We start from the raw sequence: 72,089 nt of genomic DNA, 5'->3' as shown, positions 1-72,089 counted from the left end.
TTTGACTGCGGGTGGGCAACGGATGCTAAGTCCAGTCGGATGCCCTGTGTCGCGCAGAAATGTGCCAGTGCTCCTTTGGCAAAGTTTGTGCCGTTGTCGGTGATGATGCTGTGCGGCAGGCCATACCGAGTAGTGATGTCGGCAATGAATGTCACGGCAGTCGGCCCGTTCAGCTTCTTGATCGGCTTCGCTTCGATCCACTTGGTAAATTTGTCCACTGCGACAGGCAGATGTGTCAAGCCGCCGCGGGCTGTCTTGAATGGGCCCACCATGTCCAGCCCCCAGACGGCAAAGGGCCAGGTGAGGGGGATGGTCTTGAGTGCGGAAGCCGGCGGGTGTTGCTTGGAACTGAAGACTTGGCATCCTTTGCAGCTTTTGACTATCTCTTTGGCATCTTCCAAAGCAGTCGGCCAAAAGAAACCATGGCGGAAGGCTTTGGCCACAAGTGATCTTGAGGCTGCGTGGTGGCCGCTTTCGCCTTGGTGGATATCCTTGAGGATTGCCACACCTTTCTCTGGCTCGACGCAGCGCTGGAAGACTCCAGTAACGCTGCGCTTGACAAGTTCTCTGTTTATTATTGCATATGCTCCGGCTCGGCGTTGCACTAGTCTTGCCGAGGTCTCATCAGTCGGCAGCTCTCTTTTGACTAGCAAGTTGCGGCAATGTAGAGGAGCATGGGCTCCTACTCAGTCGGCGCCGCCAGGACAGGTGGAGTGGTCAACATCTTCTTCAACTCATGGAAGGCTTGGTCTGCTTGGTCATTCCACTCGAAATGAGTGGATTTCTTCATGAGTCGGTACAGGGGGAGAGCCTTCTCTCCTAGCCGGCTAATAAAGCGGTTTAGGGAGGCCAGGCACCCAGTGAACTTCTGCACGTCTCGCAACTTGGTGGGAATCTCCATTCTCTCAATGGCCTTGATCTTCATAGGGTTGCACTCAATGCCGCGTTCGGAGACCAGAAAGCCTAGAAGCTGGCCGGCTGGTACTCCGAACACGCATTTCTCGGGGTTGAGCTTGATCTGGAATCGGCGCAAGTTGGCAAATGTTTCTTTGAGGTCTTCCAGCAGGGTGCCGCGCTTCTCTGTCTTCACCACAATATCGTCTACGTAGACGTGGGCATTTCTGCCGAGTTGCTTGAGGAGGCATTTCTGCATGCAACACTGAAAAGTGGCACCGGCATTCCTCAAGCTGAATGTCATAGTCAGGTAACAGAAAGCTCCGAATGGTGTGATGAAGGCGGTCTTCAGGCGGTCTGCTGGGTCCAACTTAATCTGGTGGTATCCTGAGTAGGCATCCAAGAAACTCAACAGCTCGTATCCGGCTGTGGAGTCTATTACTTGATCAATCTGTGGCAGAGCAAACGGATCTTTGGGGCAGGCCTTGTTGAGGCTAGCGTAGTCTATACACATACGCCATTTGTTATTCTTCTTCAACACCAAGACTGGGTTGGCAAGCCGCTCTGGGAAAAACACTTCCATAATGAAGCCGGCGGCAAGGAGCCGGGCTATCTCTTCTCCTATGATTCTTCTCTTCTCTTCTGACAGTCGGCGGAGAGGCTGCTTGACCGGCTTCGCGTCGGCTCGGACGTGTAACTTGTGCTCGGCGAAATCCTTCGGAACACCAGGCATGTCCTTTGGGGACCATGCAAAGATGTCTCGATTCTCACGGAGGAAGTCGGCGAGCTCGCCTTCCTATTTACTGTCCAGGTTTGCACCAATGACTGCAAACCTTTCCGGGTTCTCCGGGTCCAGAGGTATCTTCTTCGTCTCCTTGGCCGACTGGAAGGAGCCCTGCGCATCATTCTCCTTGGGGTTGGGGGACAAGGCCGGCTGCTTGCCGGCCATGGCCACAACTCGATCCAGCATCTTCTTCTCTTCTGCCACTACGAGGGACTCGGCCAGTCGGCTGCTGGCTGCAGCGCACTCGATGGACTTCTTGTAGTTGCCGGCTACAGTGATGATCCCCTTCGAGCTCGGCATCTTCATCTTCAGGTAGGCATAGTGGGGCACAGCCATGAACTTGGCTAGAGCAGGTCGGCCAAGCAAGGCGTGGTAAGGTCTTTCCAGATCCACTACCTCGAACCAGATTGCTTCTCGGCGAAAGTGATCCTTGTCTCCGAAGAGGACATCCATCTTGATCTTGCCGATTGGGGAACAGGACAAGCCGGGTACGATGCCATGGAAAACGGTCCGGCTTGGCATGAGCTGCATCGCCTTGAGGTTCAACTTCTCCATGGTGTCGCGGTACAGTATGTTGATACGGCTTCCGCCATCAATCAGAACACGGGAGAATCGGGCAGCCCGCCTCTCCGTTGCGAGGGTGACATCCAACACCAAGGCGTAGGAGCCAGGGAACGGCATCACCTTTGGGTGATCGGCCCGGCTCCAGTTGATAGGCCTTTCGGACCAATGCATGAACTCGGGGTTGCTGGAGGCGACGGCGTTGACCTCTTGGTGCTGTCGGCGCCGGCTGCGCTTGTCTTCAACCTGGCTCGTGAAGACGATGTAGGCGGCGTGCTCATCAGGGAACTCATCTTGAATGGCTCTGACTGCTGGTCGAGCAGCCGGCTGCTGGGGGGCTGGAGGCGGCGGGCCGGGAGGCAGAGGCGGCACCAGCCCCTCGCCCTTGGAGATCCGGGTGAGCCAGTGGCACTTTCGGGTCATGTGGTTGGACGGCTTCGCGCCGCTGTGGAACTTGCAGGGGGCATCGAGAGTCTGCTCGTAGGAGAAGGCCGGCTGCCAAGCCGGCCTGCCGCCCTTCTTCTTGGGAGCGGGCCGTTCTTCGGGCTGCTCATCTTCGACTGTGGCCACCTGACGACTGGTGGAAGGCGGCATTGGGGCCTTGCGCTTGTGGTCGTTCTGGTAGGGGCGCCGATTGGAGTCGCCAGCCGGCGTCTTAGGAGCCGAAGCGAGCACCTTCCTAGAGGCGTCCACTCGGAGCTCGGTCTTCATCGAAGAGTCGGCTGTGGCGTACTTGTCTGCAATGACCAGCAGCTCGTCGAGGGTAGCCGGCTCGTCGCAGAGGAGTCGGTGCTTGAGGAGGGTGCCCTCTCGGCACCCGGCGGTGAAGTATTCGATGGCTTGAACCTCGTGCACCCCCTCGCAGGAGTTGCGGAGCTCGGCCCATCGCGTGAGGTAGTCGCGGGTCGACTCGTTGGGCCCTTGGACGCATAGGGAGAGCTGGCGGGGCTTGGGAGGCCGCTTGTACGTGCTGGTGAAGTTGCGGACGAAGACTTCCGTGAAGTCCAGCCAGCTATTGACGCTGTAGGGCTTGAGGCTGTTGAGCCAGGTGCGTGTCGTGCCTTGCAGCATCAGAGGGACGTACTTCACGGCTACGCGCCTGTTGCCGTTCACTATGCTGACAGCGGTGGAGTGGTCGTGAGCCAATCTTCCGGCTTCACAGAGCTGTTGTACTTGGGCGTGTCTCTGGGGAGCGAAAACCCTTTGGGGAAGGGCTCAGCGCGGATGCGGAGGCCAAAGCATGGCGGGCCGACATCGTCTTCTTCTTCTAACGCCAGGGATCGAGCTAGGCAGTTGATCTGGTGGCGGGCGTCGTTCTCGCCGAATCCTTCGCGGCGGCCTAGTCGGCCATCGAGAGTCGAATGTGTGACAGGTGGCGGGGTGGGATATCTCTCCCCCCCGAGTCGGGGGAGGAGGCGGATTGCCTTGGCGCTCCACTGCCGGAGGGCGGCCTTCCGCGTCGCGCTCGATGGTGATCTGAGTCCGGCTGCGGCTAGCAGCCGGTGTTGGAAATATGCCCTAGAGGCAATAATAAATTGGTTATTATTATATTTCCTTGTTCATGATAATCGTTTATTATCCATGCTAGAATTGTATTGATAGGAAACTCAGATACATGTGTGGATACATAGACAACACCATGTCCCTAGTAAGCCTCTAGTTGACTAGCTCGTTGATCAATAGATGGTTACGGTTTCCTGACCAGGGACATTGGATGTCGTTGATAACGGGATCACATCATTAGGAGAATGATGTGATGGACAAGACCCAATCCTAAGCCTAGCACAAGATCGTGTAGTTTGTTTGCTAAGAGCTTTTCTAATGTCAAGTATCATTTCCTTAGACCATGAGATTGTGCAACTCCCGGATACCGTAGGAATGCTTTGGGTGTACCAAACGTCACAACATAACTCGGTGGCTATAAAGGTGCACTACAGGTATCTCCGAAAGTGTCTGTTGGGTTGGCACGAATCGAGACTGGGATTTGTCACTCCGTGTAAACGGAGAGGTACCTCTGGGCCCACTCGGTAGGACATCATCAGAATGTGCACAATGTGACCAAGGAGTTGATCACGGGATGATGTGAGTTACGGAACGAGTAAAGAGACTTGCCGGTAACGAGATTGAACAAGGTATCGGGATACCGACGATCGAATCTCGGGCAAGTAACATACCGATAGACAAAGGGAATTGTATACGGGATTGATTGAATCCTCAACATCGTGGTTCATCCGATGAGATCATCGAGGAGCATGTGGGAGCCAACATGGGTATCCAGATCCCGCTGTTGGTTATTGACCGGAGAGTCGTCTCGGTCATGTCTGCCTGTCTCCCGAACCCGTAGGGTCTACACACTTAAGGTTCGGTGACGCTAGGGTTATAGAGATATTAGTATGCGGTAACCCAAAAGTTGTTCGGAGTCCCGGATGAGATCCCGGACGTCACGAAGAGTTCCGGAATGGTCCGGAGGTAAAGATTTATATATGGGAAGTCTTATTTTGGTCGCCGGAAAAGTTTCGCACTTTATCGGTATTGTACCGGGAGTGCCGAAAGGGGTCCGGGGGTCCACCAAGGGGTCCACCAGCCCCGGGGGGGGCACATGGGCTGTGGGGGGTGCGCCTTGGCCTATATGGGCCAAGGGAACCAGCCCCAAGAGGCCCATGCGCCAAGAGATAAGATAAACGGAGAGTCCTAAAGGGGGAAGGCACCTCCGAGGTGCCTTGGGGAGGAAGGACTCCTCCCTGGCCGCACCCTTCCTTGGAGGAAGGGCCAAGGCTGCGCCCCCCCCCCTCTCCCTTGGCCCTATATATTGTGGGGGGAAGGGAGGGCAGCATCTACCTAAGCCCTGGCGCCTCCCTCTCCCTCCCGTGACACATCTCCCTCCTCCCGCAGCGCTTGGCGAAGCCCTGTTGGAATCCCGCTACTTCCACCACCACGCCGTCGTGCTGCTGGATCTCCATCAACCTCTCCTCCCCCCTTGCTGGAACAAGAAGGAGGAGACGTCGCTGCTCCGTACGTGTGTTGAACGCGGAGGTGTCGTCCGTTCGGCGCTAGGATCATCGGTGATTTGGATCACGACGAGTACGACTCCATCAACCCCGTTCTCTTGAACGCTTCCGCTCACGATCTACAAGGGTATGTAGATGCACTCCCCTTCCCCTCGTTGCTAGAGTACTCCATAGATTGATCTTGGTGATGCGTAGAAAATTTTGAATTTCTGCTACGTTCCCCAACAGTGGCATCCTGAGCTAGGTCTATGCGTAGTTTCTATGCACGAGTAGAACACAAAGTAGTTGTGGGCGTAGATGTTGCCAATTCTTCTTGCCGCTACTAGTCTTATCTTGTTTCGGCGGCATTGTGGGATGAAGCGGCCCGGACCGACCTTACACGTACGCTTACGTGAGACAGGTTCCACCGACTGACATGCACTAGTTGCATAAGGTGGCTAGCGGGTGTCTGTCTCTCCCACTTTAGTCGGAACGGATTCGATGAAAAGGGCCCTTATGAAGGGTAAATAGAAATTGGCATATCACATTGTGGTTTTGCGTAGGTAAGAAACGTTCTTGCTAGAAACCCATAGCAGCCACGTAAAACATGCAACAACAATTAGAGGACGTCTAACTTGTTTTTGCAGGGTATGCTATGTGATGTGATATGGCCAGAAGATGTGATGAATGATATATGTGATGTATGAGATTGATCATATTCATGTAATAGGGATCACGATTTGCATGTCGATGAGTATGACAACTGGCAGGAGCCATAGGAGTTGTCTTTATTTTTTGTATGACCTGCCTGTCATTGAATAACGCCATGTAAATTACTTTACTTTATTGCTAAGCGCGTTAGCCATAGAAGTAGAAGTAATCGTTGGCATGACAACTTCATAAAGACACAATGATGGAGATCATGATGATGGAGATCATGGTGTCATGCCGGTGACGAAGGTGATCATGGTGCCCCGAAGATGGAGATCAAAGGAGCAAAATGATATTGGCCATATCATGTCACTATTTGATTGCATGTGATGTTTATCATGTTTTGCATCTTATTTGCTTAGAACGACGGTAATAAGTAAGATGATCCCTCACTAAAATTTCAAGAGAAGTGTTCCCCCTAACTGTGCACCGTTGCGAAGGTTCATTGTTTCGAAGCACCACGTGATGATCGGGTGTGATAGATTCTAACGTTCGAATACAACGGGTGTTGACGAGCCTAGCATGTACAGACATGGCCTCGGAACACATGTGAAACACTTAGGTTGACTTGACGAGCCTAGCATGTACAGACATGGCCTCGGAACACAAGAGACCGAAAGGTCGAACATGAGTCGTATAGTAGATGCGATCAACATGGAGATGTTCACCGATGATGACTAGTCCGTCTCACGTGATGATCGGACACGGCCTAGTTTGACTCGGATCATGTATCACTTAGATGACTAGAGGGATGTCTATCTGAGTGGGAGTTCAATAATCAGATGAACTTCATTATCATGAACATAGTCAAAAGGTCTTTGCAAAGTATGTCATAGCTTGCGCTTTAGTTCTACTGTTTAAGATATGTTCCTAGAGAAAATTTAGTTGAAAGTTGATAGTAGCAATTATGCGGACTGGGTCCGTGAACTGAGGATTGTCCTCATTGCTGCACAGAAGGCTTATGTCCTTAATGCACCGCTCGGTGTGCTGAACCTCAGCGTCATCTGTAGATGTTGCGAAACATCTGACATACACGTTTTGATGACTACGTGATAGTTCAATGCGTAATGCTAACGGTTTAGAATTGTGGCACAAGAGACGTTTTTGAAACGTCGCAGAACATATGAGATGTTCCGAAGATTGAAATTGGGATTTCAGACTAGTGCCCACGTCAAGAGGTATGAGACCTCTGACAAGTTTCTTAAGCCTGCAAACTAAGGGAGAAAAGCTCAATCGTTGAGCATGTGCTCAGATTGTCTGAGTACTACAATCACCTGAATCGAGTGGGAGTTAATCTCCCAGATGAGATAGTGATGGTTCTCTATAGTCACTGCCACCAAGCTAGTAGAGCTTCGTGATGAACTATAACATATCAGGGATAGATATGATGATCCTTGAGCTGTTCGCGATGTTTGACACCGCGAAAGTAGAAATCAAGAAGGAGCATCAATTGTTGATGGTTAGTAAAACCACTAGTTTCTAGAAGGGCAAGGGCAAACAGGGATACTTCATGAAACAGCAAATCATTTGCTGCTCTAGTGAAGAATCCCAAGGTTGAACCCAAACCCGAGACTAAGTGCTTCTGTAATAAGGGGAACGGTCACTGAAGCCGAACTACCCTAGATACTTGGTAGATGAGAAGGCAGACAAGGTCGACAGAAGTATATTGGATATACATTATATGAATGTGTACTTTACTAGTACTCCTAGCAGCACCAGGGTATTAGATACCGGTTCGGTTGCTAAGTGTTAGTAACTCGAAATAAAAGTTGCGGAATAAACGGAGACTAGCTAAAGGTGAGATGACGATATGTGTTGGAAGTGTTTCCAAGGTTGATGTGATCAAGCATCGCATGCTCCCTCTACCATCGAGATTGGTGTTAAACCTAAATAATTGTTATTTGGTGTTGAGCATAAACATGATTGGATTATGTTTATCGCAATACGGTTATTCATTTAAGGAGAATAATGGTTACTCTGTCTATTTGAATAATACCTTCAATGGTCTTGCACCTAAAATGGATCTCGATCGCAGTGATACACATGTTTGTGCCAAAAGATATAAGATAGTAATGATAGTACCACATACTTGTGGCACTGCCACTTGAGTCATATTGGTATAGAACGCATGAAGAAGCTCCATGTAGATGGATCTTTGGACTCACTCGTTTTTGAAAAGATTGAGACATGCGAACCATGTCTATTGGTATATATGCATGAAGAAACTCCATGCAGATGGATCGTTTGTACTCACTTGATTTTGAATCACTTGAGACATGCAAATCATACCACATGGGCAAGATGACTGAAAGGCCTCGTTTTCAGTAAGATGGAACAAGAGAGCAACTTATTGGAAGTAATACATTTTGATGTATGCACTCCAATGAGAGCTGAGGCATGCAGTGGATATCGTTATGTTCTTACTTCACAGATGGTTTGAGTAGATGCTGAGTGTATTTACTTGATGAAACACAAGTCTGAATTATTGAAAGGTTCAAGTAATTTCAGAGTGAAGTTGAAGATCGTCGTGACAAAAGGATAAAATGTCTGTGATATGATCATAGAGATGAGTATCTGAGTTACGAGTTTGGCACACAATTAAGACATTGTGGAAAGTGTTTCACAATTAATACCGCCTGGAACACCATAGTGTGATGGTGTGTCCGAACATCATAACTGCACCCTATTGGATATGGTGCATACCATGATGTTTCTTATCGAATTACCACTATCGTTTATGGGTTAGGCATTAGAGACAACCGCATTCACTTTAAAAGGGGCACCACGCAATTCCGTTGAGACGACACCGTTTAGAGAAACCTAAGTTGTCGTTTCTTAAAAGTTTGGGGTTGCGATGCTTATGTGAAAAAGTTTCAGGCTGATAAGCTCGAACCTAAAGCGGATAAATGCATCTTCATAGAAAACCCAAAACAGTTGGGTATACCTCCTATTTCAGATCTGGAAGCAAAAGTAATTGCTTCTAGAGACAGGTCCTTTCTCGAGGAAAAGTTTCTCTCGAAAGAATTGAGTGGGAGGATGGTGGAGACTTGATAAGGTTATTGAACCGTCACTTCAACTATTGTGTAGAAGGGCACAGGAAGTTGTTCCTGTGGCACCTACACCAATTGAAGTGGAAGCTTATGATAGTGATCATGAAACTTCGGATCAAGTCACTACCAAACCTCGTAGGACAACGAGGATGCGTGCTACTTCAGAGTGGTACGTGATCCTGTCTGAGATATCATGTTGTTCGACAATACTGAACCTACGAGCTATGGAGAAGCGATGGTGGGCCCATATTCTGACAAATGGTTAGAAACCATGAAATCCGAGATAAATGGATCTTTGAGAAGAAGACGGACGTGGACGGTAATGTTACCGTCTATGAAGCTCGACTTGTGGCAAAGAGTATTTCCACAAGTTCAAGGAGTTGACTACGATGAGATTTTCTCATCCGTAGCGATGCTTAAGTCCGTCGGAATCATGTTAGCATTAGCTGCATTTATGAAATCTGGCAGATGGATGTCAAAATAAGTTTCCTTACCAGTTTTCGTAAGGAAAGGTTGTATGTGATACAATCAGAAAGGTTTTGTCGATCCTAAGGATGCTAAAAGGTATGCTAGCTCCAGCGATCCTTCCATGGACTAGAGCAAGCATCTCGGAGTCAGAATATAAGCTTTGATGGAGCGATCAAAGTTTTTGGGTTTATACAAAGTTTGTTAGAAACTTGTATTTACAATAAAGTGAGTGGGAGCGCTACAACATTTCTGATAAGTATATGTGAATGACATATTGTTGATCCGAAATGATGTAAAATTTCTGGAAAGCATAAAGGGTTGTTTGAAAGGAGTTTTTCAAAGGAAGACCTGTATAAAGCTGCTTACATATTGGGCATCAAGATCTATAGAGATAGATCAAGACACCTGATGATACTTTCAAAGAACGCACACCTTGACATGATTTTGAAAGAGTTCAAAATAGATCAGCAAAGAAGGAGTTCTTGGCTGTGTTACAAGGTGTGAGTATTGAGTAAGACTCAAGACCTGACCACAGCAGAAGAGAGAGAAAGGACGAAGGTCGTCCCCTATGCTTCAGACGTAGGCTCTACAGTATGCTATGCTGCGTACCGCACATGTAGTGTGCCTTGCCATGAGTTGGTCAAGAGGGTACAATGGTGATCCGGGAAAGGATCACATGACAGCGGTCGAACTTATCCTTAGTACCTAGTGGACTAAGGGATTTTCTCGATTATGGAGGTGAAAGGGAGTTCGTCGTAAAGGGTTACGTCGATGCGAACTTTGACACTAATCCGGATGACTCTGAGTAGTAAACCGGATTCGTATAGTAGAGCAATTATTTGAAATGGCTCCAAGTAGCGCGTGGTAGCATCCACAAGATGACATAGATATTCGTAAAGCACACAGGGATCTGAAAGGTTCAGACCCGTTGACTAATAACCTCTCTCACAAGCATAACACGATCAAACCAGAACTCATTGAGTGTTAATCACATAGTGATGTGAACTAGATTGGTGACTCTAGTAAACTCTTTGGATGTTGGTCACATGGTGATGTGACCTATGAGTGTTAATCACATGGTGATGTGGACTAGATTATTGACTCTAGTGCAAGTGGGAGACTGTTGGAAATATGCCCTAGAGGCAATAATAAATTGGTTATTATTATATTTCCTTGTTCATGATAATCGTTTATTATCCATGCTAGAATTGTATTGATAGGAAACTCAGTTACATGTGTGGATACATAGACAACACCATGTCCCTAGTAAGCCTCTAGTTGACTAGCTCGTTGATCAATAGATGGTTACGGTTTCCTGACCATGGACATTGGATGTCGTTGATAACGGGATCACATCATTAGGAGAATGATGTGATGGACAAGTCCCAATCCTAAGCCTAGCACAAGATCGTGTAGTTCGTTTGCTAAGAGCTTTTCTAATGTCAAGTATCATTTCCTTAGACCATGAGATTGTGCAACTCCCAGATACCGTAGGAATGCTTTGGGTGTACCAAACATCACAACGTAACTCGGTGGCTATAAAGGTGCACTACAGGTATCTCAGAAAGTGTCTGTTGGGTTGGCACGAATCGAGACTGGGATTTGTCACTCCGTGTAAACGGAGAGGTACCTCTGGGCCCACTTGGTAGGACATCATCATAATGTGCACAATGTGACCAAGGAGTTGATCACGGGATGATGTGAGTTACGGAACGAGTAAAGAGACTTGCCGGTAACGAGATTGAACAAGGTATCGGGATACCGACGATCGAATCTCGGGTAAGTAACATACCGATAGACACAGGGAATTGTATACGGGATTGATTGAATCCTCAACATCGTGGTTCATCCGATGAGATCATCGAGGAGCATGTGGGAGCCAACATGGGTATCCAGATCCCGCTGTTGGTTATTGACCGGAGAGTCGTCTCGGTCATGTCTGCCTGTCTCCCGAACCCGTAGGGTCTACACACTTAAGGTTCGGTGACGCTAGGGTTATAGAGATATTAGTATGCGGTAACCCAAAAGTTGTTCGGAGTCCCGGATGAGATCCCGGACGTCACGAGGAGTTCCGGAATGGTCCGGAGGTAAAGATTTATATATGGGAAGTCTTATTTTGGTCGCCGGAAAAGTTTCGCACTTTATCGGTATTGTACCGGGAGTGCCGAAAGGGGTCCGGGGGTCCACCAAGGGGTCCACCAGCCCCGGGGGGGCACATGGGCTGTGGGGGGTGCGCCTTGGCCTATATGGGCCAAGGGAACCAGCCCCAAGAGGCCCATGCGCCAAGAGATAAGATAAACGGAGAGTCCTAAAGGGGGAAGGCACCTCCGAGGTGCCTTGGGGAGGAAGGACTCCTCCCTGGCCGCACCCTTCCTTGGAGGAAGGGCCAAGGCTGCCCCCCCCCTTTCCCTTGGCCCTATATATAGTGGGGGGAAGGGAGGGCAGCATCTACCTAAGCCCTGGCGCCTCCCTCTCCCTCCCGTGACACATCTCCCTCCTCCCGCAGCGCTTGGCGAAGCCCTGTTGGAATCCCGCTACTTCCACCACCACGCCGTCGTGCTGCTGGATCTCCATCAACCTCTCCTCCCCCCTTGCTGGATCAAGAAGGAGGAGACGTCGCTGCTCCGTACGTGTGTTGAACGCGGAGGTGCCGTCCGTTCGGCGCTAGGATCATCGGTGATTTGGATCACGACGAGTACGACTCCATCAACCCCGTTCTCTTGAACGCTCCCGCTCGCGATCTACAAGGGTATGTAGATGCACTCCCCTTCCCCTCGTTGCTAGAGTACTCCATAGATTGATCTTGGTGATGCATAGAAAATTTTGAATTTCTGCTACGTTCCCCAACAGCCGGCTCCTTGTCTTTTCTTGCGCGGGCGCCGCTCGCAGTCGGCGACCGGGATGTCGCGGCGTGCTCTCGGCGTGGGGGAGGACTCTCAGCGCGGGCGCCGGCTTCATGCCGTTCTGTGGCCGCGTCGATCAGCTGCTGGATGCGCCTTGTCATGTAGGGGAGCTCATCAGCCCCCAGCCCATTTAGCTCTTCAGCGGCCGCCTGAGCGGCTCGCAGATTCTCCAGCGGGGTGGCGTAGACGGGGCGGTCAGCCCCCAGCATGCTGGCGATGGCCGCGCCGCGCTTTTTGACGAAGCCGGCTCGGCTCGGCCCGCCATGAGGCGGCGTACCGAAGGCGGCGCGGTCGACTTCGCGCTGGTGGGCCTCGGTGAGGCGTCTTATGGAGGCTATCTTCTGGCCCTCCGCGATGAGGGCCAGGCAGCGTGCCTCCAGGGTCTCGGCGTCGGCATCGGCCGGGATGGGGACGGACAAGTCATGCATCACCGTTTGCAGAGCATCGTGGGCGTTCTCGCCCGAGTCGGCGACGTGGCTGATGACCAGCACCTTAGTGACAGCGCTGCTGCCGCTATCAGCTCGAGGGAGAGGGTCGTTGAAGACTACCATGTCGGAGGGGTAGGCGTCGAGCGATGCCATGTTGGAGTCTACGAGCATCGGGTCGGTGGAGCCGACCGACTCCAAGTCTACAACAAGCTCGTTGGAGACGTGAAGTTGGTCGAGGAGGCTGACGAGGCGACTCTCGGAGTAGTCCGTGCCCGCGTCGGACGCGGGCTCGTGGGACATGCGAGTCTCGCCAAGAAGATCGGCGAGGCAGCTCGCTGCGCAGGCGTCGTCAACGTCGTGCAGCGCGTCGGGGCAAGCTCCATCGGGTGCAGCAGGCTGGCTGCGCTCGCGAGGGAGGAAAAGGGTTCCCGTCCAGAACAGGTCTCCGGACGACGGTGCACCTGGCCGCACGGTGGGCGCCAAATGTCGGGTGGTTGGTGCGACATATGCCAACGGGTGGCTTATCATTGTGGGAGCCAGTAAGACGTCGCCGGTGCCTGGAAACGGGATGAGGCGAAGACATGCACGCCGGCGGATCTTACCCAGGTTCGGGGCTCTCCGTCGAGATAACACCCCTAGTCCTGCTCTGCGGGGTCTCTGAAGGAAATATGCCCTAGAGGCAATAATAAAGTATTATATATTTCCTTATATCATGATAATGTTTATTATTCATGCTAGAATTGTATTAACCGGAAACATAATACATGTGTGAATATATAGACAAACAGAGTGTCACTAGTATGCCTCTACTTGACTAGCTCGTTAATCAAAGATGGTTATGTTTCCTAGCCATAGACATAAGTTGTCATTTGATTAACGAGATCACCTCATTAGGAGAATGATGTGATTGACATGACCCATTCCGTTAGCTTAGCACTCGATCGTTTAGTATGTTGCTATTGCTTTCTTCATGACTTATACATGTTCCTATGACTATGAGATAATGCAACTCCCGTTTACCGGAGGAACACTTTGTGTGCTACCAAACGTCACAACATAAATGGGTGATTATAAAGGTGCTCTACAGGTGTCTCCAAAGGTACTTGTTGGGTTGGCGTATTTCGAGATTAGGATTTGTCACTCCAATTGTCGGAGAGGTATCTCTGGGCCCACTCGGTAATGCACATCACTATAAGCCTTGCAAGCATTGTGACTAATGAGTTAGTTGCGAGATGATGTGTTACGGAACGAGTAAAGAGACTTGCCGGTAACGAGATAAAGAACTAGGTATCGAGATACCGACGATCAAATCTCGGGCAAGTAACATACCGGTGACAAAGGGAACAACGTATGTTGTTATGCGGTCTGACCGATAAAGATCTTCGTAGAATATGTGGGAGCCAATATGGGCATCCAGGTCCCGCTATTGGTTATTGACCGGAGACGTGTCTCGGTCATGTCTACATAGTTCTCGAACCCGTAGGGTCCGCACGCTTAACGTTACGATGACAGTTTTATTGAGTTTTGATGTGCCGAAGGAGTTCGGAGTCCCGGATGAGATCGGGGATATGACGAGGAGTCTCGAAATGGTCGAGACGTAAAAATCGATATATTGGACGACTATATTCGGACTTCGGAAAGGTTCAGAGTGATTCGGGTAATTTTCGGAGTATCGGAGAGTTACGGGAATTCGTATTGGGCCTTAATGGGCCATACGGGAAAGGAGAGAAAGGCCTCAAAAGGTGGCCGCACCCCTCCCCATGGTCTGGTCCGAATTGGACTAGGGAAGGGGGGCGCACCCTTCCTTCTTTCTCCTTCCCCCTTCCTTTCTCTTACTCCCATAAGGAAAGGAGGAGTCCTACTCCCGGTGGGAGTAGGACTCCCCCCTATGGCGCACCTCTCCCCTTGGCCGGCTGCCTCCCCCTTGCTCCTTTATATACGGGGGCAGGGGGCACCCCAGAGACACAACAATTGATCCTTGAGATCTCTTAGCCGTGTGCGGTGCCCCCCTCCACCATATTACACCTCGAGAATACCGTTGCGGAGCTTAGGCGAAGCCCTGCGTCGGTGGAACATCATCATCGTCACCACGCCGTCGTGCTGACGAAACTCTCCCTCAACACTCGGCTGGATCGGAGTTCGAGGGACGTCATCGAGCTGAACGTGTGTAGAACTCGGAGGTGCCGTATGTTCGGTACTTGATCGGTCGGATCGTGAAGACGTACGACTACATCAACCGTGTTGTGATAACGCTTCCGCTATCGGTCTACGAGGGTACGTGGACAACACTCTCCCCTCTCGTTGCTATGCATCACCATGATCTTGCGTGTGCGTAGGAAATTTTTTGAAATTACTACGTTCCCCAACAGTGGCATCCGAGCCTGGTTTTATACGTTGATGCTATGCATGAGTAGAACACAAGTGAGTTGTGGGCGATATAAGTCATATTGCTTACCAGCATGTCATACTTTGGTTCAGCGGTATTGTGAGATGAAGCGGCCCGGACTGACATTACGCGTACGCTTACGCGAGACTGGTTTCACCGTTGCGAGCACTCGTTGCTTAAAGGTGACCGGCGGGTGTCTGTCTCTCTCACTTTAGTTGAACCAAGTGTGGCTACGCCCGGTCCTTGCGAAGGTTAAAACAGCACCAACTTGACAAACTATCGTTATGGTTTTGATGCGTAGGTAAGAACGGTTCTTGCTAAGCCCGTAGCAGCCACGTAAAAATTGTGACAACAAAGTAGAGGACGTCTAACTTGTTTTTGCAGGGCATGTTGTGATGTGATATGGTCAAGACATGATGTGATATAATTTGTTGTATGAGATGATCATGTTTTGTAACCGAGTTATCGGCAACTGGCAGGAGCCATATGGTTGTCGTTTTATTGTATGCAATGCAATCGCCATGTAATGCTTTACTTTATCACTAAGCAGTAGCGATAGTCATAGAAGCATAAGATTGACGAGACGACAACGATGCTACGATGGAGATCAAGGTGTCGCGTCGGTGATGATGGTGATCATGACGGTGCTTCGGAGATGGAGATCACAAGCACAAGATGATGATGGCCATATCATATCACTTATATTGATTGCATGTGATGTTAATCCTTTATGCATCTTATCTTGCTTTGTTTGACGGTGGCATTATAAGATGATCCTTCACTAAATTATCAAAGTATAAGTGTTCTCCCTGAGTATGCACCGTTGCGAAAGTTCTTCGTGCTGAGACACCACGTGATGATCGGGTGTGATAGGCTCTACGTTCAAATACAACGGGTGCAAAACAGTTGCACACGCGGAATACTCAGGTTAAACTTGACGAGCCTAGCATATAACAGATATGGCCTCGGAACACGGAGACCGAAAGGTCGAGCGTGAATCATATAGTAGATATGATCAACATAGTGATGTTCACCGTTGAAACTACTCCATCTCACGTGATGATCGGACATGGTTTAGTTGATATGGATCACGTGATCACTTAGAGGATTAGAGGGATGTCTATCTAAGTGGGAGTTCTTAAGTAATATGATTAATTGAACTTAAATTTATCATGAACTTAGTCCTGATAGTATTTTGCAAATTATGTTGTAGATCAATAGCTCGCGTTGTTGCTTCCCTGTGTTTATTTTTTGATATGTTCCTAGAGAAAAATTATGTTGAAAGATGTTAGTAGCAAAGATGCGGATTGGATCCGTGATCTGAGGATTATCCTCATTGCTACACAGAAAAATTATGTCCTTGATGCACCGCTAGGTGACAGACCTATTGCAGGAGCAGATGCAGACGTTATGAACGTTTGGCTAGCTCAATATGATGACTACTTGATAGTATAGTGCACCATGCTTAATGGCTTAGAATCGGGACTTCAAAGACGTTTTGAACGTCATGGACCATATGAGATGTTCCAGGAGTTGAAATTAATATTTCAAGCAAATACCCGAGTTGAGAGATATGAAGTCTCCAACAAGTTCTATAGCTAAAAGATGGAGGAGAATCGCTCAACTAGTGAGCATGTGCTCTGATTGTCTGGGTACTACAATCGCTTGAATCAAGTGGGAGTTTATCTTCCAGATAAAATAGTGATTGACAGAATTATCTAGTCACCATCACCAAGTTAGTAGAACTTCATGATGAACTATAGTATGCAAGGGATGACGAAAGTAATTCCCGAGCTCTGCGTGATGCTGAAATCGACGAAGGTAGAAATCAAGAAAAACATCAAGTGTTGATGGTTGACGAGACCACTAGTTTCAAGAAAAGGGCAAAGGGAAGAAGGGGAACTTCAAAAAGAATGGCAAGCAAGTTGCTACTCAAGTGAAGAAGCCCAAGTCTGTACCTAAGCCTGAGACTAAGTGCTTCTACTGCAAAGGGACTGGTCACTGGAGGCGAAACTGCCCCAAGTATTTGGTGGATAAGAAGGATGGCAAAGTGAACAAAGGTATATTGGATATACATGTTATTGATGTGTACTTACTAGTGTTTATAGCAACCCCTCAGTATTTGATACTGGTTCAGTTGCTAAAGAGTAGTAACTCGAAACGGGAGTTGCAGAATAAACAGAGACTAGTAAAAGGCGAGGTGACGATGTGTGTTGGAAGTAATTCCAAGATTGATATGATCATCATCGCACACTCCCTATACTTTCGGGATTAGTGTTGAAACTAAATAAGTGTTATTTGGTGTTTGCGTTGAGCATGAATATGATTTGATCATGTTTATTGCAATACGGTTATTCATTTAAGTTAGAGAACAATTGTTGTTCTGTTTACATGAATAAAAACCTTCTATGGTCATACACACCAACGAAAATGGTTTGTTGGATCTCGATCGTAGTGATACACATATTCATAATATTGAAGCCAAAAGATACAAAGTTAATAATGATAGTGCAACTTATTTGTGGCACTGCCGTTTAGGTCATATTGGTGTAAAGCGCATGAAGAAACTCCATACTGATGGGATTTTGGAATCACTTGATTATGAATCACTTGATGCTTGCGAACCGTGCCTCATGGGCAAGATGACTAAAACGCCGTTCTTCGGAACTATGGAGAGAGCAACAGATTTGTTGGAAATCATACATACAGATGTATGTGGCCCGATGAATACTGAGGCTCGTAGCAGGTATCATTATTTTCTGACCTTCACAGATGATTTGAGCAGATATGGGTATATCTACTTAATGAAACAAGAGTCTGAAACATTTGAAAAGTTCATATAATTTCAGAGTGAAGCAGAAAATCATCGTAACAAGAAAATAAAGTTTCTACGATCTGATCGTGGAGAAGAGTATTTGAGTTACGAGTTTGGCCTTCAGTAAAAACAATGTGAAATAGTTTCACTACTCACGCCACCTGGAACACCACAGTGTAATGGTGTGTCCGAACATCGTAACCGTACTTTATTAGATATGGTGCAATATATGATGTCTCTTACCAATTTACGACTATCGTTTTGGGGTTATGCATTAGAGACAGCTACATTCACGTTAAATAGGGCACCATCAAAATCCGTTGAGATGACGCCTTATGAACTGTGGTTTGGCAAGAAACCAAGGTTGTCGTTTCTTAAAGTTTGGGGTTGCGATGCTTATGTGAAAAAGTTTCATCCTGATAAGCTCAAACCCAAATCGGAGAAATGTGTCTTCATAGGATACCCAAATGAGACAGTTGGGCACACCTTCTATCACAGATCCGAAGGCAAGACATTCATTGCTTAGTATGGATCCTTTCTAGAGAAGGAGTTTCTCTCGAAAGAAGTGAGTGGGAGGAAAGTAGAACTTGATGAGGTAACTGTACCTGCTCCCTTATTGGAAAGTAGTTCATCATAGAAATCTGTTCCTGTGACTCCTACACCAATTAGTGAGGAAGTTAATGATGATGATCATGTAACTTCAGATCAAGTTACTACCAAACCTCGTAGGTAAACCAGAGTAAGATCCGCACCAGAGTGGTATGGTAATCCTGTTCTGGAGGTTATGTTACTAGACCATGACGAACCTACGAACTATGAAGAAGCGATGGTGAGCCCAGATTCCGCAAAATGGCTTGAGACCATGAAATCTGAGATGAGATCCATGTATGAAGAACAAAGTATGGACTTTGATTGACTTGCCCAATGATCGGCGAGCCATTGAGATTAAATGGATCTTCAAGAGGAAGACGGATGCTGATAGTAGTGTCACTATCTACAAAGCTAGAATTGTCGCAAAAAGGTTTTCGACAAGTTCAAGATGTTGACTACGATGAGAGTTTCTCACTCGTATCTATGCTTAACTCTGTCTGAATCATGTTAGCAATTGCCGCATTTTATGAAATCTGGCAAATGGATAAACAAAACTACATTCCTTAATGGATTTATTAAAGAAGAGTTGTATATGATGCAACCAGAAGGTTTTGTCAATCCTAAAGGTGCTAACAAAATATGCAAGCTCCAGCGATCCATGTATGGACTGGTGCAAGCATCTCGGAGTTGGAATATACACTTTGATAAGTTGATCAAAGGATATAGTGTTATACAGACTTGCGGTTAAGCCTGTATTTACAAGAAAGTGAGTGGGAGCACTACAACATTTCTGATAAGTATATGTGAAGGACATATTGTTGATCGGAAATAATGTAGAATTATTCTGCAAAGCATAAAGGAGTGTTTGAAAGGAGTTTTTCAAAGAAAGACCTCGGTGAAGCTGCTTACATATTGAGCATCAAGATCTATAGAGATAGATCAAGACGCTTGATAAGTTTTTTCAATGAGTACATACCTTAACAAGATTTTGAAGTAGTTCAAAATAGAACAGTCAAAGAAAAGAGTTTCTTGCTTGTGTTACATGGTGTGAAATTGAGTAAGACTCAAAGCCCGACCACGGCAGAAGATAGAAAGAGAATGAAAGTCATTCCCTATGCCTTGACCATAGGTTCTATAAAGTATGCCATGCTGTGTACCAGATCTATTGTATACCCTACACTGATTTTGGCAAGGGAGTACAATAGTGATCTAGGAGTAGATCACTGGACAGCGGTCAAAACTATCTTAGTGGAATAAGGAAATGTTTCTCGATTATGGAAGTGACAAAAGGTTCGTCGTAAAGGGTTACGTCGATGCAAGTTTTGACACTAATCTAGATGACTCTAAGTCTCGGTCAAGATACATATTGAAAGTGGGAGCAATTAGCTAAGAGTAGCTCCGTGCAGAGCATTGTAGACATGGAAATTTGCAAAATACTTACGGATCTGAATATGACAGACCCGTTGACTAAAATTATCTCACAATCAAAACATGATCACACCTTAGTACTCTTTGGGTGTTAATCACATAGCGATGTGAACTAGATTATTGACTCTAGTAAACCCTTTGAGTGTTGGTCACATAGAGATGTGAACTATGGGTGTTAATCACATGGTGATGTGAATTATTGATGTTAAATCACATGGCGATGTGAACTAGATTATTGACTCTAGTGCAAGTGGGAGACTGAAGGAAATATGCCCTAGAGGCAATAATAAAGTATTATATATTTCCTTATATCATGATAAATGTTTATTATTCATGCTAGAATTGTATTAACCGGAAACATAATACATGTGTGAATATATAGACAAACAGAGTGTCACTAGTATGCCTCTACTTGACTAGCTCGTTAATCAAAGATGGTTATGTTTCCTAGCCATAGACATAAGTTGTCATTTGATTAACGAGATCACCTCATTAGGAGAATGGCGTGATTGACATGACCCATTCCGTTAGCTTAGCACTCGATCGTTTAGTATGTTGCTATTGCTTTCTTCATGACTTATACATGTTCCTATGACTATGAGATAATGCAACTCCCGTTTACCGGAGGAACACTTTGTGTACTACCAAACGTCACAACGTAAATGGGTGATTATAAAGGTGCTCTACAGGTGTCTCCAAAGGTACTTGTTGGGTTGGCGTATTTTGAGATTAGGATTTGTCACTCCAATTGTCGGAGAGGTATCTCTGGGCCCACTCGGTAATGCACATCACTATAAGCCTTGCAAGCATTGTGACTAATGAGTTAGTTGCGAGATAATGTGTTACGGAACGAGTAAAGAGACTTGCCGGTAACGAGATTGAACTAGGTATCGAGATACCGACGATCAAATCTCGGGCAAGTAACATACCGGTGACAAAAGGAACAACGTATGTTGTTATGCGGTCTGACCGATAAAGATCTTCGTAGAATATGTGGGAGCCAATATGGGCATCCAGGTCCCGCTATTGGTTATTGACCGGAGACGTGTCTCGGTCATGTCTACATAGTTCTCGAACCCGTAGGGTCCGCACGCTTAACGTTACGATGACAGTTTTATTGAGTTTTGATGTACCGAAGGAGTTAGGAGTCCCGGATGAGATCGGGGATATGACGAGGAGTCTCGAAATGGTCGAGACGTAAAAATCGATATATTGGACGACTATATTCGGACTTCGGAAAGGTTCCGAGTGATTCGGGTATTTTTCGGAGTACCGGAGAGTTACGGGAATTCGTATTGGGCCTTAATGGGCCATACGGGAAAGGAGAGAAAGGCCTCAAAAGGTGGCCGCACCCCTCCCCATGGTCTGGTCCGAATTGGACTAGGGAAGGGGGGCGCACCCTTCCTTCTTTCTCCTTCCCCCTTCCTTTCTCTTACTCCCATAAGGAAAGGAGGAGTCCTACTCCCGGTGGGAGTAGGACTCCCCCCTATGGCGCACCTCTCCCCTTGGCCGGCTGCCTCCCCCTTGCTCCTTTATATACGGGGGCAGGGGGCACCCCAGAGACACAACAATTGATCCTTGAGATCTCTTAGCCGTGTGCGGTGCCCCCCTCCACCATATTACACCTCGAGAATACCGTTGCGGAGCTTAGGCGAAGCCCTGCGTCGGTGGAACATCATCATCGTCACCACGCCGTCGTGCTGACGAAACTCTCCCTCAACACTCGGCTGGATCAGAGTTCGAGGGACGTCATCGAGCTGAACGTGTGTAGAACTCGGAGGTGCCGTATGTTCGGTACTTGATCGGTCGGATCGTGAAGACGTACGACTACATCAACCGTGTTGTGATAACGCTTCCGCTATCGGTCTACGAGGGTACGTGGACAACACTCTCCCCTCTCGTTGCTATGCATCACCATGATCTTGCGTGTGCGTAGGAAATTTTTTGAAACTACTACGTTCCCCAACAGTCTCCGCATGATCACTAGATCAATGCAAGTAGCTACAAGTGCTCCTTGAGCTGTCTGGCTAGAGGAAGAAGAAGGGCAAGGCTAGCTCTCTTTTTCTCTCTATGTGGTGTGTGAAACTCTATGAGATCCACCCTTTGCATGGGTGTCCAGGGGGGTTTATACAGGCCTACCCCCCAGGGGTACAATGTAATCCGGCTGGGCGCGGGTCCCAGCCGTCAGTGTCTATGCTCGCCGGCTTCTCCGCCGGTCATTGGGGCCCGCCGACTGGTGGGTCCCGCCGGCTGCCAGCTTCTTGGCCGGCACGCCGGCCCCACCGCTTGGGGGCTTTGTCGGCGGCTGGTTACTGTTGCCTCGCCTCTGATGACGAGGGCTTTGTCGAGGTAAGCGTGGCTACAGTGTCGCCGCCTTGCGAGCTCTCACTGCAGCCTTACCTCGTCTCGTCTCCTTAATGGGGCGCATGCTTCGAGGGAGGGAGGTAGCCGGCTATTGGGAGCCGGCCACATCCCTGGCCGACTAGAGGAGGCCGGGCCGTCTTCAGATGTCTCTCTGGCAAAGGGGCCCGCCGCCCACGGGCCGTACTGGCACCTGTCGTGGGTGACATCGAGGCCAACATGGCTACAGTGCCGCGCCGGACGGGGGATGGCTGGCCCGTACGGCGCCCTGTGGCCATGCCCGTTCCGGGATTCGGGGGTAGTGGGCTGTACTGCGGCCACGCCCCATCCTATCGCCGTTACGTGGGTACAGTCTTAGCAGGTGCAGTCTTGGCCGGCTTCTGGGAGCCGACTTTCTTCATGGCCGGCTTCCAGGAGTCGGCTTTCTTCATGGCCGGCTTCTGGGAGTCGGTCCTCTTGGGGCCGGCTCCCTGGAGTCGGCTATCTCGTATCTTTCTTGGGGGAGGTTTCTGAGACTGAGTCGCCTTCTGGGAGTCGGCCCTGGGGATAGCCGGCTGGGGGAAGGCGGCCCTATGCTTTGTATGCTTGAAGGCTTGAGTGGCCTGGTGATTTTTCAAAGAGCCGGGGGGAGTCGGTTAGGCTACCCATGGCCATTTACTCCGACACCAGGATTCAGGCCCGCAGAAGGCCCAGTAGGCCCCACAGGCAAAGAGAACGGTTAGGCCCGAAAGCCTGCAGTTGAGAGGAGCTCGAGAGGGTGGGCGCAGCAGCGCTTATAAACCACTCTCGAGCTCTCTCAACTAGCGAGGTGGGACTAAACTTTTGATGCGGGGCAGCACAAGGCCTTTGGTCCCGGTTGGTGCCACCAACCGGGACTAAAGGGGGGCATTGGTCCCGGTTCGTGGCACCAACCGGGACCAATGCCCCCCCCTTTAGTCCCGGTTGGTGCCACGAACCGGGACCAATGAGTTGCCTATATATACCCCATCGCCACAGCAGAGCACTCCACAGTGCTCTGTTTTTTCTGGCCGGCGAGGGGAAGGCATTTGGGTGCTCTAGCTCACCTCCTATGCACATGAGGTGTTCGATGAAATGTCTGAGCCACACTAGTTAATCTTTATCCTCTCTAAACTCGACCTCCGAGCTCCATTTTCCCCGAGATTTGTCTAAGTTTAGCGGTCCGTCACGTCCCGTCCCCGTCTTCACCGCCGTCGATCGCCCGCGCCGATCTCGTCGCCAGCACCACCGTGGTGAGCCTCTTGTTCTTATCTTCTTTCTGAAAGAAAAAAAATTCTTACTTTAGATAGATACTTGTCTAATTTTGTTACTTTTATTATTCCTTCTTATTACATAGTGCGATGGTTTTGGTATCCGCCCCCGTCGGCCCTCGTCCTGTCTATGAGTCGGATGTGGTATATATTATCTTTTTATAACTATTTGGTTCATTTATTGTTTATGACAAATATGCCGACCAACGTGACATAGATTTTATTTATCTAGGAGGTGGTTGAACCGGAAATTCCAACCGACCCTATTGTCGAGAGGTTAAATTTAGTTGAAGAAGAAAACAATTACTTGAAGGAAAAAATAAAAAAAAATTGAGGAGGAGAAGATGATATTGGAGTTGCATGTTGCGGATGTCGTCGATGATCACAAGATCAAGATGGATGCAATGCGCTTGAAGATTAGAAAGATTAGAAAATATGTCATTCATACCGAGGCTTGGTATCATTATGCCGTTGGATCAATTGTTACCTTGGTTGCGATTATGATCGCATTTGTTTTCGCATTGAAATGTTTTACATAGTTTCAATGTATGGTTTAATTAATTAGATGCTCTGGAGAGCTATATATATGTTGTTAGATGAGAACTATGTATGTACTTTGGTTTTAATGTGATGATGAACTTCTATTAATTTGGTCACTTAATTATCTATTCATGATGTTCTGTAATGGTTTTTGACACACTTAATTATATATAATGCACGCAGATCAACCGGCAATGGATGTACGGTGACAGACACACCTCCGAGTACATTAAGGGCGTGCATGATTTTCTCGAAGTGGCTGAGGCAAACAAGCAGAATGGTTTTATGTGTTGTCCATGCCCTACATGTGGGAATACAAAGTCTTACTCTGACCGGAAAATCCTTCACACCCACCTGCTTTACAAGGGTTTCATGCCACACTATAATGTTTGGACGAGGCACGGAGAAATAGGGGTTATGATGGAAGACGGTGAAGAAGAAGAGGACGATGACAACTATGTGCCCCCTGAATACGGTGATGCTGCAACAGGGGAAGCTGCTCAAGATCAAGAGGAACCAGACGATGTGCCCAATGATGCTGCAAGGGGGGAAGCTGCTGAAGATCAAGAGGAACCAGTGCCCGATGATGATGATCTCCGCCGGGTCATTGTCGATGCAAGGATGCAATGCAAAAGTCAAAAGGAGAAGCTGAAGTTCGATCACATGTTAGAGGATCACAAAAAAGGGTTGTACCCCAATTGCGAAGATGGCAACACAAAGCTCGGTACCGTACTGGAATTGCTGCAGTGGAAGGCAGAGAATGCTGTGCCTGACAAAGGATTTGAGAAGCTATTGAAAATATTGAAGAAGAAGCTTCCAAAGGATAACGAATTGCCCGACAGTACATACGCAGCAAAGAAGGTCGTATGCCCTCTAGGATTGGAGGTGCAGAAGATACATGCATGCCCTAATGACTGCATCCTCTACCGCGGTGCGTACAAGGATCTGAACACATGCCCGGTATGCGGTGCATTGCGGTATAAGATCAGACGAGATGACCCTGGTGATGTTGACGGCGAGCCCCCCAGGAAGAGGGTTCCTGCGAAGGTGATGTGGTATGCTCCTATAATACCACGGTTGAAACGTCTGTTCCGAAATGAAGAGCATGCCAAGTTGATGCGATGGCACAGTGAGGACCGTAAGAAAGACGGGAAGTTGAGAGCACCCGCTGACGGGTCGCAGTGGAGAAAAATCGAGAGAAAGTACTGGGCTGAGTTTGCAGCTGACCCAAGGAACGTATGGTTTGGTTTAAGCGCGGATGGCATTAATCCTTTCGGGGAGCAGAGCAGCAATCACAGCACCTGGCCCGTGACTCTATGTATGTATAACCTTCCTCCTTGGATGTGCATGAAGCAGAAGTTCATTATGATGCCAGTTCTCATCCAAGGCCCTAAGCAACCCGGCAACGACATTGATGTGTACCTAAGGCCATTAGTTGAAGAACTTTTATAGTTGTGGAATGGAAACGATGTACGTACGTGGGATGAGCACAAACAGGAGGAATTTAACCTGCACGCGTTGCTGTTTGTAACCATCAACGATTGGCCCGCTCTCAGTAACCTTTCAGGACAGACAAACAAGGGATACCACGCATGCACGCACTGTTTAGATGACACTGAAAGTATATACCTGGACAAATGCGGGAAGAATGTGTACCTGGGCCATCGTCGAATTCTTCCGACCAACCATCAATGTCGAAAGAAAGGCAAGCATTTCAAAGGCGAGGCAGATCACCGGAAGAAGCCCGCCATGCGTACCGGTGATCACGTACTTGCTATGGTCAATGATTTACACGTAATCTTTGGAAAGGGTCCCGGCGGACTAGCTGTTCCGAATGACGCTGAGGGACACGCACCCATGTGGAAGAAGAAATCTATATTTTGGGACCTACCCTACTGGAAAGAGCTAGAGGTACGTTCTTCAATCGACATGATGCACGTGACGAAGAACCTTTGCGTGAACCTGCTAGGCTTCTTGGGCGTGTATGGGAAGACAAAAGATACACCTGAGGCACGGGAGGACCTGCAACATTTGCACGAAAAAGACGGCATGCCTCCGAAGCAGTATGAAGGTCCTGCCAGCTACGCTCTTACGAAAGAAGAGAAAGAAATCTTCTTTGAATGTCTGCTCAGTATGAAGGTCCCGACTGGCTTCTCGTCGAATATAAAGGGAATAATAAATATGCCAGAGAAAAAGTTCCAGAACCTAAAGTCTCATGACTGCCACGTGATTATGATGCAACTGCTTCCGGTTGCATTGAGGGGGCTTCTACCGGAAAACGTCCGATTAGCCATTGGGAAGCTATGTGCATTCCTCAATGCAATCTCTCAGAAGGTGATCGATCCAGAAATCATACCAAGGCTAAGGAGTGATGTGGCACAATGTCTTGTCAGTTTCAAGCTGGTGTTCCCACCATCCTTCTTCAATATCATGACGCACGTCCTAGTTCATCTAGTCGACGAGATTGTCATTCTGGGGCACGTATTTCTACACAATATGTTCCCCTTTGAGAGGTTCATGGGAGTCCTAAAGAAATATGTCCGTAACCGCGCTAGGCCAGAAGGAAGCATCTCCATGGGCCATCAAACAGAGGATGTCATTGGGTTTTGTGTTGACTTCATTCCTGGCCTTAAGAAGATAGGTCTCCCTAAATCACGGTATGAGGGGAGACTGACTGGAAAAGGCACGCTTGGAGGGGACTCAATAATATGCAGGGATGGATATTCTTGGTCTCAAGCACACTACACAGTTCTACAGAACTCTACCTTGGTGACCCCGTATGTCGATGAACACAAGAACAGTCTGCGCTCCAAACACCCGGAGCAGTGTGACGACTGGATTACATGTGAACACATCAGGACTTTCAGCAGTTGGTTGGAAACACGTCTCAGAGGTGACACCACTGTTTGTGATGAGTTGTACTCGTTGTCCAGGGGACCATCTTCGACTGTATTGACTTACAAAGGATACGAGATAAATGGGAATGCATTTTACACAATCGCCCAAGATCAAAAGAGCACCAACCAAAACAGCGGTGTCCGCTTTGATGCAGCAACCGAGAGGGGAAAGGACACAGATTATGGTTACATAATGGACATATGGGAACTTGACTACGGACATGATTTTAAGGTCCCTTTGTTTAAGTGCAAATGGGTCAATCTGTCAGGAGGCGGGGTACAGGTAGACCCACAGTACGGAATGACAACACTGGATCTGAACAATCTTGGGTACACTGACGAACCGTTCGTCCTAGCCAATGATGTGGCACAGGTTATGTATGTGAAGGACATGTCTACCAGACCGAGAAAAAGAAAAGATAAGGCAGCGAATACATCATACGATGAGCCAAAGCGCCACTTAGTTCTTTCAGGAAAAAGGGACATTGTGGGAGTGGAGGGCAAGACAGACATGTCTGAAGATTATGAAAAGTTTCATGAAATTCCTCCCTTCAAAGTCAAGGCTGACCCAAGCATCCTGATAAACGATGAAGATTATCCATGGTTACGACGCAATAAGAAAATGACACAAGCGAAGAAAAAGTGAAGACTTTCTCCCGCAACTATTATGATGATACCATGCCAACTTTGTAACAGACGAGTATGATACCATTGTCCGTTTTGTACACGAAGTGCATCTAGTTTTTGCCGTAACCCTCTCAACTTTCTTGCACATGCTATGTGGATGAAATGATGATACCATGCCAACTTTCAACCTTTTCAGAGTTCATTTGAAATGCTTTTCAATTTTAGGGTCTTATAGCTCAAAATAATTAGTAAATGCATGAAAAATAACAAATAAAGTCAGAAAGGGTTGAAAATTGATGATGTGGCTTTGAATGGTGCATTTTGAACACACAAAAAGTCAGGAGTTCAAATAAGTTTAAAAAAAATGAAATCCCTTTGTAACATACGAGTTTCCGTATGAAATCCTGATACTTCGAAAGAGATTGTCCGTTTTGTACACGAAGTGCATCCAGTTTTTGCCGTAACCCTCTCAACTTTCTTGCACATGCTATGTGGATGAAATGATGATACCATGCCAACTTTCAACCTTTTCAGAGTTCATTTGAAATGCTTTTCAATTTTAGGGTCTTATAGCTCAAAATAATCAGTAAATGCATGCAAAATGATGCATGAAAAATAACAAATAAAATAAATAAGTAATTAGAAACAAAATAATATAAACTTTAATAAAATATATAAGTAGAAACAAAATAAAATAAACTTTAATAACATAAATAAAATTTATGAAACTAAAATTATCAAAGTATTTTCTGTTCAAAACATTATAAGCAACCTCTAGTATTATTGAAACTAAAATTATATAAAATTGATGCAACTAAAATTATTGAAGTATTTTCTGTTCAAAATCATTGAAAGCAAAAATAATTTTCATAAAGAACTTTTTTTGTTAGAAACTTTAATAGCAAAAAGAATTATCATAAAGTAAAATAAATAAGTAATTAGAAACAAAATAAAATAAATAAGTTTTTGTTGTAAGTAGAAACAAAACAAAATAAATAAAGCAAAAAAGAAAACAAAAAAAAGGTAAAAAATAAAAATTATGCCACCTACTGGGCCACCACGGCCTGAATACGACTAGAAACCCATCCATGGGCCAGGATTCAGGCCCGCAGAAGGCCCAGTAGGCCCACAGGCATGTACAGAGAGGTTAGGCCCGTAAGCCTGCTTTAGAGAGGAGCTCGATAGCTCAGGCGCACCGCACCTTATAAACAGGTGCGGCTCTCTCTCAGCTAGCGAGGTGGGACTAAACTCCCACCACCACGCCGCTGTGCAAGGCCATTGGTCCCGGTTGGTGGCACGAACCGGGACCAATGCCACCCTTTGGTCCCGGTTCGTGGCACCAACCGGGACCAATGCCCCCCTTTAGTCCCGGTTGGTGCCACCAACCGGGACCAAAGGCCTCTTTTCGGCGGGAAGCGGCGGCCTTTGGTCCCGGTTGGTGGCACCAACCGGGACTAAAGGGGGGGCATTGGTCCCGGTTGGTGCCACGAACCGGGACCAATGCTCTCAGTATATAAGAAAGCACTTAGCGTTTTTCAGATTCATCTCTGCATCAGTTCCCCCGCCCCGACGACGCCGCCAGGCTGCCCGAGCTCGCCCCGTCGCCGCCCTCTGCTGCCTCGTTGACGCGCAGCCGCCCCTTCCCCGAGCACGCCGCCGGCGGCCCGCCCCGACCACGCCGCGCGCCCCTGCCCCGACCACGTCGTCGTCGCCCCAGCTGCCCCGACCACGCCGCCGTCGCCTCTGCCTCGCCCTGCCCCGACCACGCCGTCGTCGCCTCTGCCCCTGCCCCGACCACGCCGCCGTCGCCTCTGCCCTGCCCCGACGCGCCGCCGTCGCCTTGGTCAAGGCCGGCACTGCCCCCTTCCTTCCGATTTTTTTCTGCACATATATATGATGTTTTTTTCCTGATTATATGTATATGTATGTGTGTATATCTGTTTATATGTCCTTTTTTTAGATCTTTTTTTTTGCATTTTTATAAAAATGTATATATGTATGTAGATATGTTCTCTGTGTATATATGTGTTCATGTATATATGCAAAAGATAGATTTTTAGAAAAGTTAGGATTTTTTCTATTCATAGATTTTTTTGGTGATATTAATTATTGTAGAATATGCAAATGTTTGTATATTCATATGAACAATGCATTAGGCAAAACCTTTACTTTTTTCGAAATTTTCTATTTGAACATTTTTTTATGAATGAGAGGAAAAAGGAAAAAATAAGAAGAGGAAGAAACGAGAATAAGAGGAGAGGAAGAACAGGAGAAATAAATAAGAAGAGGAAAAAAGAAGAAAAAGAAGAGGAGAAGAAGAAAGAAATAGAAGAGAAGAAGAAAAAAATAGAAAAATTCTATTTTTTTCTTCTTCTCTTCTATTTCTTTCTTCTTCTCCTCTTTTTTTTCTTCTTTTTTTTCTTCGATCTTCTCCTCTATTCCTTTCTTCTTCTCCTCTTTTTATTTCTTCTTTGTTTTCTTATGTTTTATCGGGTCTGTCGTCGTCGATATACCCCTCTCCCGATAACTTCAACACGAGGGGGGGTCGATATACCCTCTCCCCGATAATATTATTTTCCCATGTACGTATGTCGTCGTTGTCGATATAACCCCTCCCGATAACTTCAACACGTGGGGGGGGTCGATATACCCCCTCCCCGATAACATTATTTTCCCATGTATGTATGTCGTCGTTGTCGATATATATAACTCCCTCCCAGATAACTTCGACATGATGGACGGTCGATATTTATACCCCCTCTCGACCGTGATAACTTATACCACGGGAGGACCCCCTGGCCCTCTCACTCGACCAAAACTCTCGAGGACACCCAAACCCTAGAAAAAAACGATGTCGGTCTCCTACCCCCTCCCGCCGCGCCCCTACCCTTGAAGCGTTGCCGAGGCCACCCCAAACCCGGAATAAGCTAGGTCTACGTTTGCACTAATATATCCACCTGCTATCATGTTTGTGTAATAATTGCCATGTTGTAATATTTGCAGAAACAATGGAGCACGGACGAGATGAGCAAGCAGAAGAGGTGTTGGGGGACATAATCTTAGCCGGAGGTGATATCTTCTCGTATCTTAACGACAATGATGGTCTGGAAGAACAGGGTGAAGAAGCAGGCTACGGTGATCGAAGAGTGGAGGAGGAAAGACATGATTATGATGGCTCCGGTGACCCAATGTTGGTGCAAGAAGGAGCCCGTGGTGACGGCTCCGGTGACCGAACAGAGTCCGGCCAGGTAAATATATTAGTTAAGCCTGTGCTGACTAGCTAATTGATGCATTCATTGTTTTGGTATGTACACATATTAATTAACACTCGTCTTTCTTCTTTTTTCTAGCCCTCCGGATCGAGCACAACTTCGGTAAAGAGACGAGGCCTGAAGAGAAAGTTGCGCTCGGATGAAAGGTTTGAGATCACAGCAATCGTGCGCGACGGCCAACCGATTGAACCCATCCGGACAAAGGATGCATTTGCTGCTCAGTGCGGGGTTCTAGTTAGGGACAAGATCCCGATCAGCATCCAGCAATGGTATAAGCCTAAGAAGGAAGACCCTGAGGTGTCTTATGTCAATGATATGCAGAAAGATGATCTTTGGAATGAGCTAAAGGCAAATTTCACCCTACCGCCAGAGGAGGATCCGGAGAAGCCAGTTAAAGAGCAATTAATCAAGTCTCATGCTCTTAAGAAGATGGCAGACCTATTCAGGAGGTGGAAGAATGAGCTGAAAACGTTTGTCAACAAAGAAGAGACACCATAATTCATCGGCCGGTATGAGAAGATCAGAGATCACTGGCCCGCATTTGTGGCCCACAAGACATCGGAAAAGAGTAAGAAGATGTCAGCGACAAACAAGAAGAATGCTGCGAAGAAGAAGCTTCACCATCGCACGGGGTCAGGTGGCTACCTCAAAGCCCGGCCTAAGTGGGCCAAGGCTGAGAATGATCTGCTTGAAAAAGGGATCAAACCACAGACAATGAACTGGACAGACCGTTGCCGGACTTGGTTCTTCGGGGCTGGCGGAACCTTGGACCCTGTATCAGGGAGGTGCGTTTGGACGAACGAGCTTTTGAGAATACCAGTCAAGAAGATTCAGCAATATATCGATGCAGCGCAGGAAGGGACGTTCGTTCCAGACAGAGAGAACGACGAGCTCACAATGGCCCTCGGGAATCCTGAGCACCCTGGACGGACACGAGGCACGCCAGGCTCCGTTCCGTGGAAGGCTGGTTTTCCGGACGCAGGAGGTTACAAAAGCCAGGAGAGGAGGAAAAAAAATGGAGCAGACCCAAATTCAGAAGCTGCACGAAAGGGTTCAAGCGCTAGAGGAACGAGACGGCAATCGACATGCCGAAACTACCCCCAAAGCTACCCCGCCATCTCAGCAGAGAAGCAGCGTGGCTTCCACCGAGCTGCTTCAGCCGGAGCATGTCTTGACGGCTCCTGCTAGCTACCCCGCGGATGCTATCACGGAGTCTCAACATTGCCACCTTATGGCGCAATGGCAGAACTTCAAAGTCAAGGCGGCTGTTGGCTCTGTTTTACCTCCTGAACCCGGCGCAACCTACCACTGCCGGCCAATTCTAGAAGGATATGCTAGGGTGATGGTGGATGAAATAACGGAGGGATTTGAGGACCTCCAGCTTCACCACCCTACCGGTGAAGGGGAGACTCGGCTGGGTTTAGCTCTGAAGACTCCGTGCCTATGGCGGAAGGAGCTCATTAACCTTTCGAACTGGACGCCTCCGGCGAGTAAGGGCACTCCGCCGCCGCCTCCTCCTCCGGCGAGTGATCAGGGCACTCAGCCTCCTTCTCCGGCGCGTGGCGGCACTCCGCCTCCTCCTCCGGCGAGTGATCAGGGCACTCAGCCTCCTTCTCCGGCGCGTGGAGGCACTCCGCCTCCTTCTCCGCCTGCGCCGGCGTGCCAGAGCAGCCAGCCTCCTCCTTCTCCGCCTCGTCAGCAAGGGCAGAAGAGACCCGCCGCCGCTCCGGCTGCTCCGGCGCGTCGTAGTCCTTCTCCTCCGCCTCGTAAGCAAGGAAAGAAGACAGCCGCAGCCGCTCCGTCTGCTCTGCCGGCGTCTAGCAGTACAGCTGCCAGAGGCGGGAGGCAATACAGATTCGGTCCTTCTCTGAAGACTCCAGAGAAGTTACCATACAAGAGGACCGAGGAGGAGAACGCGAAGATCGTGCGAGCTGAAGTGAAGAACTTCTTTGAAGGGGTGAAAGCAAAGAAACATCCACCTCCGGAGGAGAAGGTAGATCCGGTGAAAGCGAAGCGCACTCTGGATGCCCTGACAAAACCACCAAAGTCTCCGCCGAAAGGCAACTATGAGCGCATTATTGCAAAGACATTTGTCGAAGCGGAGCGGTCGGGAAGTACGGTCAGTGATCAAAGGTTAAAAGAACGATGAGCTGGGAAAAAAATTGCCCAGCTCGGCGAACAAGCGAACCAATCGTGCCCCCCGCTCAAGGTGTCTAAAGACATCGTCGCTAATGATCCAAGGATGGTGGCCGGTTATAGCAATCTTGGAGATTACCTGCCCGACGATGTACATTATGAAATCATGGAGGTGGACGAACACAAATACCATTACGGGAAGCCTCTCGTCAAAGATGAAAGATGTCTAACAACGATGATGCGAAGATTACATGATTGGTACATGAAAACCTGCAGAGAGTCTGATGGGATGAATACTTTGACGCTGAGAGTTAAACCGGAGCATGACCTCGTTGGAATTGAACTGCTGAATGTTCCATTTGAGGAGTTCTTCCAGTTTTTCAATCAAAAGGCTCTCGATAAATCAACGATCACTTGCTACTGTCTGTAAGTAGTACTACTTCTGTCATTAAGTCTCTCTATATAGGTCAGCTCTTTCATTGCATGTATTTATAATTATCCTCACTATTTTATGTAGATTGAAGATCGCCGAATTGAAGAAAAGACAAATCGGTGATATTGGGTTCATTAACACAAATCTCATAGATGCATATACGGTTGAAAAACATGCCAAAGAAGCCGAGGCCAACTTGCTACGATCGTTGGTATTAAATCAAAACAAAGATATAATACTCTTTCCTTACAACTTCAAGTGAGTGTTACTGTCTTGTGCATATTCGGTTTCCCTTATTAGTCTAGGTTATGGTAATGTAATTGATGACTTATGCATGCATGCGCAGCTTCCACTATATTCTCCTAGAGATTAAGCTTGAGCAGGGAGTAGTAACCGGCTTAGACTCGAGACGAAAAGATCCCCAGGACTATGCGGACATGACTCAAATGCTCGAGAAGTAAGTTAAATCGATCATTATCCACCATATCAGCAAATTTGTTCATTTCCTGATATCAAGTAATTGTTTTCTTTGTCTGGCAGGGTTTGGAGAAAATTCACCACAAAAGCTCCGGGACTGCCGAACAAGCTGCAATTTAGACACCCGAAAGTAAGTACTATAGTAGCATGTTCCGCACATCTCCTAGTGATTCAAGCGCTAGTTTCATCAATATCATTTAGCATGCTTGCTTATCAGTTAGATTGACCTCTATTTCTTGTAAAGTGGTTGTGGCAGGAACAAGGGAATGATTTCTGTGGATACTACGTTTGCGAGTCTATCCGCCACACGACCTGTGAGCGGGGCTACTCTGACGAACAATATGAAGTGCGTAAGCAATAATATTCACAATTTTATTTTATTACCATCATTTGTGTCGAGTTTCATTTATTCATATATATATGTATTGACCCCCTTCTTCAAATTAGATGTTTCGGATGCGGGATGAACTCCTAGAAGAAGATCGTATGCGAGCAATTCAAGAGGAATTGGCGGCATTCTTCCTTGACCACGTGATCGCTGAAAACGGAGAATACTATGTGGACCCTGTGTTCTTACTATTTAATTAGGAGATTATATTGTAAGAGATAATTACTGTATATATGTAGCCGGTAGTGTCGGATAGATATACGAGAACTTGTTGTTCGACCAATCTCTCGGAGAAGGAGAGGTGGTCGATATCACTTCTCTCTGTATGCATATGTTCATGACGATCTTTTGTTTCCTTCATTTGCTTACTAGCTAGCGTGTCTAGTCCTCTCCATACGTATATAGTACGTAGCGTCGACCAAGCACGGAGATAAGAGAGGACACTTCTCTCTATTAATTAGCTAGCTAACACAATATATGAAACACCTAAATTAACCCCCCAAAACCCCCCAACCCCCCCCCCCCCTTAAAAAAAACAAAAACCTCAGCCCTGAAATGCTGACGCGTGGATGCCTATTAGTCCCGGTTGGTGACACCAACCGGGACAAAAAGCCCTGCCTATTGGTCCCGGTTGGTGGAACCAACCGGGACCATAGGCCCCCCTGCCTGGGCTGGCAGCAGCGGCCACGTGGAGGACCTTCTGTCCCGGTTCGTGTAAGAATCGGGACTAAAGGGTCGTTCAATGTCTCTGAAAAAACCCCTGGGGCAGGATAGTAAAGAGCTGATTCTAGGGTTAGGGCTTTAGTAACGACCCTTTGGTCCCGGTTCGAAAACCAGGACAAAAGGCCCTTACCAACCGGGGTAAAAAGTCCCTTTTTCTACTAGTGACATGCTCCAGAAATGCATAGAAAATAATGTCTGAAGCCTTCACAAAACAGCTTTTGTAAAAGCATATGCATTGGCTTGATAAATCCAATATTGGATGCAGAATGTTAAACTCAATTTGATCATTAGTGTAATCAGACAGAATTGTATGGCATGCACCGCATGCATCACATTAAGATCACTTAATCAATTTGTATCCGGAAGCAACTTAAAAGTCCAGCACAGTGCAGGTTTTTTTGTACAAAATGATTATATTTTGAGACTGAAAGATTTTATTTTTCTATAATACACACAAGCATGTACATCATTATAGAAGCGTCGTCCACGTCATGACGATACAACAAGCGACGACAGCCCACCACTAAGTGCCGCTACGGTGGCTGCTCAGGCACACTCCACCTAGACAAGCACCCAAAATGATCACTGAAATCCCAATTCAGCAGCCCAGCCAATGGCATGCTTTGGCTCAACTACTCAAAGGGTTCACCAGATCAGATATGTTTAATTCAGTGCCGAAGTAGAATATCTTAGCTAAGCGACACAAAAAAATTACATAACATGATATGTTTAGTTCTGCAAACTCAGTTCATCAACACATCACTGATAGCAGCAGTCCTAAAGGCAAGAACAAATACCAATGTTTTCAACTTGATGTTGTATACGGAAAATGGCTTGATTTGCCAGTGTTCGGACATCAATAACTCGATAGTCCAAGTGTGTGTCCTGACCAACATGGACAAGTGGCACTTTCTTCTGCAAAACAAGATACCATTAGCTGAACCCAGATATCATCATCGGAGATTGGAGCAACAATCTGTATCCTCCTCCTTTATGCATTCAAAGAGGAGGCAAGCAAATACGCAGATTGTGCAGACTGACATACTGATTCAGCTATTGTAAACTCCTCAGCACTCCGTCCGGCATCCTCCACGCTGATTGGTAGCTTCGGGTCAGCCCTGTTGATGCAGTAGAGCTTCCTGACCTGAATATCCACCTGCCAGCCATCAAATGGAATTACAAATAACCACTGTGGTGTGTATGTCAGCCCACAATTTGAACAGTCAACAGACAAAGGGGACCTGCAACGAAACAAGATCTCAAACTAATAAAAGATGGATAAACAAACGGAACCATCTCCTTCTCTGCCTCCTCCTCATCTTCCTGGCACTCACAGACTGCGGCGTACAAGCAAGAGAAGGCGAGGGGGTGGGCTGACCTCAGATCCTCTCATCCATCCCTGTAGCGGGCCTCGTCGGCGAGGACGGCTCGTCGAGGAACTCGGGCTCCTTGTCGCCGATGGCCATGTTCCTGGCCTTCTTGGTCTGCTGCGCCATGCGCCTCTTGGTCGCCGCCGCCGCGTGCCCCTCCTCCTTCTGCTGATCCTCGGAGGCGGCCGTCTCCTCGTCCTCCCCGAGCGCGAGCTCCTCCTGGGCGACGGGGACGGGGCAGGTAGGTGGTCTAGGGTTTGGAAGGAGAGAGAGAGGTGAGGCAGGAGGAAGAGGAGAGGGGCGGTGTGAGATCGTGGATGGGTGCCCGGGTGAGCGGCGGCGGGGCAGGGAGGCGGCCCGGGTTAGGGTTTCGAGGGAGAGAGGGAGGCGGCGCGGGAGGAAGAGAAGGAGCGGCGCGAGTGAGAGAGGAGCGACGGTTAGGTCACCTCCACAGGAGCCACCACATTTTATACCTCTGTTTGTGAAATGGCGAAAATGCCCTCGGCGGGGCAGTCTAACTACGCGCGGTGGCAGGAACGTTTCAACACCATTCATTGCGAAAGTGTCCCGGTTCGATCTAACGGACGAGGGCATCCGGAAGGGAGATCCGACGGCCCAAACGACATCAAGCAAACGGTCCGACGGACGAGAAGCCCTGGGCTCTGAGGAGCGCCCGTGAGACTGCGGTTTCTTGTTTCTGGATGACCGTCAACTTTCTCAGGTAGACCACACGATAATGTTCATTCTAACTAGTTATTTCCTGTAAAAACACCACTTGCATAGTTGCCGCTTCTCATTTCATTTGTGAATTGAGCTTAATTCTTTCGGAGATATGGCGCATCAGATAAACATGAGGTGCCTCGGGCGATTTCATCAATATTGAGGATCCGTCAAGTCCCTTGAAGATGTTTATAAAGTTATAGGTGTACGCTCGTGCATTACTGTCATAGGGGTGGATATACACGCACGTACTGTATGTGAACGTCTGTATTGACAAGCAAAAAAAGAAAACATCTGTATTGTGTTGAAAGAAAAATCAAAGCGTCGCTTTCTATGCAGATGCGGTACTAGCCACAGCAATTCAGCATCTGTCTGCGAGCGTTGGACGGCATAATTAGCAATCAAGCCCAACCAACTTCTGCTACCTGCCGACTGTCGCCTTTAATACTTACAGCTCGATATTTTTTTCTCAGGGAGGGGACAATATCTTTTGCTAATGGCTCATACAGTATGCAAATCCGTGGACAGATTGAGCGCGCAATGGCCGTGCCGTGTAGCATCCCTTCAACTAAGCTACTATAGCTAGTTTGCCAAAAAAAAAAGGTATGAAAAATAGCTAGTTTGCCCCCCAAAAAAAGATTGCCAAGAATGGAAAAACTACTCCCTTCTAATACATCTGTTTAAGCGTCAACTGATTCTAGAGAAGATGAAGATGAGATGTGGACAAATTACGAGCGAGTATTGAATACAGTTTCTAGAAGGCGACTGCGTATCCGGCTGGGGGAGCTCACGTTGGATTACTTTAATGTCATTGGCCCCAAGGAAATCGTCGTGTAAGATCAATCACAATGCTCTTTCTCACGCATTTCAAAAAAGACAGTTTCTACCTTGTACATCAAGTGTTTAACTTAGAAGAACTCAGATCTACTAAAAAATTATAAACACCTCAAACGTAAAAAATAACATCGAGGTCCCTGGACCACTAAACGAGCATTGTCGTTGTCAGAAATGAGCCATCGGCGCGTCGTTGTCGCCATTCCCATATCGGAGCCAGTATCGATGATTGACAGAAAGTCTTTATGCACGTGCCCCTAAGGACCCGCCCTGGAGGCACAGTCATCGCCGTTGAACCCTTTGAATCGATCTGAAGAAACTAACACCGAATCTCGTCGTCGAGCGTTGTGCACGAATCCATGGTTTAAGTTGTCTTGAGATTTGAACTATGTCTATAGCTTTACATTCTCTAAGCTCCCTAAGGTAGGGCCTGCTTAGTTCCTCCTTGAGCAAGGCTTTCCAAATTGAACTCGAAATTGACTAACACTCCCATTCTTCCAACATATCTCAACTCTTGAAATTTGTGGTTGTCCTGCAGATTTGCTATCACACATGTGAATGAAAAGTCGTGATGTCAGTTCGACGCCATCTCATGTGATTTTTCTTAAGCTTCGGTGCATGCCGGTAATCGGAGCCACTTGCCAGACTCCAAAGTTTGTTTGTTCCTTTTCATTCGGTGATCATAAGATGTTTTGTGATAATGATATGTGAAAAAAAAAGTAATAACCAAATTGTATTTTGGAGTGAATGCCACTTTTTATCCAACCTTTGTATATTTGTGAGTGTTTACCACATTTTAATTTTTCTGGCACATTTTAGCCCAAAGTCGTTATTCTTTTAAGTTTAACAATGGTTTCAATTCTGACTGACTGGGTATACTTGTAAGGCTGGCGAGGTTAGTGATGATCCTTATTCCAACTCAAAAGAGTAAACCAACTAGGTGTATCCTTGGAGGATCTCCAACCGCGCCCCCAACAGGCCCTCCCCAGGCGTTTTTACCGCGCCGGCGCCGAAAAAACGGCCCAGTCGCGCCCTAGGAGCCCGATTTTCACCGGCCTGGGCCAAAATTAGCGCCGGCGGACCCGGGCCGAACCCGGCGTGCTGGAGGGAGCCCGCGGGCGCTGGTGCGAGTTGTTTTGGCGCGAAACAGCCGCGGGCCCGCCGAGTCAGCGAGACGGGCGCTTCGTCGCCCTCATCGCCTCGGTTCCCGCGGGAATCAATGCCAAGGTTGCCGCGCTGCCGCCGCCGGTCAGCCTTGCCATTGATTCCTCACGGGCGGCGCGTCACGGGGCGGTGCGCCGACGCCTCCCTCCCGCGCACACGTACACACGGGCGCGGCTATATAAGCCGGTGGCCTCCCTCGCCTCTGGCCACACCAGCCCTAGCCGCCGAGCTCTACCTCTCCAGTGCGCCGCCGCCGAGCCCTCCCTCTCTCTCTCCCGTGCGCCGCCGCCGAGCCCTCCCTCTCCCTCTCCCGATGGCCAAACCTTTCCCCGGCGACGAGGCGGCGGCCAACGGCTTCGGCCGCCGCTCTCTCCGCGAACAGGAGTCGTGGCTCCTGTCCGAGGCCAACATCCCGGCGCCGCCGGACATGCGCGCCGGGCCGACGGGGTGGAGGCTCAGCAACGGGGGAGTGCCCATTCCCCCGTTACCCGACGCCGTGGCGCGCGCAGCCTACTTCGCCGCCGAAGTGGAGATCGTGCGCTCCTCCCTCACCGACGAGCAGCTCGCCCTGTCCTAGTACGCCGCCGGCAACCACGTGGCGTGGGCGGCGTACTTCCAGCGCCGTTAGCAACAGAGGCTGGCGTCCACCAACGGGGCGCCGGCGGTGGGCAGCATGAAGAACAGCGAGGGGTGCCACCTGTGATGGGGCGTCCCCGGCCGCACGCTCGAGGGCGGCAACAACCCGCCTCTGGCGTACCCTCCCCTGGCGAGGGCGGCCGCCCCGGCCCACCGCCGACGCGTCGTGCAATGGGCATCCGGCTCTCCGGCGCTGCTCGGCCGGCGCACTCGCAGTGCCGGCATCGTCATCAACGAGGGCGGCCGGCGCGCCTCCTCGTCGGCTCCTCCGCGCTTCGTCAAGCCAAAGATGGAGCCGGGGCTCGCGCCGGTGAAAACGGAGCCGGGGCTCCCCGCCGTGAAGACGGAGCACGGCGACGTGGAGCTCGACGACGACGCGGCCCTGGAATGGGCGCGCAAGGACTCCCTGAAGATGGCGAGGGAGCGCCAGTGCGCCGCCCTGCGGCGGTTCGAGCAGCGCCGCCGGGGCCGCGACGAAGGAGGAGTCGTCGTCATCGAAGACAGCGACGACGAGGACGCGCCGCCGCCACCAGTCCGCGTTGGCGATGCCGGTGAGGGGTCCACCAGGGACGGCCGCGTCAAGGAGGAGAAGTCCGACGATGACGACGGCGGTGAGGATGGCGGCGACGACGGCGACTACTCCGCGTTCAGCCAGTTCCTTTTTTAAATAAATTTTCTATGTAAAAAGCCGCGAACATGTCTAATATATGCCAAAGTTTGCTGAAATTTAGATGTGTTTAGCTCAACTTCGCCGAACGCTTTTTTTTAATTTAGACGCGTCGGGGGGCGGCCCTGGGGCCGGCGGCTGGGGGCCAGCTCGCCCCAGGGCGTTTTTTTACGCCGGCTCACCCCCAGGCGGCGATTTTAGGCGCCCCTTGAGGGGCCAACGGCTGAAGATGCTGTTAGTACTCGCAAAAACTGGCCTACAAATTGTGGCAAATCCTGCAATGGTTGCCAAGGGAGCTCTTCCATCCCCTCGCTGCTCCTCATGGCACCCTTTGTTCATCCCCGACTCACCACTCCTGGCCTCACGGAGTGGGTCTGTCTTAGGGGCGGGGATGCATGTATGGTCATGCCGGTAGGGAGGACAATTCTATACGGATTGCGCTTCCTAGTTGGCATCCAAGTCATCGGCCATGTCGCCATGACAAGTGGGCCTAGCTAGTAAGAATCGAAGTAAATTGTTAAATGTGGTAAAGCTTTACACGGTGTAACAACTTAGATGAAAGTGTGGCAGAAAATTTTAAATAGGGCAATGTTGTCAATAATATACAAACGTGGAGTAAAGGGTGCACTATTGGACAATTTGTGTGTGTGTGTGTGTGTGTGTGTGTGTGTGTGTGTGTGTGTGTGTGTGTGTGTGGATAAAGAAGGCAATGTCCACCGCAATTCCACAACACTGTCGAGATGAAGCCAAGGATGGACGATGCAATCGATGTATGAAATATGCTGCATAGTTGATTTTAATCTAATGGTCGCAATTTCTTTTCGCAGTGTACAAGTTTTACAGTGATTGGGCTTTTCTTGAGCCGTTCGCACGTCGATTTTCTAAATACGTGCTTAATGGTAGTAAATAAAAGTTTTATGAGATATACTACGAAAATGCCAAACGGAGACCGAGCTCGATGAAGGCCTTTATTTAAAAACTTCAAAATTCAAACTTTTCAGTTTCAAAAAATTCTGAAAATAAATACACATATAGCTAGATACATAATATACATGTGTGCAAATTTTTAGGTCGAAATACAATAAAATGTGAGCTACACAAAAAAGATAAATCTGAGCTTTTTAGTATATGTACTGTTCATCTTTAAAGTCCATGATTTTGCTTTTTTTGTGCAGCTCGCAATTGAAGGTATTTCATCCTGAAATTTTTCACACATACACTTTACATCCTTGCATACATGTGTAATTTTTTTAAACCGAAATTTATGCATGGTTGGTTCGTTCAACAACTTGTTATTATGTTGTGGTCACGGAAATAAAATTGCGTGGTATTGTCCGGTCCATCCATCGTTATCAGACAGAGAGAGAAACAGTGAGAAAATTTCATAACTCCGGGTGGTTGCAAACGGTGGTGATAACATGCTGTGGTACCAAGATTTGAATACGCCCACATGACCGATCACGCTCGCGATCCATCGCAAGAGATCGCCGGTGCCCAAACGCCACGCATCTATAAAACCCACCGGAATTCCCACGGAAAGGCAGACCAAAAAGAGACTCCCAAACCCCATAACACCGACGACGGCCATGTCTCCCCTCACCATCGTCCTCGTCCTCGCCGTCGCCGCGACGGCCGCGCCGCTATCACACGCCGCCTGCGCCGACGGCGGTGCCACGATGCTGCACGGGGTGGCGAACGACGTGCTCCTGGAGTACGGCCTCCCCAAGGGCCTCCTCCCGGACTCGGTCAACTCCTACACCTTCGACAACGCCACCGGCGACTACCAGATCGAGCTGGCCAGCAGCTGCTACGTCTGGTTCGGCGACCACTACGTCTACTTCGACAAGAAGCTCAGCGGCACCATCTCCCACGGCGCCATCACCAACCTCTCCGGCGTCATGGCCAAGAAGCTCTTCATCTGGGTCTCCATCACCAGCATGACCGCGCACCTGGAGCGGGGGGTGATCGAGTTCCGCGCCGGCTTCATCACCGAGGACGTGCCGGCGTCGCTGTTCCAGGAGATCCCCGTCTGTGTCGACGGCGTCGGCGAGCAGCTCCGGGGTGCGGCTGGGGTGGTCCGGGAGCTTGGCCTGCTCCCCGTCGCCGAGGTGTGAGTGACTTCCGAGTCCAAAGTTCAAACACGAGTTGCTTCCATGCCTTTTGCTGAAATTTACTACGTATGGTTGGCAAAAACATTTGCACCTTTCTTGTTAGAAAAAGAGAGATGAGACTATGAGAGGTACAGTCGGGGTGCGATCTGCGATGTAATGGGGGAAATTGCATATTTCAAGTTCAATAAAATAATCTTTTATAAGATTATATAGGAGTATGAGCAGAAAAACAAACGGTGGTGAATCAAGTGCCGGTACATACAGAAACAATTGATGCGATATCTTCGTGATACCATCTACTCCCTCGGTCCAGAATTAGTTCACGCTCAAACGACGTATCTAGACGATGTTGTTTACGGGTTGGATATATTTTAGCAGCTCTACTTACCCGCATCGGGTACCGTCATCTTATTCGGTTAACCAATGGGTTTCGCCACAAGGATATTTATCCCCATGCTTGATAAAAACTCGCTCACTCGCTCAGGCATTGCGATCTCATAAATTACGGTTGTATGAATTTTTTAGGATGCACAAGACGAAGACCTGAGTGACCAAACTAATTGACCACTCTCCTAGGCCGGTTTCCAAGATGGAACTCTCGCGCCTCGAGGCTACACCAATGTGTCGACCGGCAATGAGAAGACCCCGCACAATGTACCGGTTGAATTATCGGTGGTCTTTGGCCCCATGAGTCAATTATTTTCTGAAAAATCTTGAAGGCTCATTTTGTGGTGTCTGTGAAATAGCATCTCAGACGCCCATTTTGCAGTGTTACGACGGGGAGTTTAATTGTCCCACCCTAGGAGTGAAGGAAAGTTCGGACCAACATATAAGGAATTCTAATTCACATCTCATTGGAGCATGAGAAGAGAAGTGGTACGTACTTATTCCTCCGTCTCCCGCCTAGCCACACCTCCGGGCGTGTCATGTCTTGTGAATGAGTCGAGTCGAGCTAACTAAGCTTGCAACTGTCATTCCTCTCGTTGTTGATGCTTACGACTACTCCATCTCGGAAGAGCAGGCATTTGGAGAGAAGGGTTATACATTCTTTGGGGAGCATCTCAACGAGGTTGTGTGCTTCCGTCCGTCTACATCCACGATTTTTGACTACTTCACTGATCACGTCATGGTTGATATTAGCGATGCCATGAAGAATGCACACGTCACTGCAGCCCTCACTTGACCATGGGGTATGAGATATCGCTCACCCCAGTTTTACTAGTTCATGTGTTCTCGGTACTTACTCTGTTCATGGCTGTGCATGTTCTTTGCTTAGAATGCGTTCGGTTTCAAAAAAAAAACTCATTTAAAAAAATGCTTAGCATGTGTTTGAAGTATGACATTAATCTTCATAGCACTATCGTCATGTGTTGCATATGAATTAAATTGATCAAACGCTAATCCTCTATAACACTAAGCTTCCTATTTTTAAGTAGCCCACATCAACTGAGGTCTCCAATTGGGATGGGATCACCCGATTTTGACCAGGTCAACAATTTCTCAAAACTATCTCATTCAATTCTTTTATACTACACACTATGCTTCGTAATTTTTAAGTCTAGCAATTAATTGAAATCTTCAATTTAGAATTGGGTCAACATGATTTTGACCGGGTCAACAATTTCACAAGGGCTCTCCCTTTCAATTCTTTTAGTTCACCATGTTTTCATTTTGAAACTCTTTCATTCAATTAAGGTATTCAATTTTGGATTTGGTTTACGATTTTGACCAGGCCAATGATTTTTTAAATCAATCAGCACTAACGGTTCTATAGAACGGTATCACTCCCTGCACCCTGCCACCACCTAAAAGAAAGAAGCGTGTCATCATGTCATACTATAGCACCAATATAGTACATGCAGCCACGGACACAAAAGTTTCCTCACATAAATATACGTTGGTTAGCAGATGACACAGAACCACACCACAAAGGCCTATAAAATCACCGCATTATAAATAAAAATAAAGCACACTTCATAATCTCCTCACCTGCCAAACGAAATATTTCATCAGTTCCACAATATATGCGGTATTAGTATTTTGAAAGTCAAATTTCTTTAACTTTGACCAAGTTCAGAGCAAAAAATATTGACATCTACAATATTAAACAAAAAGTATGGAAATTCATCTCATGATAAATCTAATCATACTGATTTGATATTATGAATTTTGATATATTTCTCTACGAATTTGATGAAACTTAAAAGGTTTGACTTTAAAAAAAAGTAACACACTTATATTTTGAAACATAGTGAGTAATTTTTTTAAGAAATCCAACAACACCAACTGTGCAGCAAAACGCACCCAACCCTTCTAGTATATCTAGTGGCAGAGCCAGTACCCGGTGACCCGGGGCAGCTGCCCGGGCTCACTAGCGAACTGGCATATAATATAAGCTATGACTCATGTAATTATCAGCTCCATTAACTATGATCCGCCCGGGCAAATATTTCATGGGCCTCGCTTGGTGCTGTTGGGTCCATGCATGGCTGCACAACTCTTCAAATAAACGTAATACGCAAGGCCTGGCTCAGGCTGTAGGGCAAGTCGCCAGCCAAACCATGTCCCCTCCTTTCCTGCTCGTCGCCTCTCTCCTCTCTCTCAAAAGGTTGCGACAGTTCGAGTCACTCTGTACTCGCAGTTCGAGTCACTCTGTACTCGCAGCAGTGGAAAGCACCAGTGATTCTTTGAGCTCGGGCGCAGTTCCTCCTAGTGGAAAAGGCGGCAATCGACAACGCCTCCTCTCAACCATTTGTGCCCACTTGTTAGGCGAGGAATTCTGGGATTGATGCCTTGATTTCAAGGTCAGTGGTCATGCTTAGTCCCAACACGCGTACACACAAATTTGTGGCATCATATTTCACTCTTCATTTTTGGGGGATTCTTTGAATATCGATTTTGTAAAGTGATATAGAAAATTGGAGATTCCATTGTTGATCGAACTGAGCAGGTTAATTGAAGAAAAGTCACTCTTCACTTTGCTTATGTATTGCTCCTTATCGACTCCTCTGACGTGACTATTGTTAGTGCCTAGCTTTGTTATTATTGTTGTTAACAACATCCGTTTAGAGAGCTTTCTCCAAAATGAAAAATATCAAGTCTAATTGCGCAGAAAGATCAATGAGGGCTGGTTCAATCACTTGATCATAAGCTACATTGAACTTGGAATCTTTATATCACTGGATGATTTCAAGCAATGAAACATTGAAAAGGGATTTTACAAAGGCTATGAGTTATTGTATTTGGTTTTAGTTATTATTATTAAAATTATGTGCATTGTCAATACAATGAAACTATTGCAAATTAAAAATTCTTTATTTTAGTGCATATATTATTTTTGGCGATAACTAGTTTAGTGTTTATAGTTGCATAATCTATTCTATACCAAGTAATAAAGGGACTATTGCTTCTTGCGGTACGTCAGGAAAATTACCCCCAAAGTTGCAAAATATTATCCACCAATATCGTCGATAAGTAATAAAAAATGTTTCGCACAGGGGAATACCCCGCCTGGGCCGGCCCATGCAATAGGGACCCCCTATACTGTGCTCTGCTCGCTGGGAGAAGACGCGGTGCTCCCATTTGGGCCGGCCCATGCAACCTATTTTCTAAATTTCATTTTTATTTTTTCTTTTTCTTTTATTCTTATTTTTATGTTTAAATAATTTGGGACTTAAAAAATGTTCCAAAACTAGAGAAAAGAGAATTTTGAAATAAAATGCTTAAACAAATAGTAAAATATTTGTGGGTTCAAAAAATGTTCGTGATTTTATAAATAAATATGTGCTTATTCAAAAATCGTTCGAAATTATCAAAACAAATGTTCGAAAAATAAAAAAAAACATATCTTTTAAAAGTTAGTGTATTAAAAATGTTAATAAAATTGAACAAAATTTTGTCAATTCCAAAAATGTTCACGGATGAAAAAATATCCTAAAAATACAAAAACTGTTCATGACTTACAAAATAGGTTATTCATTCATAAAAGGTTCATTGATTCAAAAACTGTTCGTTGAATCAAATAAATATTCATGAATTTCAAACTTTATTTCATGAATTTCAAAGTTTATTCATGAATTTCAAAATTTGTACCACCAATTTCGTCAATTCTAGAAATGTTCACCGATTCAAGAAAATTGTTAAAAAATATTCACAATTTTAAAAAAAGTTTGCAAAAAGTCTAAAATGATCTTGATTTTAAAAATGTTCACAATTTCAAATATAATCAAATATATTTACGAGTTTAAAAAATGTTCATGATTTTTGGAAATGTTTGAAATTTTGTAAAAGTGTTCATGAATTTAAAAATGTTCACAATTTCAACTATATTTATGAGTTTAAAAAATGTTTATGGTTTCACGAAATTATGAGTGATAGTGTATCTCAGTGATGTAGCAAAATATGATCATGACCATTGAAGATTATGATTTTTTTTCTTCCGTTATAACGCACGGGCCCTTTTGCTAGTATGTATCAAAATATTTGGTTGCGGTTCTTAGTATTTTTAGTTAGCTTGTAGTCCACCCTGGCTCCTAATTTGTTCTGGCTCCGCCGCTGAATATTTCCAACGGTACCCACTATGACACTGGTTGATCTGCACCCTCGGGAGACCTCACTTGCTCAAGATTTTGAATGAACATCGGTGCCATTTGTTGATACCCCTCGCTCTACCACCATCAAGCGGGGTTGCGTTGTCCTTGATCCATGAGCCAGGGAATTCAAATACAAGATACACCAAGCGGAACAAATTATATAGTCGCTTTTGTGCATGGTCTAGACTAATACAATGAGCAAGTGCTTACAAGAGGGACAAACATACAACAATCATCCTTAGAGAACACACATATTACATAGGGTGTGGATTTTCCCCCAATGTTACTCAAGAAGGAGAATCTTGGAAATGCCATATATTACCAGTGAGCCACATCAACTGGAACCCAATCGTTTCTTAAAATAAATTTGGGAGGGGACTCGCATTACAAAATGTTTCTGGCTCCCCAAAATTTTCCAATCGCCCCGATAGAAAAGCGGCGACAGCAACGTGTCGACAAATCATCCTAATAACAGTAGTGGTTGTTCGGCTGTTCCGATATATTTAATCATATTTGATGTGGCTTGTAGTACTTGTGATAAAGCTGGTATAATAGATCGGGTCAAAGATATAGTGACAAATAATGTTTTGAAAATACACATGCGCTAGCGTTGGACAAAAAATAATATTCGGACGCTAGGCTGCTAGCCGGGAGCTGACCCTAGATAACGTCCTGCCGGAGAACTCGGCGCCCCCACCGGACTCCCCACGCGCAAAGCAGAGAGAGAATCCCAAACCCCAGCGACGACCATGACTCCCCAAGCCCTCCTCCTCCTCCTTCTCGCCGCCGCCGTAGCCGTCGCCGCCGCCTCCGCGGCCCCGGCGAACGGCGCGGCGAACGACCTCCTGCCCAAATACGGCCTCCCCAAGGGCCTCATCCCGGACTCGGTCTCCTCCTACACCTTCGACGAGGCCACGGGCGACTTCGAGATCCACCTCGCGGGCACCTGCTACGTCCGCTTCGGCGACCACCTCGTCTACTACGAGAAGACCCTCCGCGGCTGCCTCTCCAAGGGGCGGATCACCGGCCTCGCCGGCATCCAGGCCAAGAAGCTCTTCCTCTGGGTCTCCGTCTCCGGCATCGTCGCGCACCCCGCGGAGGGCACCCTCGAGTTCCAGGTCGGCTTCGTCTCCGAGGAGCTCTCCGCCTCGCTCTTCGACCGGGTGCCCGCCTGCGGCGCCAGCGCCGGCGCGCAGCTCCGCGGCGTCGCCGGGGTCATCCAGGAGCTCGGCCTGCTCCCCGTAGCAGAGGTATGGGATCGAGATTCAGTCACTTTTTAGCGTTCCGCTGTTTGAATTAGGCGCCTCGTGTGGTTTCGCCATGAATTACATGGCTGGTACAGACTTTGGAATCGGATCAGTATACTTGTTGTTTGGTGCTGCTTGATATCATGACATGTGCACTTCGAACCCTGGATAGCCAATTTACTCTGGCATAGATTGCGCGCTAGAATCCAGTAGATGTTTCATTCCTAGCATTGCTTAGTTTTGGTCTGGAATTTTTAGGACGGTTGTGATTGGGGTGAGAACATTTAGTCGTAGTGGCACATAAATTTTGGTGGTGTGGGGGCATGTCTTATTGTTTTGTTTTGATGATTGAGTGAAGCTGGTGTCAACCTCCTCTAATCAGTGATCACCAGGTCATTAGAATATATCAAGGATTGTTAGCGTGTATGAACAGTTTATGTTCTTTCCATATGATACTTCACCTACTGCCACCACACCCAACAACTAATCTAGCAGCATGTCAACTTAGCTCACATCACTTCGTGCCACAACGTAACACCCGACCTGCATCGTAAGTTCCTAACCCGAAGTCATGTCTTACTAAAATGTGGTGCCTGTTGTCAAAATTAAAGGAGAGGAACACCTTTCTTTTTTGGTGTTCAGGACTATAGTTGCCCTTGGCAGTAGCAATTTTGAAAGGGTTCATTTGTTAAGTAATGGTAAGAGAGAGAAGAGGGAACCTCTTGCTTTACTTAATCCCATTTAGAGAAACCTTATTTGTCCTTAATATGCACCACCTGAAGACAGAAGTACCTTGGTTTTGATATGTACCACTAAAAGATATTGGATTGCTTTAATAGCATCAACAGTTTGCAATCCTCTAAAACGTGTCATTCCGTAATAGTCCGTTAATGGACTATCTTTCCTTTTTCTTTTTGTTGAAAGTTTAGACTATCTGATTTCCCTCTTGAATACAGAAGAAAAGTGAAACACTGTATTTTATTTCTATTTCTCTTGTCTCTCCCCTTCTTTTCTTCGTCCTGATCCTGTTTCTGTTCTCTACCATATCTCTTGAAACTGCCACCACTGACCTGAGATAGCACTGCAGCCATAAAACCTGCATTGTAAATCTCTAGCTCGTCGTGGCCCAACTCAATATTGTCCGCTAGAGACCCTATTAGGCAGTGAGTCGACAACATCAACAGCTTCATTAGCGGCCATCTGGCAGCATGCGGTAGATGTATTTCTTCTCCCTGGCAAAATGTAGCTGTACATCGCAATATCATATGCCTGTGAATCTGTGATCCTGCGCACTGCTCAAGGGTGAAAGAAGAAGTTGGTAGCATCACAACCTGAGGGTTAAAGGACAGTAGGAAACATAAGGAAGAGATGCATAGGACGATTGGTAACTGCTGGCAACAAATTGGTATATTGAAGAGAACTGTGAACTTTTGGTGGTATTTAAGTAACCAATGTGTTAGGATGGTACGTACAAAAAACAGAGAACTTTTGGTGGTATATATCCAATTTTGGTTTAAAGAACAGGAGAGGAAAGAGATCAGATGACGGATGAGGGCTGGAGATGGTGCCATGATGGAAACATGGTAGTGAGGACTTTCTAGAGGTCTTCCTGTGCTACACTAATACTAGGACTGATTTCCATGTTAGATCTCCCATGCTATGGTATTCCTTATCCTTTACGTACATCCTCTATGATTATAAAAGCAAACCATGTACCTAATACTTATCCATGTTACACCATTTGGGTCATCAATCTTCCTGGGAGGCTAGGACTGGGAGTATCATATCAGAAGCCACCTATACGAGAGAGATCTTTTGAATACTTCTTATCCTGTGTGGTGACCTTACCGACCTACTCCCTCCGTCCGGAATTACTTGTCGCGGAAATGGATGTATCTAGATATATTTTTAGTTCTAGATACATCCATTTCTATCCATTTCTGTGACAAGTAATTCGGACAGAGGGACTATATTTGAAATGTAATTTATATTTTGAGAACTTTAAGTAGAGTCGAGAACATTTAGGAAATTTAGAACCGCCAGAAAAGCAAGATTGTGAATATAGCGATCTCGCCATTCTTACTAAGTACGAATATGGATATACAGTACACTAGAGATATCAAAATGGCATGTTGGCTACTTACATGCCCAAAAACTAGTTAACTACTTAAAGTGGAACATAGTTATTATTATTAGATGGAGTTGAACAACCAGTGGAACATACTTATTATTATTATGATTTTAGTAATGATTATTGTTATGCCCTGTTATCTTTTTTGGGTTGGATGAATCGTAAATTGCATGGTTGTGTACCATGTGAAAACTCAGCCACTCTTATGGAGATGAAACCCAAAAGATTTTCATTGTGTATCACAGTATTAAAAAGAAAAGATTTACTAGAAGGAGCCATAGCCCACTAATTTGCTAATTCTCCGAGGGCCTATATAAATGTGTGCAAGTGGCTAAATAAGACTACAACTTCTGTCAGGAACCACTTCCCAATAATTTGAGAACACTTCCATGTTATTATAAGTGATGTCATGCCTGAACATTCTCTCGAAATGTCTGATCTGGAAACAGATTGCGGTGCATACTGCATGGTTCGATTGAACCCTTGTAGGGGACTAGCTCTGATTATTGTCAAATGGCAGTTAGGTATGCTGCAACTTCTCGTCGAAATGTTAATCTAGTAGTAGTACGTTAAATACATACCTATCGCTGAAACAAGTGCACATTTGTTTTGGATATACAGACTCTTCTGTTTATCGAGTGCCAACAGGACATCATGCAACACGGGTCGTGAGGCCTTTTGACATGTTGATTGCAGTAGATGCCTGCACTGTTGGTAGAATATGTAGGATGAAAGAGCGATCAGTGTATTCATCTTCATTGTAAAAGTCTGGATGCCATCATCGGTAGTCATTAACAGCTTTATAGTCAGCCATTATATCGTTTGTGTACACCAATGTTCACCTGGTCAGTCTCGTCTTTGAGGATCCAAACTCGAAACCAGTGATTCTATGCCTCATATGTCAAACTCTACTCGGTGGTACGTATTTGACGGTCTTTTTTCTTGCTGCCTTTGCAGGCTTGAGCTTGGAGCTGGGCGTTCGTTCCACTTGCAGCAAACTTCTCCTTGGATCCTATGGTGGCGTTACACGAGTGGTAATAATAAGATGTGCGGAGCCTTATTTAGCTCAGGGAGAGAGGCTCTGCGGTGGTGTGCTGTTGATCCTTGTACTACGTGTATGTGGTCTGCTGTCTGGTTAGTGAACACGGATTCTCTGTAGAATTGTACATCCGTTTGCTGCAACTGGAACCTGTGTAAAAATGTACATGTGGTTTCGTGTCTTTGTTTCATGGAACACTACTACTTTTTTTATTAAAAAAAATCTCGTTCTACATTTGGTGCGTTTAAGCCGTTCTTTTTTTAGGGGTTTGTTTTCATTTTTCTGAGATGAGAGGATCCATGCTAAGCAAAACAGGAGCAGCACAGGCCGTTTGGAAAACCCAACGAACGTCTCTGAGGATAACGACGTGGCATTCCTTACTGCGTCAAATTATCGCACAAAGGCACAGGTAAGCGCTAGGATGGGCCGGCCCAATTAGCTTCTGTTTCATTTTATCTTTGAAAAACGTTACTGAAAATTCAAAAAAATAATCACGTTTTTAAGTATTTAGACATTTTTAAATGTTCACAAATTAAAAAAGGAATTAAAAAATGTTCATAAATTTTAGAAAATGTTGATTTCTTAAAAATATGCGAAATTTTCAAAAAAAGAAGCAAGAGCATTCAACAAAGATGTTCATAATTTTTCCCAAAACATTCATGTTTTTTTTTGGTAAGCCGACCAAAAACTAGAAAAAAACAGAACAAGTAAAAAAACCGAGCTGTCAAAATGGACATGCTCGCTCCAGCAGCTTACTCTGAAATGGACAGCCCAGCTGTGGTCGCCCGTGTGCGTCACCCTACTATTTGACGTAAAATCCGCTAAAAAAACTATTTGACGCAAAGCAACTATGTTTGCTCAATGATTAGGAAATTTTATTGGGGATGCTAAAACGGGAAGAGAAAGGCTGCATGGGTCTGGAAGAGTTGAAGATTCCAAAGTACATGGGGTCTCGACTTCCGTGATATTGAGTTGTTCAACCTGGCCATATTGGCAAAACAAGGGTGACTAATTTTGTAGGATCCATCTTCTTTGAGTGCAAGGATTTTAAAGGCGACCTATTTCCTGTTAGTGAATGTGCTTGATTGTGAGCTTGGGAGCCATCCCTCACAAGTATGTCGTGTTGTTCATGCAGGTTTGGCAGTGCTTAAACGAGGTCTGATATGTTGTATTGGAGATGGTGAGACCACTAACATATGGAATCAAAATTGGTTCCGATATCTTCTGATCCGTCGGAGCTGGTGTCGTCACTCATCAATGGTCCTTCAAGGAGATGGAATCACGAACCAGTGAATGAACATCTTTGCCCCATGGATGCACAGACCATTCTTAATATTTCGCTGAGTTCTAGGACAATGGGAGACTGCTGGCATGGCACTATGAGCGCTCGGGTAATTTTTCAGTGAGATCAACCTATCGGCTTCTTGTTGACACAAAGCGGAGAAGGGAAGACTGGTTGGAGGGTTGCCCGAATATTTATGATACTAGGGGATCACAAAATTAGTGGTTGAAACTGTAGAAGGCAAATGACCCGGCAAAGGTCGGAAGTTTTGCATTGCGACTAGCAAAGAACTCAATTCCGACGGGAGTCACTTTGGTTGCGAGGCATATTGCTAACTCAAGTGTTTGTCGTATATGCAACAACGTTGCTGATTCTTGGCGTCATTCTCTTATAGAGTGTCATATGTCTAAGTGTGTGTGGGCGTTGATGGAGGAATATTTAGTCAAACACATCATTTCATGTAGAACTAAATATGCTAGATTGTGACTGATGACTATGGAATATTCCATGAATGAGAAGGAGTTTAAGAAGGTTCTAGTGACACTATGGGGCATCTGGTGGGCAAGGCGCAAGGCAAACCATGAACATATTTTCCAAAGCCCGTTGTCTATGTATGCTTTTATTAAAAAAATCTCTTGATGACTTGGATCTTGTTCAAGTGAGGAAGATGAAGGGTTCCACTTTGCCTCTAAGGAAGGAAGGAAGAAGATGGCTCAAAGGACCAGCTGGATGGGCTAAAATTAGTTAGAAACAAGAGATATGATTTTGGTGTGCTTCCAAGGGGTTGCCTTGTATTTATATGTGGACAATCTTAATTGTCAAGTATAACAAGAGATTACATGCGATCCTCGGGATAAATCTACACAGCCTAATAGGAAAGAATCATCAATCTGTTAGCCATAACTACAATATCATATACTGACATTTACGTTAACACTCCCTCAGTCTCAACCGGCCATAAGGTTGAGATTGTGTCGTAATTTTTCCAACGTGATCTTTCCGGCAGGTTTAGTGAAAGCATCTGCCACTTGATCACTCGAGGACACAAAGCAAACATCCAATGCTCCTTGTGCCATCTTTTCTCTTACGAAGTGGAAATCCACCTCAGTATGCTTCTTCCTTGCATGAAATACTGGGTTTGCACTCAGGTAGGTGGCGCCCAAATTATCACACCATAAAGCGATGGTCGTCGCAAGGATCCTCCCAGTTCCTGAAGAGCATATTGCACCCAAGTAGCATCAGCTACGTCACTTGCAAGTGCCTTGTACTCTGTCTTGGTGCTAGATCGTGACACCGCGGGCTGTTTTCAAGCGCTCCATGAAATCAGGTTAGGTCTGAGGAAGACCACAAAACCACTTGTAAAGCATCTGTCATCGGCATACCCTGCATAGTCAGCAACGGTGAAAACACTAAGAAGTGTGGAGCTTGACCGACGATGTGGAGTCCAGTTCCATGGTACCCTTGATATACATTAGTATGTGCTTGACAGCCTCCCAATGCACATCGGTAGGTTTGGACAAATATTAGCATGCCATGTTGACAACAAAGGAAATATGAGAACTAGTAAGAGTGAGATACTGCAACCTCCAGCCATACTGCGATAACTGAAGGCATCATCATTAGTGAGTGGAGTACCAAGATCTGCTGCCAAGTTGTCGGTGACTAACATGGGTGCAGAAACCTCCTTGCAATTCACCATATGTGCACGATGAAGAAGATCACCGACATACTTGTGCTGAGAAAGTACCATTCCCCCTGAATTGTAGATGGCTTCAATCCGAAGGAAGTAAGAGAGACGGCCAAGAACTTTGATGGTAAAGGACCCAACTAAAGTGCAAAGAAATGGGTCCACTGCCAATGACAATATCATCAACATAAGCCAACATGTAAATGACCATAGCTCCTTGCCGAAAGATGAAAAGGGAAGTATCAGCCTTGGAGGTATGAAAACCAAGTTGGTGCAGCCGATCTCTGAGGCGAGCAATATATTTCACCCCCCCCCCCCCCCCCCACCCCACCCTCCCTTGCATGTGTAGGCTATTTTAGTTCTTAGATGTGGGATCGATGTAGGCCGTAGAATCTTTTTTTAATACTTCATTGGTAGAGTCTTGAACTTGTGATCTCTTGGCTATGATACCAATTTGGAAAGAAGAAGTATGATTTTGCCGTGCTAATCCCCACGGATCAATCTACACAGCCTAATATGTTAGTCATAACTACATAATCATATACGAACATTTTATGTTAACAAAATTAATGTGACTATCTCTCGCCATGAGGAAGGGGTGCAAGTGCAACAATTTGTAGGTATGATCATGGCAACTATTTAGGGGCTTATGTTATTGTTTGTGAAGGTCTTGTTGATCCTGAAGTTGTGAGGCCTTCTATCTGACTGTTGATTTATACCTGCAAAGGATCAAAGTGACCACGGATTGCATGGCTATTGCTAACCACCTGATCGAGGGATATCTTGGTCCCTCGAGCACGATCATCAGAGATATAAAAAGAGAGGTTCAGGTCCTTGGTGGATGCTGATATTTTCCATCAGGCCGCGCTTACAGTTGTATTTATTTTACATGTGTGTCTTACTGGCCACTAGCAGATTTTCAGCCGAAAACAAAACGATGGGCAAAGATCTGTATTTCTTTTCTACAAGGGTATTTGAGACAAAACGATAATTCAAACAAAGCCTAAAGGGAGAGAAACTAACTTCGAAGCATTAGATCTAGCTAAAGCAGCGACCTCACTAGTTGATGGTAGGCATGTTTGGCTTTCCACCGAACCAGATACTCCCTCCGTCCCAAAACTCTTGTCTTAGATTTGTTTGGGATGGAGGGAGTATTACCTAAGGTTCAAATGAAGTGTTTTTTCTTCTACGGAAAAAGGAAAATGTGTTTGCTTTGCCAAAAAAAAAACTGTATTTGCTTTGGTCGGGCACTGCATCCAGAATCTTACAAAGGCAAATAAAAGAAAATCGTGCAAAGGCACCTCCCTGTCACACACTTCACTTCACGGTTCACGCACAGTTCTCTCAGGGTAAAAAGAATGGTTTACTAGGGTTAGCCAATCCGCTTCGTCTCTCCTCCCAAGCGAAGCGACTAGACTTCTTGCCTCTCGTCGATGACGTCGCCGTTCTGCCTCATTTTTTGTGGCGTAGCTTTAAAGCCATGGGAGCACGTGAATCCCGGTCTTTGCCGATGGGATGACTTCGTTTTTAGTTTGTTTGAGTTTTGTTAGAATTTGTGTCATGTTCAGGAACACGAGATGACTATGATTTTTTGAAAATGAAATAAGATTATCCCCGCCTATCTGTGTTCAGGTTGTGCGTCTAGTATCGTCGGAGGGCATGTGGAGGTGTGTCCCAGCAGATCTCGCTCTTCAGGTTGGATCATTTCAATCTACGTGTCTCTTCATCGGCGGTGGTTGCTGTTTTGGTCCGCCGGTCCTATGTGGCCTTAGCATGACGACTTTCTAACTGTCTACTACAACATGTTTCATCAGACTCCGGCGAGGGAGACGCAATGATGACGGTGTGTCTTAGGCTCACTTCAGTGTATGTAGTCATCGCCAGATGATCTACGGATGTAATTATAATTTATTTTTTAATGTTTGTTGTACTTTCATAATTAAAGATGAATAGATCGGAAGCTTTTTAAATAAATGGTCTACTAAAACAAACAGGGGGCGGGGGGAGATGAAAAACTTGGCTGCTTCTGGGCAGTTCGGCCGTGCTTCCGGTCTCCTCCATCCATCCAAATACTCGTACTCCTTTTCCATGTTCGCAACATACGGGAAGAAGCGAAGAGCGGAAATGGTGGTATTCGACGTGGCATGCGATTTGACATGCCTTTGCTTCTTCCCTGCGCTCACAGTCACAGCACACGTCCTAATCCACCGTGGCACGGCCACGTACCCCTCCCTGAGCCGTGCGTGCGTCAGCACCGCCGCTTAATTAGCTAGAGTCGCCGTGGTCGTCCGATGCCAGCGAGTTTACTTGCGTGTGATCTCCAAGGATTTCTCGTGGTCGTCGGCCGTCGGCCCGGCCGACCTACAGGCTGTAGGATGCCGACCAGCTCTCCGCTTCTTCTTCTTTTCTCCCACCGCCGAAGCTCCCGTCGTCCACCTCGTCGCCACGTGTCCCGCTGCGTGCGTGCGTGCGTGGGAGATATTCCGCTCCGCCGCCTGGTTTGGTTCCCCGGCGGCGCTGGAACGACGTTTCCAAAGGCTCCATCCATAACCAGAAGGTTACGTGGGCGGGCGCGTGGAATTCCACGAGTGCGGCCGTGCGCGTGAAGGCGCGGATAGAGACGTGCGTGCCGACTCTCCGGGCCGGAGGTCTGTTTCGTCGCTTCCGTTTGCACCTGGACAACGAAATGATGCCACCATCAACAAAGTCACGCAAATATATATTTTTTCTTTTTTGCGGGGAAACAAAGTCACGCAAATATTACTGCCGATTTTTATTTTTATTTCAATTTTTTGCAAGAATTTTTTTAATCTATTCACCATGCCATGGCAATACAAAGAACATAAAACTAACGAAAATTGCATCTAGGTCAGTGAACCACCCAACAAAAACCCATAGATTCCCAATTTTAAAAGAATTCCTGCCAAGATGACCGATCCAACCGTAGGTGCCTCTACATGGGCTCCGGGTAACCAAATATGAACTCGTACCATAGGCACTTTTACGGCAAAAGAGGCGAAAAAAGCAAATCCATACAAGGATTTGACGCCGCTCACTAAATTCAGTGGTTAATAAAATTTGTAAATCGGTGGTTCCTGTTTGAAGAAGAATCAACATAATAGCTAATAGCATAAAAACGGATCCATGACTACGAACACCAGAACACGAAAATTACAAAATTACGCCAATGCCCATGGACCACTCATTTGCACTACAAGCGCTGCACCGAGCCAAAGATGCCCCTCGAATTCACAGCAAAGAAAGACATATACATAACTGATTTTTCTTAACGAAGACTAGGGCGACCTCTTCAATTTATTTATTTTAGGAAACATGATCACCCTATTATACTCTCTCCGTTCTAAAACGGTTGAAGATTCATCTCATGACCTATCTATAAAAAATATACAAACATCAACCTCATATTGGTTTTGTTATATCCATCATATTATATATTTTCATACTTTATGTAGGCAATGTTGTAGATGTTGATACCTTTAGATTCGGTCAAACTCATGGATTATAGATAGTATACCAGCATCTTCAACTTAAAATTAGTTTCATTATGTAATTTTTCTTTTTCTTTTTGTGTTTGTTTACTGCCATGATTGAAGATGAATAGATCGAAAGTTTTCGCAAAAAAAAGAGAAGATTCATCATATTACATATCATCATACTTTATATAGTTATTGTTGTACATGTTACCATCTCTTTCTACAGACCTGGTCAAACCTATGGATGTTTGACTTCAGACAAACCTAGAACTTAGAGTAGTTTGGAACGGAGGAGGAAACACTAAATTTCTAGTCATGCATTTCCTAGCTAAATTTTGACCAGCCACATAATTTTAAAGAATTGCAAAAATTAATTGATAAGAGAACACTCAAAGATATTCTAACAGAATATACTAAAAAGATAACAAGTACTACTCCCTAACGATCTATTTTAGAGACATGCAATTGATTGATAGAAATCACTAAAACATATTCCAACAGAAAATATTAAAAGGAAACAAGTAATAGCTAAAAGATATTCTAATACAAAATACTAAAAGATATAATGAGTATATTCCCTGTCAATTTACTTATTTTACAGACATGCAAAATTAATTGACAGAGATCACTAAAAGATATTCCGATACAAAATAGCACAAAAAGAAAACAATACTCCCCACCAATTAATTGTGGAGATGCAAAAATTAATAAAATACTAAAAGAGAAAAAGGTACTCCCTGTCAATTTATGTGAGAAGACACCCAAAGATTAATCGATAGGGACAACGTCTTGGTGCAATACATCGTGCTCTGGCATCAACCTCTCGGATGAGCCAGAGAAGCTCATATGGCGCTGGACCCCCTCCCCCACATACTCGGCGAGCTCATGTTACAAGGCATTATTAATCGGTACTTGCGAGGACCCACATTGGAGGCTCACATGGCGACCCTGGGCGCCGCTTCGCGTCAAGTTCTTCCTCTGGCTGGCCATGTAGGACCGTTGCTGGACGACAGAGCGGCTCGCCCATCACGGTCTACCTCACGAGGCAGCATGTGCCCTTTGCGACCAGAGGTCGGAGACCACGCAGCATCTCCTGGCAGGCTGCTCATTCTCTAGACAGGTCTGGTAGGAGGTTCTTGGTTGGGTGCGTGCCGCGGTCGACCTACCGAGCCGCGACACGCCGTTCCACACCTGGTGGACGACTTCCTACGACCACACGCGCAGCCTCTACGCGCAAGGGTCTGTCCTCACTCATCATAGTGGTAGCGTGGTGGCTCTGTAAACACCGTAATGTATGCATCTTCCACGGTGACAGACCATCGGTCACACTCATCTCCGACACCGTCAAGGACGAGGCGCACCTTTGAGCTAAGGCAGGCGCCAACAGGCTACAAAACATCCTCCCCGACGCATAGTTTATAGCTATATTTGGGGTTGAGCAACCCCTTCGATATTTTCTGCCCCTGCGCTTTCTACCATGCCTATTGCGCACATGGCCTTGTAAGCGTTTGTAACCCCATGCTACTACTCTTCTTCTAAGAATGAAAAGATACGCAACCTTTACGCATTCGCGAGAAAAAAACATAACAATATATTCATATTTGATAGAGTATTTATTATTGTCTCTCCTAGATAACGGGGAGGTTTAACGAAAATGTCCTTGTTGACTAATTGTATGCCCTTACTTGTGAAGAACACATGATCTTATTTTATTTCATCAAACTTCCGGGACAAGAACCTAGCTAAGATATGGTACACAATAATTTCAAGTCATGGCATAAATATAGTAGAGTTGTAATAGAAGAAATGAAGAAAAAAATGTGGGAGACATTCTAATGTCCAATTTGCTAATGTGCTTGCCTTCCTAACCAATTTTTTAGCTAGACGATATGTGTTACTCAAAGCCGAACTTGGCTGTTTGAACAGTGGACTAGGTTGCGGTCAACTTATTTCGTACCTTGTCGTAATACAGGAATAAAAAGGTTTTCTCGCAAAAATTAGAAACAAAGAGGTTACAAAAATTGAAGCAGACACAAAGTCACGAACCAACACTCCTCCATAAACAAATGTTGGCCATTTTTGGGGTTTAAGTTAAACTGCGAAAACGTTTTACATTTTCTCTACTTCTCTATCTCTTCTCTATACTACTTAAAAAGAGCGTAAGGTTCACATTTCACCTCTTTTTCGTCTAGCCTTTCTTATATATGTCCCACTCTTTCCTTCTCCTCTTTGATTTGTTTCTCTCATCTCTGATTTTTCTCATATTCATTCTCCCTAAAATAGAATCAATTGTCTCACGTATTATTAACTTACAAAAAAACACATTTTGTTTGGTAAGTAATTAAATTCTTACCAAATAATAAGTGCTTAACAATAAAATGCCAGGTAAATCATGACGATTGCATGCAAAAACTTGCTAAGATAAGCGCATCAATACAGTAATAAACGCTCAGTCAGAAGCTAATCTACTATAATGTTTATATTCCCATTGCAACGCACGAGTAATTGTGTAGTACTAGTACTAAAAAGAATGTAAAGTTCTCATTTCACCTCTTTTCGTCCAACCTTCCTTGTACACATCCCACTCATTCCTTCTCCCCTTTGATTTTTTCCTCCCATCTCTAATCCCCCCCCCCCCCCCCCTCCATTTGCCCTAAAACAGAACCAATTTTCTCATGTTTTATTAACTTAATAACATAAAAACATATTGCTGAGCCATTAGATTCTTACCAAACAAGTGCTTAACAACGAAATGGCAGGTAAATCGTGCCGATTGCATACAAAGACTTGCTAAGATTTTAGCACGTCGATGCAACAATGGGCGTGCAACCACGGACTAACCTGCTAGAATGTTTATACTCCCGCTGCAACGCATGGGCAATTGTGTGGTATAGAAAAGAAAATTCGCTGTCAAACTTAACCCTGGCTGGCTGGCTGCCTGCTTCAGATAAATATGCTGGGGAACACAGGGCAGAGCTGGGGCGCTGGTGGTGCTGACTAGATCCTCCCCCAAGTTGCCTCCTCCTGGATGGATATAACGGGAACCATATGCCTAATGCTTACTATTGCGACTACGCTTTGGGTGAAAGATTGCTTTATGGGAAATAACTGCCCAAATTGTGTGCAATCAACCACAACTACGTACCCCAATCTTCAACGTGTCAACAGATATGGAAGCGTCCCTAAAAGAAATGGATGTGGAAGTGTATGTACGATGTATGCTTAGCCCTCCAAGCAAAAGCAACAATTTTTAGTGCATGTACACACACAAGCCAAGCAATTGCCGGAGCAGAGCAGCGGCAATTAACGGCGCCATTAACGATCTCCAAAGAAACGCCGCACGCCACGGCCGCCGTATCATCAGCGGGCAAGCCGGGAAAGGAAATGGGTATCTCATAATAATCTCCTTCCGTCTTAAACCCCGGGGAAAGCTCCAACCTTTCCCTCCTCGGAGCAACCTCCAAACGTAACCGACGAAGAAGCCGCACGACGCGACGCGGGCAGCCGGCCGGCCAGCGGCGCCCCACCAGAGACAGAGACATGCGCCGGCCGCGCCGCCCCGCCGCTGGGCTCCGGCCGCTGCTGCTGCTGCTCCCCGCCGCCGCGCTCCTCTACGCCGCCGCCCTCTCCCTCCGCTACCCCGGCCGCCCCCTCGGCCCCACCACCGTCTCCGTCGCCGTCACCGCCGCCGAGGCCACCGGCTCCGACGTCGCCCGTCCGCGGCTCCCCACCCCGCACGGCCGCGGGCGCCGCCTCGACGTCTCCCGGATCGACGTGCGCGCGCTGGACGCCGCGACGCCGCTCCACGCGGCGGCCGCCCGCGCGTTCCGCGAGGGCGCGCGCCTCCTCCGCGACGCCCTCTCCCCTGTCTCCGCCGCGACGCCCTCCCCGTCCCCCGCGCCGCCGCGGTGCCCGACCTCCGTCGCGCGGCCCGGCGACGCGCCCGCCCTCGCCCTGCCATGCGGGCTGGCGCTGGGCTCCCACGTCACGGTGGTGGGCAGGCCGCGGCGGGTGCCCGGCGGCGGCCTGGCGCAGTTCGCGGTGGAGCTGCGGGGCGCGGGGGACGGGGACGCCGCCACCACCATCCTCCACCTCAACCCGCGCCTCCGGGGCGACTGGAGCGGCCGCCCCGTCGTCGAGCTCAACACCCGCTTCCGCGGCCAGTGGGGCCCCGCTCTCCGCTGCGAGGGCTGGCGCCGCTCCGACGAGGACTCCGGTGCGTCACCTCCTCCCTGTACCCTCACTCAATTTCGGTTCACCTCCAAAATTTCACTTCGTGATTGCGTTCCACGGTGACACATATCAACATTTTCGTCAGCAGCAGTACACACGCACAGCAGGATCGCTGCAGTTGTTGGTACTACTAATTACCAACCAATCCATGGGGAGCTCTAGTGCTCTAGGCTATATGCATATCAGTACCACCACTAGTGCATATGTGCTGGTAAATGGTAATTAACCAAGTGGCCTGTACATATGATCTGCATTCAGTGTCATGTTTCGCGGTCGGTGCTTAATCTCATTGGGGCTCCATCGTAGTACCATGTTTGGTGAAACGGCCATAGCTTCCTTTTGGAAAATTTCAATGATTCGTAGCATTTGTCCTGTGCAGGGCAAAAGCGCCCTGTTCTCCGAAAGTGTAGCATCCTCACTCACCATGTTTGTTAACTGTACTGCCATCGCTATACCACTGTTTGATCCATCCATGGCCCATTTCAACATTTCCAAAGGTTGTAACAAAGATGGGAGAAATATGAATGTATTCAAGTTTTGTGGAGCGATGTAGGGACTTTTGCTGGATGTTTTTCCAGCAGTGAAACAAGATCCTTCTGTTGATTCATGCACGGATATTATATTGACCGTTCATTCGCATATTTTGGCATGTTGAATGCGCCCAAGAACGTGCAAGGCGTAACTGTTTACAGCAAAACTATTTGAAAGAGAATACCTAGGAGGAGTCAGGTTATTTTCTTTGAAGATATGTGAGGACACTGAATCTGGGTGGTCGGATTGTACATGCACTCCCCCACTGACTTAGGTTCAGCCGACCTATTTGGCCCCATTGATATAGATGACATGTCTTCTTATCTTCCAATAATTCTATGTTTTGTTAAAATTTAGAATTGCCTCCTTGCCTCATCTGTGTTGAGGACCCATGCAGACACCTTACATTTTTATTGGTTACTATTGCATCATATGGAAAATGAACTTGTGACATTGACACATTTAGTATAGGTCATCCTTGGATCTGGATAGTTTCTTTGTTTTTCTAACGGCAGTCTTCATGCTCTCATTTCCAACTGTATGATGCCCGCTAAATGCTTATATTTCTCCTCCCTGTGAATAGATAGGAGGACTTCAAGATGCTCAATTTTGAACTCTGAACTTGCCAAGCTTTACATAACCCCCAGTATCATATTTCAGATAGTTTTGAGCTGACTCGGATGACATGTGGCTGGCAACTGCATTTATCATCTAAAAAACCTAAGTACATTGGTGATCAGCAGTGGATGCTGTACCGTTACTAGATCGTCCAAACCCTGTCATTACTCATACCGACAAAGTTTCATGTCAAATTTCATCCATTTTCTGCTTTGACTTTGGTAACTAAAATAGTACTAGAGGACAATAACATGTGCGGTACTGCTGCCTGACCTCTCCTAATATATTTCGAATATATTTGGTATTTACATGGTTTCCGTGGATATCCATTTGATGGAGTATCTATTTGATGATCTGATGATAAATTTCTTGCAAATGCTTTAGGGCTGGTGATTCCCACCGGACGTCCATTTGGTATTTACATTACTAATAAAGAGAGCTCTACTAATAATTTGAGCAGAGAAAATGTTTAACATGTGCTAGCTTAGCTGGTGATCGTCGCAAGATTTTCTTATATTGCTTTCCTGTGGAGCAGTTGATGGATTGGTGACATGTGAGCAATGGACCTGGAACACCGGTGGCACACTTGAGGAGTTGAAGAGTATGTTGCTGCGTAACCGTGTTGCTGGACAGAGCAGCAGTGGTTTGATAGATTGGCCTTATCCTTTTGTGGAGGGTGAATTGTTTGCTCTAACAATAAGCTCCGGTTTGGAAGGTTACCATGTTCAAGTTGATGGGAGGCATGTCGCGTCTTTTCCTTATCGCGTTGTAAGTAATGTTTCCTTCTGCAATTGTCCTACAATGTGTGCTTCTATACTTCCTAGCTGGAAACTGTGCACATCTTTGCTGTGGTTAGGATGTAGATTAGCATCTCAACTGATTTAATATATGTTTTTCTTTAATAAGAATATGAGCTCCTTCATGCCTGCAATTTTGGCAACGTTTGCTGATGCGCCAATGCATTACATTTGTTGTTTCAAGGGCTTTGATCTCGAGGATGTCGCTACGGTGCAAGCAACTGGTGATATTGAGGTTGAATCAATGTTTGCTGGTACATTACCCGCAGTCCATCCTAACATTTTGCAAAGGAATCTGGAGTTGCTGGCCGAACTGAAAGCCCCTCCACCTGAAGAACCTGTAGAGCTGTTCATAGGCATTCTTTCAGCGGGGAGCCACTTCACTGAGCGCATGGCTGTGAGGAGATCATGGATGTCTGCAGTACGAAATTCATCCAGTACCATGGCTCGCTTTTTTGTCGCCTTGGTAATTTATTGTCTCGCCATTTAGTTCCGGTAGTTTTCTTTCCCTTCTTCTCATGAAGAGATATATAACAGGACCATGTTTCAGGGCAGAATGGAAGAAGGGAAGTTAATGAAGATTTGAAGAAAGAAGCTGATTTCTTCAGGGACATTATAATTGTGCCTTTTGTGGATAGCTACGACCTGGTTGTTCTGAAGACTGTTGCTATCTGCGAGTATGCGGTATGTAGCATGACGGGTTGGATGTAAAATAGCCGCATTGTACTTAAATTATCTTTCAGACAGTTCTTATGCAGCATCACCTCTGAATGTTCTTTTATTTCTGTTCACTTTGTCCTTGGAAGGCTCGTGTTGTTTCGGCGAAGTACGTCATGAAGTGTGATGATGACACATTCGTTAGACTTGATTCAGTTATGGCTGAAATCAAGAAAATCCCAGATGATAAAAGCTTCTATATGGGGAACATGAACTACTACCACAGACCACTCCGAGAAGGAAAATGGGCTGTCTCATATGAGGTGAAGTGAACTACTGCACCCCCCCCCCCCCCCCCCCCCCCTCCCCTTCTCCCGTTTCTGCAAATGTTATCTTGAGATTACACAGATTGACTACTTGTATCTCTTTTACTCGAGTGCTCAAAAGTAATTAAATGCTCACGTCCCGTGACAACATCCATAACGATGAAGACCTCTCAGAAAGACAAACCCGTAGTACATAGGAGCTGCATTAATTTCATCAGAAAGAAGATACCAAACCAGTGTTGTACAAACTTTTTGTCGACCGAGTCGATTTCAGACGTTTACTGCTTTCATGAACAGCATGTTTTTGTGTCACCACTCATCAGTCCTATTACAGTTCCTGGACTTAGCAACACAGACAGCGTGTTCATGTTCCTGATGTGCCAAATAATAGTACATGAACGACTGGTGTGGCATGCGTTGTCCACATGAATATGTTATTGTCTCATGTAATCATGCTGGCTAACTACATTCGTCGTTAGCGCAATCATTGGTGCGCCATTATTGACCTCGTCCTGTGCTGCCGTGCTGACCTCTTTGGTGACATTCTCCGCTCAAATTCCAGGAGTGGCCCAGGGAGACGTACCCGACCTACGCCGACGGCGCGGGCTACATTGTTTCCTCCGACATCGCGGGCTTGGTCGCGTCGGAGATGGAGAAGGGCAGGCTGAATGTAAGCCCTCTGCACCTAAAACATCTCCCATCCTCTGTGTTCATTCCATATCAGTTATCAAGTGGCACTGGGAATTGGGATCCCATGTAGTGACTGCATTTCACATTCCACATAAGCACTCGAGAGCCAGGCACCATCTGGCCTGGTTTAAAGTTTGGTGCTATGAATGATGCCGATTCTGATCGAAAATCGGGGGGAATCGGCACGGGCCCAATCATGCGTGGGCTGCAAAGATGGCCCATGCCACACCACACCAGAAAAGCCAAAAGTTGTATCCGGTCCATCAATCATCAATACATAGTACATCACCTTGTATTAACAAACGAATGATTGCGTTCTGCTTTGGCAATGGCAGCTGTTCAAGATGGAGGACGTGAGCGTGGGCATGTGGGTGGGGCAGCTCAACGCCGGCGCCGGCGTGGAGTACGTCCACGGCGCGCGGTTCTGCCAGGCGGGCTGCGCCGACGACTACCTCACGGCGCACTACCAGTCGCCGGGGCAGATGCTGTGCCTCTGGGAGAAGCTACGGCAGGGCAGGCCGCAGTGCTGCAACGCCAGATGACATGACACACAGCTCTTGCCACCGTGGGAGGGACGATCCAAGCTCATTTTTCAGGGGAGGTTGGGTATGATGAGTTGAGCAGCAGCCTTAGCAGTGGAACCTGACAAGTTTAAGTTAATTACTCACTTGCACCACCTCACCTCACATGTAATGCACATAACCAGCCAGGTAGTGGTACAAACATTAGTTACCTATATGTACTTACCAAATCATTATATATACATGTTATTATAAACTAATAACCAGCTTGTCTCCATGCTATCATCATCATCATCATCATCATGATCGACGATTGCACGTGATGGGTGTCTTTGTTTTCTCCTCCATGTCCCTTTCCCTGTGACTGAGTCCACAAGTAGCACCGATCATATTTTGGCGCCAAGCCCATAACATGGTGGTAAATTTAACTAGGAATGTCTGTCTGTAAATTTAACTAGGAATGCATGCAGCCATGATCGATCGACATGTGGTTGTGGGGCAGCGGCGACATGCGCCGTGTGGTGGTGGCAGGAGGGAATAGCACGCGCCGGTGTGCTGTTGCTTGCCTTGCCTGCCGCTGCCGGTGCTGGTCAGATACTAGGAGATGATGACCCCCGCTTGCTTTTTTTTTTACTTGTTTTCGAAAAGATCCGGATCTATGGTAAATTATAAAGGTTACCAGAGGTACGAACCATCCCAATTATGGAAAAAGTTACGTCGAGATCTCCGGACCACGGAACTGTCGCCAAAACAAGCCGCTTACGCGGTGCTGTCACGGCTTTCAAACTGGAGCCGGCCGGCCTTGTGGATGACGGGCGAAAGAGGTTTCGTGCACCTACCCCTAAGGACCGGCCCCAGAGTCGCAGTTATCGTTTTTTATTTACTCCTTGATGACTCGGTTTGGAAAACCTGGCACCAAGTCAAACCGTCACGCCCCGTTTGCGTCTATTTACCCTTGTCTGCTCATCATCTCCGGTGAAGTGACTAGGACTAGCAGTCGTTAAATCTGAAATTCTAGAGAGGCTTGTTCAGTTTACCATGCATGCATGGCCAAAAGCCAGCGGAGTTCTGAGCCTCTGATCGTCTCATCATGTGTTACGTGGACCTGGAGAGTGGAGAGTGGAGACCGGGGAGCTGCTCTCTACTTCATCATGCTTGTGTTTGCGCACGGTGTGTATGGACAAGAGAGACGCGCCACCAACCTATCCATAGACGCGGGTGGCCATGCTAGAATGCAGAATTTCAGTGGAGTTCGGCACCTAGTAGTACAATGATTTAGTACGCTGGACCTTGCACATAGAAACGCCACTGGATTCAGGGATGATGACCGTATGGCAATCAAGGATAAAAAAACAAGATCAGTGTTTTTGGCTGGCTGTTGTACCTTCATAGGTTGAACACTCGATAAAACACAAGGGAAAATTGACCTTATGTTAGACTAGAATAAATAAATAAATTATACACCAGAAAATATAATCATTGGGAAAAATCATATACGAATCCAATAATATAATTTTTATGACATACAGCTTATATTTTGCTGGTCAGAAATTGACGCAAAAAATACAAGGGAAACCAATAAATCATAATACATTGTGCCACGCATATCTTTTTTTCGAAGCTATTACCAAAGTGCTTCCATAGGTCATGCCTCGAGTACTCCGACTGCAAGGGAAGTAGGTAAGAGGACTGCTAGGTCGAGTCAAGAGCATGAGAAAAGGCTAGAAGCGAAAAGGAACAGCAATAAGTGACTCTTGGGAGGCACAGCGAGCTGATGACCGACCACCTAACGACCATCGAGCATGCCACCTAGCCAACCCCTATCCCGCCGCCTACACAACGTATGACATTGCCGCAAAAAAAAGGCAAATGATCTAAACACAAAGTTAGAAGCACGCCGCGGTCGGTGTCTTGGGCCGCCGACCGCGGAGAGGGGAGGGCCCATCGCAACTCGTTCCTCTCTCGAAACATGTTTTCGTCCCGCTTTATAGGTAAAGTCAAATTCGTTTCGAGCTATTCTATTTCTATTTCTAGAGAGAGCATTGCATGTGACGAAATAACATAAAACATTCCCGAAGCTGCGAGCTATGGCCGCCCTAACCCCTAGAGCGGAAGACATACTCCGCAAAAGCGTGGGTAAGCGCCAATGACCCATCCCCAATCAATCAAGCACCCCAATCACACGCACAAGGACCAAATCCTCGACAGGATTAGCCTAACTGAACAAAATGGACGCGCGCTAGCTTTATTTAGGCTTAGCACACTGCCAGCGCCCAGCAGCGTGGCGCCACGAGCTAAACTACAAACGGTACTCCCTTCCTTCCCACGAGCGCAGCAGTCTCTTTTAACAGTCCGTGCCTTTGCCTTTGACTTCTGGCCGAGAGAAAAGAAAACAGTACTGTACTTCTGGTGGAGTAAAAAAGCAACAGTCTTTCATTTATTACCACTATAGAGCAGAGGGTCATGGTGGGCCCGCGGCGTCCATGTTCTCGAGGCAAATTTTCGTGTTTTGACCCTTTTGCGATACAAATTCAGGATCTGACCCCGTTCGGAACTTTTTCGAGATCTGACCCTTTCGCTACCGCCACGGGGCCTGGCGGTAGGGTTAGACAGGCTACCGACAGGGTCTATGGCGGTAGGGTGCGACGGAGGGCGACGGACGCCGTTTGCCCGAGCTGACGTGGATAAGTAGCCTGGCGGTAGCCTGTCTAAACCTACCGCCAAAACCCCTGGCGGTAGGGTGTGGCTGGGTTTTTGCCTCACAAAGTTTCTGTAACGAAATATCGAAGTGCCCTGGCGGTAGGTTCGCCCTACCGCCAGGGTCTTTGGCGGTAGGGTCCTTTGTTTTATTGTTTCCAAGTTTAGTTTTTTCTTCTTTTCAAAAACAATATCACAGCAATGATATAGACCCTAAAATATGAGCTCACATATTGTTTTAGTGATTTTTTTTTTAAGTTTTATCACATAGTTTCACAAAGAAAGCAAAATATGAGCTCAGATATTAATAAAGGTTCAACATAGCAAATAGTAAACTTGTCCACATAGTTTGACAACCCCAATTAACGCAAGTACTTTCGCAAAGCCAACAAACGGTACAACAAGTTCTTAAGACAAGTTTATAGGGTGGGTCCTGTGGGTTTAGGCTTTTACAAATTTTATTGGTTGTTTGTTTTGTCACAAGTTTCACATAGTTTCACAAATAGCAAAATATAAGCTCACATATTAATAAAGGTTCCACATAGCAAATATCAAACAGTTTACACATAGATTCATAAGTAGGAAATAACAAATAGCAAACTTGTCCACATAGTTTGACAACCCCAACTAACACATAGATGCATATGCATAAGACAAGTTTGCATCGCAGAAGGGTCAAAACACACGAAATTTTGCCTGTCCTCGACGAGAGACGATTCACGCACGGCTTCCACTGTTGCGCCCTCAAAGCTCCGCTGACCTAGCGACTAGCTAGTACCGTCGTCGTCGTCCTGGTCGTCGGAGCAAAAAGAGGCCGAGGGCTACTGACGGATTAAAAATTCTCTGCCCGATTTTCTGCCAGGCTGCAGAGTATCCACTACCACTACCACTGCCACTACCATCCGCCGTCTGGCTGGCCGTCTCGTGCTCCATGCCGGTTGCTGTGCTCGAGTTTCAATGATGATGACAATGGACTCGGGGAGAAATGGAATGCGGAGAGAGACGGAGCCCACGCCGGCCAAGGAGGGTTGACCCCCGCCACCGCCAGTGTTATTCTCTGCTTGCGTACATTGTTCTTCTGGTATGGTACGCAGACGCAGGGTCTACCGCTACTGCTTCTGGGGAGCCACGCTGATGCGGCCGGCCAAAGCCATTATACCACAGTAGTACAAAACGAATCTGATGCTGCCGCCATTACAGGAACACAATTGCGGTGGCGGTTTCAAGATCGTGCCGCCGCAAAAGAAAGGAATTTGATTACCTTTTCTTTTTTATAAAGCTTTATGTATGGTAAGTCGCACTACCTCCGCCGTTGCAAGGCAGTCGTTTTTGGTCCGGAAAATGAGATGTGAGGGATCGCCGTCGCCGTTGCACGACGGCCGACGGTTCCCCACACGACACGAAACAGTCACACGCAAATGAGCCTCCAGGACAGGAGCGATGTGGAAAGAGGATGCTACGAGGCATAAACCTTTTCTTCTTCAACGCCTACTAAAAAGGAGACGTATGGGGCTCATACGGGCGCAGACAATCCTAGGCATACGATACGATCCTCGTAGCATTGACTGAGTGGGAGGACTATTTATTTATTTACTTATTAAAACGAGCCGCTCCAAGTACACACACTCGAGGCTACCATGCCTCTACCACTGTAAAAAGATGGGTACTTTTCGTGCAGGGTCCTCTTCTCTGTGCGCCAATCATGGCACCCAAGGCCTTTCCGCTCTCCGACTTCTCTACCCGGGACTACTGGCAGTAGCAGTAGACCTCGTCACTCCGTGGGATTGGTCCACCGCTGAGCTCGAGCGGGGTGAACTGACAGATGCCTACCCTAAAACTGACGAAATTCCCAGTGTTACGTTTACACTCCGTATTGTACGTATCGCCTTCTCCGTGAAAAATCGCTTAGGTTAACTGAGGCAACCATCACTATACGTACATGTGCATATATCGTGGCTAGGGTTTTGACCTCCTCTCCGCGTTCGCCTCGCTGCCGAGCCCCGTATCGAATCTCTTCGGAGTTTGACGATGCTAGTCTCAAGTCTTCGCTATGGCATCTCCTTCGGATGCGTGATCCGCGACAAGTGGTGGCTCTGGGGCGTGCAACCCAGATGACCTAGATGATTCTTTCGGGCAACTCGATGTGGCAGAGGAAGAACTCGATGATCTGGAAATCGACGAGGAGGACCCGTCGATCAATGAGTGTGTGCGTTGGCTTGTCCGAGCACATGTGCATATAGAGTAATCTTTCAACCAGGCGGCATTCTTCCGCGAGGTGAGGGCCGCTTGGAATCCCGCACAGGAGGTGCGTTTCCGGCTGGTCGATGCCAATCTCTTCGTGGTGCATGCCTCTTGTTTGGATGATGGGGAACGGATCATCCGTCATGGTCCATGGATTTTTCCGGTTTTGGCCAGTGTTGCTTCTGTCGTATGATGGTCTGAGCCGTGCTGAGGATGCTCAGTTTGTGTACATGCCGATTTGGCTGCAAATTCACAAGCTCCTAGAAGGCTATTGCAACTAGGATATTGTCAAGAAGTTGATAAAGAAGGCAGGCACAGTTCTGGAGGTGAGATTGACAGGTAATTCGCGGGGCGACTACATCTATGTTTGGGTGCGCCATGACGTTCGTGAACCTCCGAAGAAACATCTTAGCATTATTAGAGGGAAAGAAAGATCCATCTAGATGGTGAGGTATGAGAAACTTGCCCGGTTTTGCAAGGTTTGCGGAAGAATTGGTCACAAATATAAAGAGTGTGGCTCCAGCACGAGTAGTAAGAGGGCCAAGAATGACAAGAACCAAGTTGATGTTGATTCATCGGTGGACTCCCTCGAGGGGTACCGCTGGGAGTACAGATTCTATTGAGTTGGAATTGCCGCACGAGGTGATGGCCCTCTCAAAAGCCAATTCCCCAAAGC

The 72,089-nt window shown here is 46.9% G+C and overlaps 3 protein-coding genes and 1 pseudogene across 4 annotated transcripts; all 4 read left to right on the top strand.

Annotated features, from left to right (window-relative positions):
• The first annotated feature begins 30,707 nt into the window (after positions 1–30,707).
• On the top strand, positions 30,708–33,918 carry LOC109741808 (uncharacterized; annotated as a pseudogene).
• An 8,134-nt stretch (positions 33,919–42,052) lies between these two features.
• Positions 42,053–42,838, top strand: LOC109741734 (uncharacterized). The gene has a single exon (XM_020300809.4). It carries the CDS (start codon positions 42,106–42,108, stop codon positions 42,631–42,633), a length of 528 nt encoding a protein of 175 aa, XP_020156398.1. The 5' UTR covers positions 42,053–42,105; the 3' UTR covers positions 42,634–42,838.
• A 5,056-nt stretch (positions 42,839–47,894) lies between these two features.
• Positions 47,895–51,873, top strand: LOC109741741 (uncharacterized). Its single transcript, XM_020300815.3, has 2 exons — positions 47,895–48,472; positions 51,558–51,873. The coding sequence occupies exons 1-2, from the start codon at positions 47,972–47,974 to the stop codon at positions 51,561–51,563; spliced, it is 507 nt and encodes a 168-aa protein (XP_020156404.1). The 5' UTR covers positions 47,895–47,971; the 3' UTR covers positions 51,564–51,873.
• Positions 51,874–61,449: 9,576 nt separating this feature from the next.
• Positions 61,450–66,738, top strand: LOC109741750 (hydroxyproline O-galactosyltransferase GALT5). Of its 2 annotated transcripts, none has more exons than XM_020300827.4 (7): positions 61,450–62,318; positions 64,020–64,252; positions 64,466–64,747; positions 64,819–64,965; positions 65,088–65,261; positions 65,827–65,934; positions 66,290–66,738. In XM_020300827.4, the coding sequence occupies exons 1-7, from the start codon at positions 61,643–61,645 to the stop codon at positions 66,494–66,496; spliced, it is 1,827 nt and encodes a 608-aa protein (XP_020156416.1). In that variant the 5' UTR covers positions 61,450–61,642; the 3' UTR covers positions 66,497–66,738. The 2 variants fall into 2 exon arrangements, with proteins under 2 accessions (XP_020156416.1, XP_020156426.1); XM_020300837.4 differs by having other exon boundaries at positions 61,466–62,318; positions 64,837–64,965.
• The last annotated feature ends 5,351 nt before the right edge of the window (positions 66,739–72,089 follow it).

Source organism: Aegilops tauschii, chromosome 4 (assembly GCF_002575655.3).
Source record: "Aegilops tauschii subsp. strangulata cultivar AL8/78 chromosome 4, Aet v6.0, whole genome shotgun sequence".
NCBI lineage: Eukaryota > Viridiplantae > Streptophyta > Magnoliopsida > Poales > Poaceae > Aegilops > Aegilops tauschii.
This window is presented reverse-complemented; position numbering and strand designations above follow the sequence as displayed.

What these genes read in the sequence shown, in the direction of transcription:
- LOC109741734 (XM_020300809.4), top strand. Translation starts at nt 42,106, where the DNA reads ATGTCTCCCCTCACCATCGTCCTCGTCCTCGCCGTCGCCGCGACGGCC.
- LOC109741750 (XM_020300827.4), top strand. Translation starts at nt 61,643, where the DNA reads ATGCGCCGGCCGCGCCGCCCCGCCGCTGGGCTCCGGCCGCTGCTGCTG. An exon ending in CGTCTTTTCCTTATCGCGTT is followed by an intron (nt 64,253 to 64,465) that starts GTAAGTAATGTT and finishes TGTTGTTTCAAG; the next exon opens with GGCTTTGATCTCGAGGATGT. An exon ending in TGGAGAAGGGCAGGCTGAAT is followed by an intron (nt 65,935 to 66,289) that starts GTAAGCCCTCTG and finishes TGGCAATGGCAG; the next exon opens with CTGTTCAAGATGGAGGACGT.
- LOC109741741 (XM_020300815.3), top strand. Translation starts at nt 47,972, where the DNA reads ATGACTCCCCAAGCCCTCCTCCTCCTCCTTCTCGCCGCCGCCGTAGCC.